This window comes from Saccostrea cucullata, unplaced genomic scaffold (assembly GCF_032062105.1).
Source record: "Saccostrea cucullata isolate Sc308-1 unplaced genomic scaffold, CSIRO_AGI_Scuc_v1 ctg302, whole genome shotgun sequence".
In the NCBI taxonomy this organism is placed as follows: Eukaryota; Metazoa; Mollusca; class Bivalvia; order Ostreida; family Ostreidae; genus Saccostrea; species Saccostrea cuccullata.
This window is the reverse complement of record NW_026923913.1, coordinates 116,691-167,267: the sequence shown is the minus strand read 5'-3', so window position 1 is coordinate 167,267 and position 50,577 is coordinate 116,691. Positions and strand designations below refer to the sequence as shown.

General features: G+C 34.4%; 3 protein-coding genes across 3 annotated transcripts; 2 read left to right on the top strand and 1 right to left on the bottom strand.

Moving 5' to 3' along the window:
- Window positions 1-6,949: 6,949 nt before the first annotated feature.
- On the top strand, window positions 6,950-11,870 carry LOC134265242 (uncharacterized). Its single transcript, XM_062747490.1, has 2 exons — window positions 6,950-8,318; window positions 11,752-11,870. Exons 1-2 carry the CDS (start codon window positions 6,950-6,952, stop codon window positions 11,868-11,870), a joined length of 1,488 nt encoding a protein of 495 aa, XP_062603474.1.
- Window positions 11,871-16,803: 4,933 nt separating this feature from the next.
- LOC134265244 (polynucleotide 5'-hydroxyl-kinase NOL9-like) lies at window positions 16,804-25,896 on the bottom strand. The gene is made up of 14 exons (XM_062747492.1): window positions 25,806-25,896; window positions 24,006-24,646; window positions 23,260-23,716; window positions 22,186-22,802; window positions 21,874-21,961; window positions 21,291-21,388; window positions 21,112-21,145; window positions 20,104-20,252; window positions 19,467-19,615; window positions 18,292-18,377; window positions 17,806-18,028; window positions 17,619-17,688; window positions 17,131-17,273; window positions 16,804-16,910 (listed from the first exon to the last, which is right to left on the bottom strand). The coding sequence occupies exons 2-14, from the start codon at window positions 24,625-24,627 to the stop codon at window positions 16,809-16,811; spliced, it is 2,838 nt and encodes a 945-aa protein (XP_062603476.1). The 5' UTR covers window positions 24,628-24,646; window positions 25,806-25,896; the 3' UTR covers window positions 16,804-16,808.
- Window positions 25,897-26,742: 846 nt separating this feature from the next.
- LOC134265243 (uncharacterized) lies at window positions 26,743-38,405 on the top strand. Its single transcript, XM_062747491.1, has 7 exons — window positions 26,743-28,351; window positions 31,864-31,989; window positions 32,535-32,692; window positions 32,862-33,707; window positions 33,972-35,408; window positions 36,308-36,596; window positions 37,463-38,405. The coding sequence occupies exons 1-7, from the start codon at window positions 28,078-28,080 to the stop codon at window positions 38,365-38,367; spliced, it is 4,035 nt and encodes a 1,344-aa protein (XP_062603475.1). The 5' UTR covers window positions 26,743-28,077; the 3' UTR covers window positions 38,368-38,405.
- Window positions 38,406-50,577: the final 12,172 nt, after the last annotated feature.

Here is a 50,577-nt window from a genome sequence, read left to right as displayed (position 1 = left end):
GTTAATTAAAACGAAGTAGCAAACAATGATGAAATTTGAATTAATCGTTAATGGCTTTAACTTCTTGTGACGGCCTTTCACTGATTTTGTGGTTCATCTGATATAATCTTACTTGTAATCACTTACATGATTAATATAAAAAAATTAAAAAATAATAATAAAAGATCATCCAAAAAGAGAAAAATGCAATTCAAGTTAAAGAGTAAATTTTATTGAGAAATTTGCTTTAGGACGAAACATTTTATTTTTCAAATAAAATAAGATTGTATAGGCAACATTTCGTATTTTTAGTGATTAAACCATATTCATTTAATTCTAAAGGTAAACTGGGAAAAAAGAACTCCCATCGAGTGTTGCTGTCTATTCTTCTAGTATAGCGACACACAGTTTTTTTTTTTTTCTCAATATATTTTTACATTTTAAACCACTTTTTCTAACCCTTTGTACAAACACAAGAGCGCCATGGGCCAAAACGCTCACCTATATATTTAACTTTGGCCCTCCTGTTTTGTTTAACGTAATTTCCCCATTGTTATACCTATTTAGCTTTAGAACTGCAGCTCTCTGCTTGAGAAGATTTGGACAGATCTCTGCTTATATCTATCCAAATTTTCTAAAGCAGAAAGCCATTATTCTAAAGCTAGCCCCTGTCCTACTCCCAAAGGCTATTATTTAAACACTTTAGAATCTAGAAGATTTCTTATATTTCTCAATGTAAGAGTTGGATTCCCTACTGTGGTTCCAACCTGCCACTCGGGGTCATGATTTGAAAAAGGTAGAATCTGCAATACCTAGCTTAGGACGCACGACAGAAAGGTGATCAGAAAAGATCAATAGAGCTTTCAGCTAAGATGAGATAAAATAACATAATTGATTATTTATTCAAAAAAACATATATAACTCATAGGATCAAATACACAGCTCGTCCATCTCTAATAAGGATGAAGCCTAGGCTAAATGTTTAAATCTCTCTCTGAAAAAGTTCACTTTTGAGTCACATTAGGCGTTACTGTAGAAAATAAAAACAATTGTGATAACATTGTACTTGTATATATATATAAGTAGAAAAGACGTGTAAAATAAATCCAAAATCAAGAGGCACGTGGGCCACATCATTCACCTCAGTAACAGTAGTTCCCCTTTTGCAATACCTATTGTGGCCCCGCCCTATCACCAGCTGGGGTTATGAATTGGACAATTTAAAATCTACACTATCCCAGGATACTTCCACATAAGTGTCAGCTTTACTAGCTCATTGCATTGGTTCTTGAGTAGATGATTTTTAAAGGGTTTTTTTTCTATATATTTCTATGTAAAACTTGGATTCCCTATTGTGGCCCCACAAAACCTTTGGGCTTTGATTTGAACAATTTAGAATCTATACTACCCCAGGATGCTTCTATAATTATACATTTCACCTTGTCTGGCTCTGTGGTTCTTTAGAAGAAGATTTTGTAATGAACCCATCCTATTTTTGTCTTTTCTCGATTATCTCCAATTGGACGGGGACTTGGCCCTTCTTGTTAACAATTTTAATGTATTCTAGATATGTATAATGAAGGAATTTTAAACGATTGTAAATAATTTTAAACTATTTAAAAACAAATAGCTAGGTAGCGATAAAAGTGAAATGAACCAAATTCACAAGACTAATAACATGCAACGAGACCCTTGGTCATTTTGCATATTAAAAGTTTTTGAATAGTCATCTGCCCTTGATGAAAAGAAGAAAATTTTTGATTTCTCAAAATTTTTGCGATAAATAATGCAGTCTATTTCATGGTTTAATAAAGAGGGAGTTTATGTATATTTTCACCAAGGGATTTGTTTAAAATTCAAATTTCTTTCTACAATATCTTATAAAATATGCTTTGCCCATAGACTTCAATGTAAAATTCAAGGTGAAATTAATTGGACAATAATCAAAATTTTGTAAATTCCTTTGGTGGAGTATTTTTGTTTGGAGTATTTTTGTTTGAAAACATCTTCAAAATGCTACTATGATTAATAATATGTGACCGTTCATTTATTAAGGTACAAAATATGATTGTTATACATTGAATACCTTAATTCCCCTTTGCTCAAGGGTGCTTTGTATAAAGTTTGATTAAAATCGACCCAGTGGTTCTTGAGAAGAAGTTGAAAATTTGAAAAGTTTACAGACGGACGGACACAGACACACAGACGGAGGGACGGACAACGGTGATCAGAAAAGTTTACTCGAGCTTTCAGCTCAGGGGAGCTAAAACAATCCATACAGAAATTCGACAGCCCATTCATAAGTTCAAGAAAGTGATATTTATTTTCATATTGATAGACTGTTATCAATCTTGGAAATAACGGTCTCCCGCAAAACATTCTTTATTGTAAAGGAATGACAAAAAAAAAAAAGAAAAGTCAATTTTTGTTTTAGTATGAGTTGGTATCAGAATATTAATTTGATAGTATTAGAACTCGACTAGTACTATGCTGGAATTTGTTCAAACGTTTTATTAGAATTGACAGTAATGGTGATAATTACATGTAATTGGTAATGTTTTACCATGAATGAATTAATGAATTACCAAGGGAAATAATTTAGTGGTAAAATGAGACTGAGCTTAAAAATGTGAACTCGTCTAAATTGTACGGCCCTACCTGGAGCCTGGTTGTTGAAATACTCAGTTCTCGCAAATTCTACTGAAACGGTTGTTATCATGATCTTGTACATATACTAGTATATAACATATTGTTGGTCGTATATTGGTCGGACTTATTTCATACCATTCGTTGATCATTGCATTTATACCAAATGTGTTCATAGAATACACCTGATCTACACAAGGATCCAGTACGCAGTTTTACTAAAGGTCGTACATTTTGCCGTAGACGTAGACGTAAACTTAGACTTTACGACTGAATTTACGTGTGCGTAGATAGCGTTTTACTAAAGGTCGTATCTGCGCCCGTAAACGTAGCCCTACACGCAAAGATTCTCGTAACTTACGACAGGAACTCTTCAGTAACATTGGCGTCGGAAGCAAATTGAAAGTGGGGGGGGGGGCTAAGTGTAAAAAAAAAAAATTTGTACCTTCAAAAAAAACCTGACAAGCAAAAAAAAAAAAAAAAAAAAAAAAAATGTCCATTTCCCAAACACGAAAATCCTATTTCGTGGGGGGGGGGGGGGGGGGGGGGGGTTAGGTTCGAACTTCAGTACCAAAATTTTATTCCAAAGACCACCACTTTCCCCATTTTTAACCTATACTAAGACATACATGTATCTGTGGAAAGTGGAGGGGGGGGGGGGCTAAATCTACGAAGATATGTTCAATGCCTATAAGATAAGATAAGATAAGATAAGATATGCCTATACTAAGTATATATCTGGAAAAAAAAGTGGTGGGGCTAAGCCCCCCCTAGCCCCCCCCCCCCCCCGGTTCCGACGCCTATGAGTAAAAGGTAGAAAATCTAACCTAGTAACGGAAGCTACGCATGCGTATCAGCTACATTTATTCAGATGAATCAAGAAGAAATATTAACTGAAATGAATAGACAGCATAATTAATCTATTAAAATAATTATTAGTAAAAGAAATAATAGAAATATGATGGGGTTTCTTGATTTTCAAATTAATTTTGCCGACAAAAAATTCGAGGTTTTTTTTTTTAAATGATTTCAATTAATTTGCTATCAAATAAATAAGCATTTATTCTTTATTTCTAAAAAAAAATCAGAATAAATGACAGTTGCGATTCTTAATTATCCATCTAATTTAGAAATATAATCTTTAAATGGGAGAAAGATATTAAACATTTAGAAGCCAATCAACAGTTATGAACCAAATAATTGCATATATTTTTTTAAAACTTACCTTTTACCAGGCTGTTTGCATACGATTACGAGACAGTTTATAGGCATATTGAAAAGTTTTTACAGTACATGTATCTGCGCGCTACACGTGACTGCCAAATTTAAAACATGCATTGAAAAATAAAACTCTGAAATTAAAGAAAAAAAAAAACTTTCCTCTTTATATATCTCAATAAATAGCTGAAAATATTTTAGTTAGTCGTGCATTATAAGTCTTTAGAGATTAAAAGTCCAAGTATTGTTCACGATAGAAAAAGCATACTGTTAATTAATTATCATATTTTTCTTAATTACAATATACAGTATTGGTTTGCTGGAACTTTCTCTAATTTTTTTTCTGTAAAAATTTGAAAACAGAAAAACAACAAACTTACCATCGAATCTCATAGATTGTTATTATTCTCTCTCTCTCCCTCTCTCTCTCACATACATATATCTAGTTTTTTTTTTTTATTATTTTATCAATGTACAAGAAGGCCATGTGATTTGCTATTATATGTCACAGAAATTAGCACATGATCCGTGAATTATTTTTTTTTATTTTAGAAATTTGTTCTTTACGTACAATGAATAACAAAGTACTGATAAGAGTATACATTGTATTATGTAACATGTCTGCATATTATAAAAAAAATCTTTTCAAGATCGAGGCGCATTCTTTTTTGCATTTCCAAATTATGACGTAATTTTCTATATACATTGCGTAAATTCTTCATGACGTCATATGACTCCGGGAAAAAAGATAGGCCTTTACAGTGTGCGATTTTTGCTAGCGCTCTCGAGCGCTAGCAACTACGTTAGTCCAAACTCCTTGAATACGCATGCTCGGCTTCACGGTCGTGCATTCTGGGAAAACTTCTATAGATAGACCGTACGATAACAATTTCATGTTGTATCATGTTGTAGCATTAAATAACTATGTTTATTGTGTAGCTTACACTTTAAAGATAACTACATATTTGTAATACTTTAAATTTTACGGGTTTTTCTCTGATGGAAAAGCCCGGGTCGTTATCTGATTGTCCTAAACAAAGACAAGGGAGGGGTTTTTTTTACGTCTTACACCAAAGACAGACTCTAATTTCTGATTGGTCAATTCAGCCAATCTTACATATCCCAGAAAGAAGAATTTACACTGAAAATTACGAATAAATCCATTATTCATATTAAAAAAATTCATGATGTGTATGGTTTTTAACCTAACATTTCTTGACAAAGATGACCCAAAGGACCATGCAAGCTACTTCGCATCTTCACATTCGGAACTCTGGATTTCTTTATACAACATACACTTTGAGCTAGTGTCTAGTTTCCTTTTAACTCTCCTGATTTTCTTTGCTACATTGCCAAGAAAGTCTATTCTTAATCCAGCTAATACAATGCCTCAATTGGCATCTTCTCCTTATTATATAGAGTCTCCCCCTCTTCAGTAAAGGTCATAAATGTTCCGTTGCGCCAAAACTCCAATATGTCAACACAACACATACCCTCCCCCCCCTCGTTTCTTTACCTATGTGTCTATAAAATACACTTCACAAAACAATTATAACTTTATCACTCCCCAGCCTCGATAAAAATTAAAGAATTCAGCAAAATAAATCGCTTGATCACGGATCCTCCTTTCTGTGTTTAAAAATTGCTACGGCACTAGATCACCTATCTTTTTTAAAAGATAATCTTTTAATTAATTAAATGCCTTTGTTAAGAAACTCTGTCATTTTTACGTGACAAATAAAATGTTGCAATATATTTTTTAAAGTTTTCTTCCGTGAATGTATTTGTACATGCAGGCTTCATATTTATAGGTGTAACATGATAGTAAAATAAATTGCAAGTGCTTAAATTTTATAAGCGATTGAAATCGAGTTTTGCTGGGTTTTTTCAATTTTATATTTTCTTAAAATTTCACGTGACAACGTAATACGAATTAAACATGGGATCCCCGTTTTTACGTTTTTTTTTTTTTTTTTTTTTTTTTTTTTTAATACATGATACAGTATATAAATTTAATAACTGATTCTGTAACCCCCTCCCTCCCCCTCACTTGTTCCTGTAAGATTTTGAAACAACAAATCGTTTTATAGATACTCTAGACTTCAAAATTTATTGCAGAGTTCATCTTTACGTAAAATGTCGAGTATGTCCATTAGGGTATTATATTGCACAAGTTGAAATGTTATTATTATTCGATAAACTCCAAAAGAAATTACGGGAAATAAAAATTGTGACATGAGCATCGTATTAATGAAAAAATTAATGACTTTTATCCCCCAAAGATACATTCAGATTAAAGTATCAGTCATATTTATAAAGTTATAGTAATATTTATAAGGCTACGTGTTTTTCTACGACTGCTATAGGGCACACGTAGATTTCCACGTAAATCTACGTCAAATCGTAAGATACGACATTTAGTAAAACGCAAAATCGGCGACGCAAAATCGGCGTAAGTTACGGCTACGTCTACGCGTACGTCTACGTATTGACTTACGACCTTTAGTAAAACTGGCTACAGGTGGGTGTTACCTGTAAACAGGGAACGTTTTCTCCCCCTAGGCATCTTATCACACCTGGGGTCCGTGCTTTACCCTGTTCATGAATCGTTTTGTTGACTGGATTAGTAAGATCATTTATTTTGTTTGTTCACCTTTTACATAATACTCAATATTTCATAATAAATAATATGCAAAGACGTCATGCAAAACAGACATTTAAAACCTTTGAATGGATGACAAGAAGTAGATAAACACTTTACCCATGGATAAGTATACAGATTGCAGATATTACCTGATAGACTGACGTGTGTAAGGAAGTGTAAGAAAAAAATGCTTACATTTTATAATTTTCTTTATTTTTATAGGCTAAATTTATCTTGGAAAGTCTAATGTTGTAATTTAATTCATTTTTTTTCTTGTCATATGTTGCCATGTGATTAAAAATACCTTTGCTTTTCAGATAAAAGTATGGATCAAACACCAAATACTGCCCAGCATTATATCGAATGTGAAAACAAATTGTGTCAAAACTACTCTGAATTTTACTGCAATACCTGTCATATAGTCGAATCTGAAGCATATGCAGAGAAATACATCTAAAGGAAATGACCAACAGAAAGCATCATATAGTTTCTTTCCGTGCAAGGAAGAGAAAATGTCCTTCAGAAAAATGTCAGGTTCACATCAATGTAGATTTAAATGCCTTTTGTGTTGACTGCCATATTCCTGTGTGCCCTGCTTGCTTTGCCCTAGAACACGCTGGTCATAAAAAACATGACATTGAAACTGTTTATAATAAAATTCTACAGCAATGTCAAAAGAAACATACTTATATTTTGGAAACGGTTATTCCTGATGCCGAAAAACATCGTAATTCCATAAGTAAAAGAGAAGAAAATGCCAGACAAGAAATTCTAACGTTGAGGATATGCATGAAAGAAAGGGCCGACGAACTAAAGAAAGTCGCGGACGCAATACTGCATGTCAGTAATAAAGATTTGGACAAAAGTGAAATGTATATTTTACATGACCTGGAAAAACAGCAGAATAAAACCGATAATTACATTAAAGATCTCGGGAAAATCATAACTGACTACGAGAATAAAATATCATCAATAAAAATGACTGACCTTATTGAACTCCATAAAAACATGTCATTGGCTGAAGTACGGATGCCTAAACCCACATCAGAAACACTGCCGACGTTCACTCCAGGTACATCAAACGAAGAAGAAATAGCCAAACAGTTCGGTGAAATCGAAAAGAAATATTTTGAGGAAACTTTTATTAAAACAATGAAACTTGCCAGTTCTTCGACTATGACAATAGAAGTCATTCTTCCTACAATAAGTGAGATTTCTCATTTATCTTCCCTGAGTTCTAATACCTTTTGGGCCAGTGATTACAGAGGGAATATAATTCAGTGTGACTTGGAGGGAAACATCTCTAAGAGAATAAGGATCAACACACGTGATGTCCCCGGTTACCATACCATTACAAAGGAGGGACATCTTATTTACACAGATACACTAACGAGAGCCGTCTACAGTGAAAAAGTCCCTAACAAACTAATCAGCACAGGAAGCTGGATACCAGAAGCTGTCTACTCCTCCCACATCAATGGTCATACATTGGTGGGAATGAGGAGAGAAGACAAGAAGAGGATCACTAGATACAATAAAGAAGGGAGGAAGCTCCTCAGCATTCAGAATAATAGTAGAGGACAAAGACTCTATCAGGGTATATATTATATCACGGAAAATATAAATGGTGATATTTGTACATCAGACAACGGAAAGGTTGTGGTTGTGACCAAATTAGGGGACTACAGATTCACTTACTATGGTCATCGGTCTCAATCTAGGTTCGATCCGTACGGAATCTGCACAGATGTCCTTGGCCATATCTTGGTTTGTAATGGTTCTGATTTCTCTAATGAGAATCATTCCAGTGTCCACCTGCTGGACCAGAATGGTCAGTTCATTTCGTTCCTTCGGAGGTCCGTGTTTGCTCTGCTCTTGTTTTGTATATTTGTTTAATGGACGTTGAGATTGAATACTGTTCATTATTTCCATATCCTTCTTTTAACCACCGAACATGTATCTCTGCTGGTGGACAATTTGTCCCCGAGGATACTTGTCGTTCGGTACTTATTCATGCATGAGTACAAATAATAACGAAATGATACTGGCAGGCGCGTCGCCCAGTATAAAAAGGCGTCACTCCCTTGAGTCTATAAGGGACACAGACTCAAGGAGTTCATTTGGTGCCCCTCGGATTATCCTCAAGGATATTAAACATATGTCATATGTGCAGTCTTCAGATTCCCAGTTTTGGTATAAAACCAATGCATCATATACCAAATTGAAAGAGTGTAAAGTTTCTATTACAAATATATTGGATGATTCCTTTTGCGATCCAATGTCATCGGTTTCAAAATGTTCTGTTCGAAACTGTAAAACCTGTGACATTTTGATAACTGACACTTCTTTCACCAGTAATCTTACTGGACAGAGCTTCTATACCAAAACTTGGGAAAATCTGAACTGCAAATCTTCTAATGTTGTCTATGGAATAGAATGTAATCTGTGTGGGCTTATTTATGTCGGTGAAACCAAGGGATCGCTTAACAAAAGAATATCAGGTCATCGATTTCAAATAAATCATGGTGGTCAGCAGCTTTTATATAAACATTTTAATTCACCTGATCATTCTATTTTATCAATGAAAGTTAGAATTCTGGAAAAGATTTATCACCACACAAATAGTCCATCTTTGAGTACACCTTTCCGTAGACAACGTGAAGAACTTTGGATTAGGAAACTAGGGACAGCCTTTCCCTATGGATGTAATGACAATGTCGATAGTGTTGGAAATCTCACAAGCCCACAGTGTAATAATGTAAATGTGATGGGACTTTTTAACAACACTCAGAGACGTAAGCGTAGTCATGGACATCGTTCGTACAATAAACCTGCAATACACGACGTCTCTTTTGATTCATTACTACCTTATGTAAATCAACAGTTAGGTCTACATCATATTCGAACCAAACTTTACTCTGTCCCTTTGAAACTTTTAAATAGTCTTCTTGAAAAGACCAAGGAACATCCAAATTTAGATTCCTCGACACCTGAATATAGGCTCGGCTCTGTGATTATGGATATTGCACATCATAGGCTTTTTAAACCCGCACGTTTCACGGAAGAAAATGCAGCTAAAACAATCCGTCTTTTCCTTAAACTTCAATATGCCAATAAAGGAATTGACGCGGTAAATATTAGTAATATTCTTAATCACAAAAGGGTCCAGTCTTCTATTCCACCATATTTCAAGTTAAAGACTACGCCTTGTATTTCCTACAAATATACATCGACCATTGCTTCCAAACTTTTCAATTACAAAAATACTTTACATGGCCTGGATATCGACTATCTGAAAAATAATCCCCTTTCGTGTTCATGTTCTTCTTCGCCCTATAACTATAGTCCTGCTGGACACGTTATTACAGGTGACGTAAATATAGTTCGTAATGAGGACCTTAGATCACTTATTTTAAAAGGTCCTAAATATAGGGAACCCCGATCCTTCAACTGGCGTCGGAATTTCATAAATATTATGGATTCTGTTGAAAATTACGCCAGACGATGGGCTAGATATGAAAAAGAAGACATTGACACCTTGTCAGAATGGATTAAATGTATCAGATCCATGTTAAAGTCACGTATTAAAAGATTGAGGGGCAAAATGAAAACCATCTATCCTTCTGTGTTCAATAAACCAGAAGTGAAAAAAGAATTAGATAGATTACACGATCAGTACGTACTGGTTCCTGCCGACAAAGCAGGTAACAACATTGTCTTCGTTTGTAAGGCTCATTATATAAATTGCATTTTAGAAGAACTTGGATTTAATTCTACAAGTGGTAATCCTACTTATACATATACTACTCTTTCTAAGGAAGAAATTCTTCAAAATCACCTGTCAGTTTTGAATACTTTTAATATTCCACAGAGCCAAAATGAATTTGAACTACCTTATATATATTGGATTCCGAAACTTCATAAGAATCCTTACAAACAAAGATACATTGCAGGTTCCAGTAAATGTTCAACCAAGCATCTTTCGTTACTTCTCACTAAAATATTGACAGTAGTGAAAGAAAAACTTCAAGAGTACTGTACAACTATATATTCAAGAAGTGGTGTAAATCAGATGTGGATACTTAAAAATTCTAAAGAACTTTTGGACAATTTGAAATCACAAGACTTTACAAAAATCAACAGCATAAAAACTTACGACTTTTCAACTTTATATACAACAATTCCGCACGACAAATTAAAATCCAGGCTTTTTGATATCATTGACAGCTGCTTCTTCAAAAAAAAGGAACTCGTAAGTTTACTTACCTCGTCATTGGTCATTTGAAAAATTATTTTGTTAAAACAGATTCTGATTGCACACACAAGTACTCTGAAGTTGACATCAAGAAGATGCTTGAGTTTCTGATTGACAATATCTATGTGGTTTTTGGAGACCAGGTATTCCAACAATCTATTGGAATTCCCATGGGTACAAATTGCGCTCCGTTATTAGCAGACTTATTTTTATATTCATATGAAGCAGAATTTATGCAAAATCTTTTGCGTGAAAAGAAAAAAACACTTGCTGTGGCCTTCAACTCGACATTTAGATATATCGACGACGTATTGTCAATTAATAATGATAATTTCCATTCCTACGTCGACACGATATATCCTGGTGAGCTTGAGATAAAAGATACCACAGAGTCCGACACTTCTGCTTCATACTTGGATATTTTACTTGAAAAAGACACAAATGGTAATCTAACAACCAAGCTATATGATAAACGTGATGACTTTAAATTTTCTATCGTCAACTTCCCTTACTTATGCAGCAATATACCTTCATCACCTGCATACGGAGTATTTATATCTCAGTTGATTCGATACGCAAGAGCATGCTCTACGTATGAACAATTTCTTAAAAGAGGTAAACTATTGACAAGCAAGTTGATGAAACAAGAATATCAACAGTCTCGTTTAAAGTCATCATTTCGTAAATTCTATGGTCGATACAATGACCTTGTCAGCAAATACAATTTATCATTGAATGAAATGCTGACTGACGTTTTTCATACCAATTGTTAGTCCATTATTTATACACTGAATTGACCACGGATTTTTTCCGTTATTTCCTGATTATGACAACGAGCACACGGCGGGTGTGACCGGTCGACAGGGGATGCTCACTCCTCCATGGCACCTGATCCCACCTCTGATGTTTCGGAGGTCCGTGTTTGCTCTGCTCTTGTTTTGTATATTTGTTTAATGGACGTTGAGATTGAATACTGTTCGTTATTTCCATATCCTTCTTCTTACACCAGATCAATGTCCATACAAACCTTATGCTCTATGTGTGGATGATAAACACGGTCTTTGGGTTGGGTATTGGAGGAGTGCTACTGTCACTGTTTACAAGTACCTCCGAAGCACAAATAAATAGAATAAAGCATTCAACAACAAATAAATTCTTGCTTTTGCTAGTCTAGATCATTGTTTCGGAAGGATCTTTGTCATTACATAAAGAGATGAATTTCAACACTTCGTCCAAAGCAATGTGATTTAATTTTCAATTCATGTAAATGCCACTTAATAACTAAATACAACTGTAATGTCTGATATGATTCTTTATCAGAACAAATAAAAATCAAAGTATTGAACGAACTGAAAAGCGGGATTTAATTGCTCGAGTATATTGTCCGATCCGAAATTATATTAGTACAAATTTGTTTTTTTTTCCTTTTGGCCATTGATTTTTTTAAAGGTAGAGTTTGTATGATTATGATTTAAAACAATATCCCATATACTAGTAGTTCAAGTAAACAGTACAGACCCAAAGATATGTTATGATTTTCTAAATTTAATAAATAATATCTACAAGAAATTTTCGCATATTTTCTATTCAATAAGCATTTTTTATTCATAATTCAAACATTCAGTCTTGGAATAATTAAAATAATGCACATATGTATTTTATAGACATTCTTTTAGTTTCAAACAAACAGTACTTTTATCACCAACTTCATGTAAAAAAAATTAACCCACACAACCTGAAGATGTTTCCACGTGATTTCATTTCTCCTGGCTCAGTGATTTTAGGGAATTGGTTTTTCCTATGTTTTAAAAAAAATTCCATATATTTCTTTATAAAACATTGATCGTTCCTTGCAGACCCGCCCTACCCCTAGGGAAATGGGTGAGGGTCTTTCTTTGAACAATCTTCAATTTTCACTACCTGAGGATGCTTCTCTTAGGGTCAATTGTTTGGAACGAATTTCAATCTACACTACTTGAGGATGCATCTATATAAGTATGACCAATCATGGCTTTGCTGTTCTTGAGAAGATTTTTTTTTTCAAAAAGATTGTTCTTAATTTCAATGTTAACCTTGATCATCCCTTGTGGTCCCCCACCCCTACCCTAATGTTCATGATTTGAACACACTTCAATCTACAACATGTACAATGTGCGAGGATGTTTCCATATAAATATACGACCAATCATGGCTTTGCTGCTGTTCTTGTTCTGTTTATGTAAACTTTTATCGTCCCTTCTAGTCCACCCCTACCCTAGGGGGTTATGATTTGAAACAACTCAATCTATACTGCGTGAGGATGCTTCCATATAAATATGACAAATCATGGCTTTGCTGTTCTTGAGAGTTTTAAAAAATGATTTTTCTAAATATTTCCATGTAAAACTTTGAATCGTCCCTTGTGGCCCAGCTCTACCCCAGGGCCTCATGATTTCATTTGAATTTACACTACCTGAGGATGTTCCCACATACGTTTCAACTTTCCTGGCACATTGGTTCTTAATTTAGACGAATATTTTTTTTAAATGCCACTAAATTTTCAATATTTCTTAATTATTTCCCCTTGTGTTAGGACATGGCCCTTCATTTAAACAAATATGAATTGACTTTACCCAAATATGCTTAGTAAAGTCAAGATTTGAACAAGTCGAATCTATACTACATTAGGATATGTTGACATATCAAGATGTTTAATCATAATTTTGCTGTTCTTCAGATGATTTTTTATAAGATGAACCTATCATGTTCCTATTTTAAACTTTGATCAAAATGCCCACCTTTCCATCAGTGGTCATCACTTTAACAAAAATTTGAATCTACTTTATTTGAGAATGCTTTCATATTAATAACACAAATCATGACTTTGCTGTTCTTAGGGGTAAGACTTAAAGTCTTCCCCCTAAGAATCTCTCTACATGTATATATTCGTATTTATAATTCCAATCCCCCTTGTAGCCAAAATGTCTTGACGGTCATCATTTAGAATTAATCACTTGAAAGGATGCTTCCATTATACCAATATCACATATTTAAGATGGCTAATAATTGGCTTTGCTATTAGCGAGAAGAAATTTTAAAATATTCCTATGTAAAACTCTAATTCTCCCATTCTTGGACCATTCCATTCCTCAGATTCTCCATTTGAACAAACTTGAATGTACACTCCCTGTGGATGCTCCCGTATTTATATCAATTAACATGGATGGCTGTTCTTGAAAAGCTTTTAAAGATATTTTCCTGCATGTTTCGATGTAAAATTTTATCCCTCATTCTGGCTCCACTCTACTCTCGGGGGTCATCATTTGATCAAAATTGAATCTATACTATGTAAGGATAGTTACATGTACCTATACAGGGTGTCCCAAAGCGTATGTTACTTTTTTTAAACTGTTATAAAAATTTTTATGCCTCAAGTTACTGAGTACATTAATGAAATTTAAAATATATATTAAAATTATTATATTTTTTTGTCAGGCATACATTTCTTACAGTTTCCTTATTAATCATGAATATTTTTTCTTTAGAATAAAATAGATCATTTTACAGCATGTTCCAAATTCGGTCTCTTGGAATTAACATTGTTTGAACACAATATCCTCACAATATCCTAAGTTTTTATTCACAAAGTTTTAAATGAAACATTATAACAGTTTAGAGGTTTTTCCACATTTAAATTAGGTTTCACCGAACACTAGAATTTAAGATTCTCTTTAACAACATTGTTAAAATGGAAGTGGCCTTCATCGGAAAATGATGCATCTGTTAAATATTCAGTCAGGTCTAATTAAAATCCAATGGGAAAACTCTAAACAACCTCTAATTTCTGTCTCTTTTAAATGCTGCATTAAATTATCTTATGAGAAACCAGTTTTAAATTGAATTCGAGTATTGTATGAACGCTTGCTTTACCAAAGGTGCTATCTTGTTCATACAGGACCCGTCTAAGGGATTTTTAAAATAAAGTTTCAGTAGAGTAATCACTATTAATGGTATTAATGTTCTCCTTGGTACGGGCACTCCTTGGTCTTCTAATACCAGAATTAAATCATGTATACATTCAGAATTAAATCATGTATACATTCAGAATTAAATCATGTATACATTTATGGTGCCCCGAGGGGATCCGGGCTAGAATAGGTCCTCAGTACCCCCTTGCTTGTCGTAAAAGGCGACTAAATGGGGCGGTCCTTCAGATGAGACCATATAAACCGAGGCCCCGTGTCACAGCAGGTGTGACACGATAAAGATCCCTCCCTGCTCAAAGGCCGTTAGTGCCGAGCATAGGCCTAAATTTGAAGCCCTCACCGGCAATGGTGACGTCTCCATATCAGTGAAATATTCTGGAGAGGGACGCAAAACAGTATACAATCAATCAATCAATCATTTATGGTGCCTTTCAACTTCAAACTTCCTCACAAATCTGTAAAGTAGCATTCTGTTGGGCACTTTCATTACAGGATGTTGTTTTCTCATGGTTCTAATGACTAAAGTAGTAGATTTACACCCATATTAAATTTTGACAATTTCTATCAGCTGTTCACATAAAGGTTCCATATTAAAAATATGACGTCATTTGGACATCATAATTACCTGAATTTTTAACAGAATTTCATGAAAGTTTGTCAGATAAAATGTATGCTAATACACTAGATGTTGATGAAATATCTTTGTGAATGCTTGTGGTTTGATAAAGTTATAGATGATTAAAAGTGTAACATATGTTTTGGGACACCCTGTATACTATATAGTTTTTTTAAATGTTTTTGTCCAGTGGTTCTTGATAAGACTTTTTTTCAAAACATACCACCGAATTTTCACAATTTGACAAAATGCGATCATGACATTTCAGCTCTTGTGAGCTGAAAATACCGTTAGTTGAAATACTGTTAGTAGAAAATGGAGTAAATTACAGTATTTCAAATTTAACTAATAGTATCCTCATGATTTTTCTGCGAACTTTAAATCATTGTGATAATTATTTCACTTCATTTCTGGCGAATAAGCTCAGCACCATAAAACTTGATATCTTGTCTATGACTTTTTATGGTGGCATGCTTCTGGTCCATACATACAAGATAAATTATGTTAACATGCAAGGTAATTAGGTACACATGCAACATATTAATGTCATATTCAGAAGCATTATACTAATGCCCGCATCTGACATCGTAGATGCAAGATACAATATATATATGTAGACATGTCACTTATTTATGTCAACATGTAAGATAATTATGTCAACATGTGACTTATTTATGTAAACAAACAAGAAATTTATGTTTAATATCCAAGATATGTAAATTGAAAAGCAATTTATTATCTTGCATGTTCGCAAAAATATCTTTTATTTAAAAATATAACTCGCATATTGGCATAAATAAGTCGCATGTTAACTTAATTATCTTGCATGTTAACAAAACTTGCAGGTCGATATAATTATGTTGCATCTTGCATCTACGAAGTCAGATACGGGCGTAAGTATGGATTTTTACTTGCATATGTCTGACACAACAAAATGAACTTGCATGTTGATATAAATATGTTGCATATCTAGACAATTATGTTGTATGTTGACATATAATTCATTTTGCATGCAGGAGGCAGAAATATGCCACCATTCTATTAATGCATCAGCATCAAGAGATCCCTAGTGTATATTATTTTTATAATCCTGTCTGTCTGTTGTCAACTTTAACCTAGCCCATAACTGTTGCACTGTCAAGGGTAAGGCTTTAATTTTTGATACGAGTGTTCATTATAACAAAAAGATTCTATTGGTACAGAAATTTTGATCATGTGACCTCAATTGTGACCTTTTTGCAGGAATGTAACATAATTGACATTTAATTGTAAATTCATCTTTCTTGATGCTTGTGTCTTAGACATGAAATAAGTAATGTCCACTATTCCCCATTCCTTCTCCATATGTAGTCTGTTATCACCACCATTCTTATATATACTTATATAACCCCTCAGTAATTCAGTCACATTTTAACCAATATATGTATGTAACAACATGACATGTCTGGGAAATTATTTTTGCTCGTATATACTTTTTGTCTCCTTTTATGTGGTCCTTGATTTGGATGGGATGTACTTTCTCTGTCTAGGATTCTTGGAAGCCCAGGTTGATGTTATTCTACTCACATAGGGAATCTCTCGCACTTCCTAAAATCATCATATGGAAACATTTTAACCAACAGATACATATGTAGTAACAGATCAAGACATATCTGGGAGATCATTTTAATATCTGAAAAATACATGTACATGTGGCAATCAGACACGTTAATCAAAGGTGGCTCAGTCCATTGGACAGAAGATTCAGGGTCCCAGGTTCAAATCCTGGTCTGGTCTGTCACAATTATCTTCTCTTTTGGTAACATACCTTGGTGATTTGTTCTGTAAATATTTGTTGTGGGATATTACTGGAGCCGCGGATGATGGTGTTGACATGGACCAGATCCACGAGACTCAGTGGTGTGGTTATATAAATCATCTTCTTCACAGTATCAATGGACCGGACCATACCTACATAAAAAGGCAAGGGCCTGAACAACATGTTTTCTTTCAGGAACAGAAACTTTGTCATCTTTCAAAATCAATCAGCAGCTACACATGTACATGCATAAACAATTTTCATTCTGAAATATTTAGGACATTGTTATCATTTGTATGAGTTTCCACTTAAACAAGACAAAATAACGTTAAAAAATTTAGATACTGAAGCATCGGGATTGGAAGAAATCCATGTATAAGCAATTTTCATTTTCAGATTCTTAGGACATTGTATATTTCTTCCAAAGCTATTTTTTCCAATTATTATAATCTTTGATCCGAATTTATATATAACACTATCATTTGTGAAATACAAACCAAATCCAATACATAAACAGACTGGTGTGCTTGCAAAAAAGTATGGCTCCCCTTCCTTCTCTTTTCTTGCCTGGAATAATATCACACAATAAAAATCAATCACATGTATCCCGCATTAGCCGAATTATTGACAGATATATTCAGTAGAGAGGATTCTCTATGTATCCCGCATTCTCTGTAATGTTACCTCTCTCAAGTCCGCCTGAGCCAGACCTACAATGGTGGCATTAATTGCGGACATCCACTCCTCCCTGGGAATTCCCCTCATACAGATATTTATAGCCACGTCCTCCCAGGGAACTCCGTAGGGCGTCTCCAGACTCAGGCTCGAGTCCTTACTGAGTGTGGAACTCATGTAACTGATCACCGCGAGATCACGCAGCTCAAATGGTTTCCAATGATTGTGACATCTTAAATATAATAATTTCAAATATTAGAAATTATAACTTGCCTTGGAAGAAAGTTCTAGAAAACAGTAGCGATTTGATTTTCATTTTATTTCATTATCAAATTTAAATATTTAAACTGCAATTATAAAAATTATTTTGTAAAAAATATTCATAAAAAATTCACTATTTTCTAGAAATATTTCAATCAGCCAAGAAGATTCGAGACTTGTTTACTCAATACAATTCATAAAATTCCATCCAGTACATAACAGTCTGTGTAATACCTGACAACATTAGTGGGTGAGTCCATTCTGACTAGTTTGTGGTCTGTATCTCCCAGTATACCCAGCATGTCATGACTCCTGTAATACTACAATATAAAAAATCAATCAGGGTTAAAGGTCTCCTGTAATACTACAATGTAAATTACATCAATCAAGGGTACAGGTCATTTACACCTGATCATATTAACCAGAAAATCCATTTTTTAATGTCCTTGAATTTGACATTAAGTGGTTCATGTACATCAGTGAGGCACGTCTGACCCAACATGCACTGGCAGACAAAATAAGTTGGAATAGGCAGCCGCAGGGTGTCGGATTGCAGTGTAAAACACATGAAAATAGTAAAATGAGAAATTTAACACTTTTCACTGTAATTCCTTAAATATTAAAAGTACTGAATTTGCAACTCTTCATTTACCAAATAAAGAATTAAACAATGCTGCCCCCAACTTGTGCTGCATAAATTGTAAGAAAGGGTTTGAACAGAAATACAGACCAACAGACTAATACCCATCTGAAAATCAAATTCATTGATTTATAATTTCTAACTTGTAACTACCAATGAAACTTGCATTCTGAGCCAGCAAATTATCAAATATCAAGTTATCAACATTAATTTTAGAGAAAGACTGTGATAAAAGAAAATGCATGACAAAATAACTCTTTGAAAGTTAGTGGAGTTGATTTCTCGATAATTTTACCGGAATGTAAATTAGGCAGGTCGATAGGTCAAGAGCTAAGGAGGCCTAATGTGCATGTAAATCTTTTGCACGTCTGTCTTTGTGTCTGACACTAAGGAGGTCAAATATGCATGTACGGTAAATCTCATGTGGCTGTCTTTGCGTTTGATGTTAGTGGGTGAGGACTATTAAAATTGGCATGAGAGTCTTCATGTAATTCAAATCTATTAGTCTATATTTTTTTTAAAATCTAAATGTACAATTTCATTTCACAATGAAATGGAAATATAAGGAATCACTGTCTAGATAGTATGGTATGCCAGGGACATCAATGATAGTGGGAAACGTGAGATAATTTTATATGCATAAATTATTTTGCATTGTGTTGACTATACTAACTAGATGATTCCTTAAGAAATATCTTCCAAGTCAGTTATACAAAATTTCTATTATCTTTTCAACTACTACTCACTATCTGCCTCTAAATATACTTACCCTAGAGTGGCCCACCCAGCCCATTCTGTCGTTGACAAACTCAGGGTTGAGAGGAGCAGCGTTCAGCTTGTTGTTCCTGAAGTTGATCTGGACCAGGAGACTGGGGAGGGTCATTCTAATTACACTGATCAACAACTCCAGACCCAGATCTAACCAAGAAGAAAATCACTGATTGATTGAAATCATTCAGAAAATTAAATGCATTTGTATTACATATAAAATATATTCTTCTGTAGCTTACTTTAGTCTAATGCAATGTTTTGACCAACATAGCACAACTTACAGTAAAACTCATTAGTACGATCACGGATATTGCGAATTTACGGATGTAGCAAGTTATCTTGGATCCCCAGCTATATAAATTAAATAAATTTCTTTACATGGTTATAACAAATTACGGATATAACAAAGCAATTTCATAGGTCCCAGTGACTTCGTTATAACTGAGTTTTGCTGCATCTGAGAATGGTTTGCAAAGATTTGGCTACAACATTTTATTCACAATAATTTTGTTGACAACCACAATGTGACTTACATTTGATCCACCCGGTTGACTTATAATTGGTCAACCATTGTGTTTATTACATATCTCCATTGTGTTGACTAACCTTCGATCCACCCCATTGTGTTGACTAACCTTCGATCCACCCCATTGTGTTGACCACCAGGGGGAGCCTGGACTCCTTGGTTTCCTCTAACTTCCTGTACTCCATTAGACATTTCCTGACACACTCCATGTACAAGTTAGGGTTGTCTGTGGCAGTCAAACCGCCATAATAATAGCAACTGGAAACAGAAGAGTGAAATGTAATAACTCATAGTCCTGTCTGTTTTCACTGAATCAATGGAATGAAATATTGTATAACAATTAAAACTCTACTAGTGACAAAATGTATTTAGCTATATAAATTTTAGTTGCTTTTTTAAATATTCTTTAGGGTGAATATTATCTTTAGTGTCATTACATGTATTAGGATTATTTTCAAATATAGAATTTTTCCATGAATTTAGCAATATGTACATTTATTACATACTTAGAAATAAATACACGACTTTTGCATATGCGATATGCCTGATGTCACATTAGCCATATCAGCCCTGCAGGCTGATGTGGATTTGTGGGGCTGATGCAGATCAGTACGTATCACACCCCTAGAAAATTAAACCTCAAAAAACAGTTCTTGTGATCATACACATATTTTGGGGGTTACACATTCTCTTAATTTTATTTTTTTTCAATGTTAGGATAATCTAATTTAATTTCAAATTACGGATCGGGCGCATTTGAAATAGAAGTACATGTAGAAACAAACCCAAACAGTATGAGACAATAGACCATGTACATTTACATGTAAGAAGTCCATGCATGATTATTTACTTATTTTCTTCTCAACTAATGTGTACTGTATTTTATTAATAAGTAATGTAATAAACATAATAAAACATACCCTTTTCCATATCACATCCTGTATCAGCCCTCGACCAATATCTGCCCTCTGGCCTTCGGACCTCTGGTTGATATTGGTGTCTCGGGCTGATACAGGATGTGACATGGAAAAGGGTATGTATTATTCTCTATGTATTCACAAAATATGTATGTTATGTTATACTTAGCCGTTCATTCAAATTAAAATAATTTACTCACATTTTAGGTATATTCTGATGAGTAAATGGTGGACCTATAATAATGAAATAGGGCTACACATGTTATAGTAAGAAGACATTATCAACTTTTCTCTGATTTCTTTCCTTCAGTGAATGCTACATGATTTATTAATAGTTTAGGCTAAGTATAGTATGGAATGGACTTTAATTTATACTGACCTAAAAGTGGCGTATTTACAACTTGTAAACTGATACAACCAGGGGGAGTGAACTCTGTCTGCCCAATGTCACAATCCAAGTAACATAACTCTGACCTCCTGAAATATAAGGATAATATATTGTTTAAAATTCTGATGTCTAAAATGATTGTAATAGAACCAACAATGTTCCATCCTATTTCTAAAGCTTAAAAGATATTCTAAAGATTCTAATAATTTAATACACGTCTAGTAAGAAGATTCCAATTTTCAGTGGCTTAAAGGATGACACTTGATGTACATGTATTCATCAATTATCCACCATCAATCTCTGTGTATGAGGTCAATATCACTTGATGTGGGTCCTTATAACAAAACACTGTATACTGTGTTATTTTTGCACTTTTACACTTGTAAACCATTTTGCCCCATTTTAAATTCACCCTGTCACATTTTTGTTTAAGAAACAGTTCTTTGAATTTGGCTTAATGTTTTAAATTTACAAACCTGGCAAAAGGGATAAAAGGGGCAAAAATTTCCCTGTAAATAGAACTGTACTTATACTGAAATCTTTTACCGATTCATAATGATATTCAGTGACTTACTTGTTTAAAGTATGATTAACAAGATATCTGTTCAGGGTAGATTTACCCGAGTTTTTTCCACCAACTACCATAACTATGGGGGCCCGATCTGAAAAAAAGTATGTAAAATTATTGTTAAGTATGCATTTTTGATAAGCAACTAAAAATACTTTAATAATCACTTCTTAACACTGAACGATAACTATATTGCTTGGCTTTTAAAATCAGATATCAGCCGTATGAAATTTGACCTACATGTTTATTTGACGTTAAGTAATTTTAATTCAAACATCCAGATCTACAATATTCTGTCCATAGGATAAATGTACCCACCAGAGCTCAGAACTTCATCCCATCTCTGGACTAACTCCATCTGTTGCTGAGAAACATGTTGCCTGGCAACCACTGCAGTGTCAGGAATGAAGGTCAGTCCCACAGAGGTCAACTTAATGTCATCAGAGCCAAGGTCCTGTGTCCTCTGTTGAGTAGTGACAGGGTTATCCCAGAGTTTGTGGAATGCCTTGAAGGTAGATATGTACTCACAGACATTGGACTCCATCTTCCTGGCTAGCAGAATGGTCACATTCTCCCGCGGTAATTTCTCCATATCCTTACTCAGTAACAACCAGTCTGTGTATATCTTCTCCACCCTCCCTTCCTCTGTTAATATCTCCCTGGTCTTTTTCTTTGATTTAGATTTCTTTTTCCTGTTGGGCTCGGGTTCAGTCTCTTTATCCTCCTCCATTGTCTGTGTCTGACTCGTGCTGATGGTTAAGAGGCTGCTACATGAGGGGGAGTAGAAGGCCTGGAACTGGTCTGTTAACTGGTACCCCAGCACCATGGCCCCTCCGTGGAGACATTTTAGGAAGCACCTGCCCAGGTAACAGTACACACCGGGGTTAGGTAACACAACAAGCACCTGACCATCAAAGGCCCCCAAAGCTCTAGGTCTGCCAAGAAAATTATGACATTCATAAAATATTTCTAAGAGGAAATTAAAAATCCAAAGTCCTGAAATATATATTTACTATTAACACATTTAAATACAAATGTCAAAGCATTGTGTCCTATTTTGCACAATTACAGGTAATGTTGACCAGTATGACTTACTGTAAATTGGTTTAATTCCACGGTGTTAAAATTTCACGATATCTCAAAAAGTACCATTTGCGATGGTTTTAATTTCACGCTGCGAGAAATTAATTAAAAATTTCCTATAGCAATTCAACATAATTAAAAACTAAAACTAACATTCACGATGGATTTAATTTCACGGAAAATTAATAAATCGCGAACATAGCGAAATTAAAACCACCGTGAATATTTCCCAATCTACAGTATGCAGAATTGCTAAGCATCATATAAAGTACATTGTAAGCTTTGCTGCCAGAGAGTAAATTTGTGTACCTTTGTTGTTCCTGACCTGACCCTTCTTCCACCCAATCTGATTCTGTTCTGTTATTTTTGTGAACAATTTCCCCCTTCTCCCTACCATCTACAACCAAAATCTCTGAACTTGTCCTCATTTCTTCCCCATTTATAGCTTCTCTCTTCTCTGAAACTGTGAGGTTTTCAAAGTCTTGGGTGGGTTCAAAGTTCACCGCCTCGTTTTCAGTATTATCCAGGGTGAGATCAATGACGGAGAAATCGCTGTCTGATATTTCAGATTCCGAGTCGATGAGATTTATCACCTCCAGAGAGGGCTCCTCCACAACAGAGTTGTCTGCCCCTGACTGTGTGGGTGACTCTCTTAAAGTCTTTTTCTTTGTTTTAGTGGAATTCTCTTGTGTCCCTTCTTTGTTTGCAATGCTTTCTTTTTCATCCATTTTTCTTTTCTTTCCTTTTTTCTTTAAGTGTCCTTTATCTGAAAGAAATAAGTAATACAGTAATAAAAAAAAAAGGTACTACATTTGTGTATAAAAATAATGAGAACTGTAAAATATTGGTGAAAAATCATGTCTACTTTACATTAAGATAACCTTAAACCTGTCTGTCCCACAAACTTACTACACATATACTATCATTAATATTTAAATATAACTCTTTCTTTCTTCTCTTTATCCATCAACTCTTTTTTAAAGACAAAAAATACAAACAAATTAATGGCGAAATGCTCTTTTTTTCATCTTTAAATCACCTGAACTGTTGCTCACCTTTTGTTTTCTGTTCAGAGGACTCCTTTGTTTTCCCCGTCTGATGTAGTTTTGTGTCTTCTTTTCTTTTCCTCTTTCTGCTGCCCTCTCTTGCCTCGGGATCAGGACACTGAATGTCCACACCTATGAAGTGTACACTACTATAAGTTTTCTTATCAGGTAAGCTGGCTCCACTGGAAGTCTCTATATCCCGCCCTGCTGAATTTTGTCTCAACACACTGGGTTTCCCTTTACTTTTTTTACTACCAAGACTTTTCTTTGGTTTATCTTCAGCCGGACCTTTCCTTTCCACTTGGGGCTCACTAGTACGAATATTGTCCTGACTTGTCTCTTCTGACACACCCGCTCGCAACACATCGAAAGCACTTTGTCCTGATTTTTTTACTTTTTCTGAAGCTAGTAAGTTTTGATTTTTCTTTTTCTTCAAATGTTTTGCAGAAGTTGTCTTTCTTTTACCATAAAACTTTTCTTGTTTATCCAACACATTTTCCAGCAAGGAGCTGCTAATACCCTTTCCTTTCTTAACCCCTTTTGACTTCTTTTTAGAGTGTGGTTTAAATGTGCTGGAATGTTTAACTTTACTGGGTTTCTCGCTTTTTTGCAGTTTCTTTGTTTTTCCCATTTGTACCAACAGTTCCCATCTGTAATATAAAATAACACTTTACATGTTTTACTTGATTCAACAAAAATAAAGTTGTTATTCTCAAAAATATAAATAATGTTTGGTTCTTATTAGCAATTGTATTTACTGATTTTAATTTAAAAACTTATTTAACACATTAAGCAAAGCACCAACTGATCAGTTTAGAGGTGGAAAAAATATACAGCTGTGTAATATAATATACATAAATGGTTAAAATGTGCTCCATATTAGGGAGGGAAGGGTTGATGATTGACCAAAGCTGGAATGTTCCAGAAATAGATCCTTTACATGTGCAGAAATTCTTGTGCTGTAAATTGCCTTTTGTTTGCATTATGGTTCTGTATACATAGTGTTATGGATAAATTAAGACTAAACTAGAGGTCCACTGTACTGTGAGCACTGAGCTGACTAAATGATACCCCTCCCCCTGCCTTGAGCTCCCTTATCTTTATAAATATTAATTTAAATCCTTGTTTAGCTCTGGGAGACCCAAAATAAGTGCCAGATCAAAAAGTGTCAGGAGGTCACAATATGGCATTATTGCATAAGAATCTTTGATTTTAGTATAATTAAATTTTATTCAGTGGTATAGGATGATTTGCAGATAAGAGATGTGTACCCTTCAATATTATAGAAAGAATTGCAGTGTCCATGTTTTGCTATGGGAAACCTTAAATATGTGTTCAATCAGGTCCAGTACAATCAGTAGATTTAGCTACGTAGCTTTATTTAGCTATTTTAATGCGCAACTTTTCACAGTTTAAGAAATAAGTTTGATTTGGTAGCTAAATAAAGCTACTTCAGGTAGGTTAATAAAGCTAAGTAGGTAAATCAAGATACGTATCTAAATCAAGTGATTGTACCAGACCTGTCAAAAAGTAAAATAGGAGTTCACAACGGTATTATGTAACAAAAGATTCTGTGAAAGTCTCATTAAATTTCATTCAATTACATAAGAGGAGTTGTGGATGATGGACGTACAGACAGACGGACGGGCATCCCGATCAATATAAACCCTCCCATTTTTCAAGCGGGAACGCTACTCTCTGCAGCTGAGCTTGCATGGGTCAGGTGTTATGGTCAGAGGATTAGACAACAAAAATATACGCTTATTGTACAAAGACGTATGCATCTTATAAATTAAAAATACTTATTACCTAATCAGATACCAATCAGACAGAGATCAAAGGAGTATTGCACCAGAAAAACTAAGTCCTCATCTCATCATCTCTTTAAACACACGGAAACATGTGCTTGCACGCTAATATAGGAAAAATATCGAACAGAATTTTAATTCCCGCAATACTTTTTCATTTCTATGCATGGTTCATGGACAGTAGCCCTTTGTGTTTTGTATTTAAAAACTACTCATACTAATAATAATAAAATAAAAAAAAAAATCAAAAATGAAAATAAATAAATATGAAAAATTAAAAAAAAAATTATCTTCATTTTTAGCGAAAAAGGAATATATGTACATTAAAAAAAAACAAAAAAAAAACAATAACCCCAAAGTAGGATTTGATGGTGGAGCCCCCCCCCCCCTTCAATTCTTGGGGTTGTTGGACATAATATCCTAAATTACATTTGTTGAAGTTATTTATCATTTTAAGTATACAAATTAAAGAGGAAAATATAATTTATAAGTTACTTATTAATAATTGCATCGTATAGTGTATACCATATGAAATGCGTACAAAAATTCCAAAACAAAATAGAATACCTACATATATGACAATTTACATACACAGATAGATGTATTTTAATTTTTATTACCGAATACATGCAGATCTATATTCTTTTAATTTGATAGTATACACTTAATATGCACTCCGACTTTGAGAATTCAGACCTCAATAATACAAATTTATAATACTTTAAAAAAAAAACAACTTTGATTGTCTCATGTAAAAAATTGTATCATAGTTTTTTTTTTTTTTTTAATAAATTGAATACAACTATCATTAACAAACTCCTGTTGAGCACCAAGTTTAGCAAACAGTAGTGTATAAGCTGTAGTCCATTTAAAAATCGACCAAGGATCGGCTAATTGGTTTAGAGATATCAAGTCATTCACTATTTTGTGTACTTTGTAGATATAAATTCAAGATAAACTCGACTAGAAATTTAAAGGTAATGAAAAAGAATGTCAAAAATGGAATGTTGTGTGAAGTGTGCGATGTGTTGACACTTAAATGTCTTGATACGCTCCCCTGTCACGCTTGACTGATCAGTTATGAATGCATATATGGATGATTGCTTTATTCTACGGAATGCAATCCTTTTCAACTTCACGGATGACCTATTCTCAGGGGAAAAAGATGATCGCGAAGTGAAGTCTGAAGCAACACACGTCTGTAATTTCTGAAGTTCAATATATTGATCCGACCCTACAACAGGTGGCAGGACAAGACTTACCTGTTGTTTACAAAATGTTATCTACCTGTATATAGCGAGAGTGGCGATATGATGACATCTTTTTTGTTGTCATTTTAAAATGTTGCTTTGTTTTGGCGTTGAGGATGAGTGATTTCAGCAGAAGGTACAGAGACCGCGCGTAAGATATAATGATCCTGTAATGATGGACCCGTGACCTCGTGTTTGGCAGACGATCAGTCTGATTCCGTCCTGTTTAGTGTATCTTAACTGTTTCTTCTGTGATGTCCAGTACTTGTAGACAGACAATGGTCACAAGAACGCGGATCTAAGGAAGTAATTTATGACATATACTGGATTGGGTGTATATATGTATAACAAATATTGGATCGTGTGTGTGTTGTTATTAATTAATGAGCTAAAGATGGAGTTAATTAAATGGCCTTGTGTTTACATAATAGTCTGAGGTCTTTTTAAAACGTAAACAAGAGAGTCGATCTTCTTATTCGCAGTTTGTCCTTTCTTGTACTCGGTAGGAACCCAGGTTTTTCGTATTTGGATTCTAACACTGAGTACCTGTGTGTTCGGTTCTACTGTGTTACACGTTTTGTGCTTCTCGGTACTGTCAATGTGAAATCGGATTAACTTCTGTGTGTATACTGTCAGATAATTAAACTGTGTCTTCTGAATTCTTGTACGTATTGATGTAATAATTAGACATGTCACAATACGAGTACTCAATTGCACAAGTCATGGGTATGGATTATATCTTACATAGTACGAGGACAAAATGAAAATATCCCTGTAATTTATCTTTGAGAGTAACTGTTAATGACAGCTCCTCCTGACAACAAAAGACTACCGCAAATATGAGAGGGACTTATTCCAATGCGTTAAGGAAGAAATGTGACAAATGATTGTTGAAATAAAGGATGGTGTACGTTGTATTTAGATTGTATTAACTGTATCCCAAGTAATGCGGAAGCGATAAGTACAACGTCCATCCCAGTAAAACATTGGGATGAGATTTTTACCGAGAGAGATTCTTAATTGATGCACACTATGACGCAATTCCTTTTGTTCGTTCTTATTTTCCTGGTTTGTTTTGTGTTTGTCCCAGTATCCTGTTACCAGCAATGTCATGCGAATCCTCTGGTTATAAATCCCACTGCGCAGGTGCGGTTTGCCGTAGTGAGCAGCATCCGCCAGAGCACGAGGACGGAGGAATGTTATAAAGTATCCCAGAATGCAGTTCAATACTTGGCTGCAATAGAATGGGCCGTCAATGTCATCAACTCTGCAGGTTATCTGAAGATTCTGTCTTTAGGTACGTAATCCCAAGCTGTAATACTGAATGTGTAGCATTGAATACAATCCCTGTATAATTGAGTACATACATGTAATAATGCAATCCTTGTACGTGTTGTAATATAATGCAATCAGTGTAACATTGGGTACATAATAATGCAATCATTGTAACATTGGGTACATAATAATGTAATCATTGTTTATTATGTACCCAATGTTACAATGATTGCATTATTATGTACCCAATGTTACAATGATTGGGTACATAATAATGCAATCATTGTAACATTGGGTACATAATAATGCAATCATTGTAACATTGGGTACATAATAATGTAATCATTGTAACATTGGGTACATAATAATGCAATCATTGTGACATTGAACATATAATAATGCTGTCCTTGTAATGCTGAATTCATGATAATACAATCCATGTAATGCTGAAAAAATAGTCAGGTGAAATATTTGATCCGTGTTTTCTTTTTTACGTATTTCAATTTTCAAATAAAATTCAGTAAACGACAAAATTAATTTATACAAACTGCTTTCCTGTTACATCTACATATACGAACCGCCTACGAACAACACCTTACACTGCATCTAATTGCATATTATCTCCTGTTTACTTTTCACCATGAAAGAGGTTAATCATGTGTACATGCACAGTAATGATCTTAAAATGTAAGCAGAAATTGAAGAATACGTGTACTTTGAGATACGTATCTTATTCTGTTACATTAGCTGTTCTGAAAATCATTCAATTTGCCCACTACTTTTGTGTTTATGACAAAATTCATCATACAAAAACACAATTCTATATTTGGCTGTTCCTACAGATATTGATTTCTATCAAATTATCTATGTGGAGCCATTATCTCCGAGTTTGTAACATTTAAGTTATCTTTACATTAATAAAATGTCGTTAAAGTAAGACCGAACTGTAATGAAATAACTTATGCTCTGTTCAGATATTCTGAACATTTATAAAAAGTAAGATCGCCTCCCTGATAAAGCTGGATAGAGTGACAGGACTTTCTATGGGCGAGGACTTAGTGGTATGGAAATCCTTTATGAGCCATTCACCCGAGAATTAAACACCCCATTCAGATAGCAGCGACACAGTAGACTATAGTAGATCGTAGTACATACCTTTCTCCAGTGTGTCGATAATTGTATCTTTGGCATTCAAATCTGCACTAAAATTCATTTGTTCTTTTTTCATTCATCTGTCCACCAATTAAAAAAACACGATACTCCTTAACTAACGAATCTTATGAGGATTCCTTTTAATTCAAGAATTTGCATATCAAAAGATTTTTATTCAGGCACGTAGCATCGTTTTTGAAAGTGGGGGGGCCAACCATAGAAAAATTTGTTTTACTTGCCTGAAAAAGTTGACAAGCAAAAAAAAAAAAAAAAAAAAAAACGAAAATTAAAGGTTTGCCCAAACTCGAAAATCCTATTTTGTGGGGGGGGGGGGGGTGGGTTAGTGGCCAACTTTTTCGAAGCCAACTTACTATCACTTCTAATTTTTTCCCTACAATCCTTGACATCACTATACTATCGTAAAAAGTGGGGGGGGGGGCCAACCGTCCTTTCATTGAACATTTACTATAGTAAAGGTAATGTTGGGGAAAAAAGTGGGGGGGCCAGGCCCCCCCAGGCCCCCCCCGGATGCTATGTCCCTGTTATTTTAAGATAATTAAGTTTAACATACATGTAGATCTGTAGCACACTGGGTTTGAAAACAGAGAGATGGACGGCACTACGTAATAAAGAAATTCTGAAAGTAAATCATCAGAATGTAACTTTGGGGGAGTTGCGGATTAAACATCGGTACCTTCAATATTATAGAATAAATGGCATTGTCCTTGTTTTGCCATGGAAAATCAAAAAAATGTGTCCGATCAAAAAGTATAATATAGAAGATGCACAAAAGCACTTTGTAACAAAGATTCTTTGAAAGTCTCTTAAATTTCAATCAGAGGAGTTGTGGATAAGAGATGCGTTACATGTGCCCAAAAGCGTTCAAAACGGATGGAAACCCCCATTTACTATCACTATACCCCCCCCCCAGCTTTTCAAGCCGGGGACATAAAAAGGCCAGGAAAGGTTTTTATTGAGAGGACACAATTGCATATAACTACATATGTAGTTATGTTTTCTAAAGTATTCTATATATCGGCAAAATAAGTGCCACCAGGTTCCTACGGACACGAATCTATCGTTATACTACCAAGGTATTACAATATTTATGTCAATATGGTATAATATTTTTATACCATAATATTTTTAAATGGGACACGGATTATTTTACGTTTATTTCAAAATACAAAGAGGACGATACAAGGTCAGCGTCAATGTCAAACTTGCTCCTAAAATATTTCAAATTTTTTAATCACAATTATATGTTGTTAAAAATGAGAAATACTTTAGAGGCCGGTGCTGAAAATGTAAAATTTTCACTTAAATCAATATTTATTTATATATCAATTATTCAACAATTATTCTAATTCTATACCACGTATCACAGATGTTTATCGTTTTAAACTTTTAATTCAATTCATTGATAAAATTATCATCTTAATTACTACAAGAAAAAAAAATCTGCTGTATATTGTTTAATACTGTCCGGTGTACCGAAGATCTGCCTGTTAAGTATTTATAAAGCTGTAATGATAAAATCGCTATCAAAATAAAAATGTACAATATATTAGACATTATATTAAGTATAAAACTATAAAATATAACTAAGGAAAATGTTCTAATTGTTGAATTCTATAAATATATTTTCCCAACTATAATTTTCTCAAATCTCTCCTGGTATCCGACCAGTAAACACCAACTATACTACTGTAGATTTAATTTTCTGTTCATCTTTTCTATCTATTAAACCTTTATAGTAACCCTGTAAAGCTTTGTAGTAATCATTAATTTCCGTTTATACATGTAGAACTTGTTTTCTCCACGTAGTGTTGATGTATGAGGTGATATCGATGGTGTATTTCTAAAATGAGACAAATTATTTACAAATAAGTTCATGAAACAAGGCTGTAAGCAGTCTCATGGAAAGTCAGTATTTTGTTAATTCTATGGTCAATGCAATGAAAGTCAGCAAGTACAATTTATCAGAAAATCGAATGTTGACGCTTTTCGTGCATGCAAGATGTCAAAGCATTACTTTTACACTGAATTGTCTACGGATATTTCTATTTGCCCTATCATGACAAGGAGCTCATGGCGAATGTGATCATTCGAAATGAGATGTTTATTCCTCCATGGCTCCTGATCCTACCTTACATTTCATGTGCATAATGCCATCTAGTGGGATTTAATGAATATCAAACTGTGTTATTAAATGTGATGACACCTTGGTCTAGAATTCGATTTGTACGTTATGTTGTAGGTTTTGCTTTTAATAACGGTTACAGTGTGTTTTAGAGTTTGATCAGTTTTAAGCAGTAAGTGGGATTTGATGAATATTAAGTTGTATTAAAGAATCTGAAATGCTTTGGGATTGCTTTGTAGGATTTGATATATATGACGATTGTGGCTTAGATAGGCTCAGCACATACAGCGCAATGAATGCAGTCAGTGCAGAATTCCCATCTTTGCTGACCAGTTGTGGTAGCAATAGGACTATTCCCAACTTAGGTAAGCACTCCAGTACTGATTAGCAGTGTCAACAACAGGACCATGCCAAACGTATGTAGATAGCTCTGTACTAAATATCAGTGTCGACAACAGGACCATTCTAAACTTAGGTAGATAGCCCTGTACTGATTTACTATGTCGACAACACTATCCTCAAGTGAGCATCCATATGCTAATATAACTAGCAGTGTCAACAACAAGGTCCTTCTCAGCTCTTTTTTTGTTTTTGTGCTGATTAAAGTATCCAGTAGCTGGACTTCCTCCAACTTAGATATATATTTTCTAGCACTCTTCGCACAGACCAGGTTTTTCATAACAGGATCATGGTCTCTTTTACCTGAACAGCAATTTGAATAACATGACAATGCTTATTTTGTCTTCAGGCACAAATGTGTTTCTATATTTTTTAACATAAAACAGACCTTGTTTTCCAGTTTTTACCAATAAATAAATGTTATACTTACTAGTATTATATTCACTTGTACGAACATTATATTTATATTTGAAAATGATTCTTCTTAATTGATCATTCTTTCATTGTGAAGGCATCCTTGGTACGTCAAGGAGTCAGACGTCCTCCAGCATTGTAAAGCTACTGGACGGAACCAAAATACCCATGCTGAGCCCCTTTGCTTCTCTCCCGGAGCTCAGCAACTATGACAACTTCTTGCGGACAACACCCAGTGACACAGAACAGGTCAAGGTAGGAAAGAAAAGGGAGCCCTTTTTCAATATTTCTAAATTTGAAATTTGGAATAATACAAGCTCACTTGAAAATTAATAAAGCAAACTAGAGATTCGGGCGATTTAAATAATGTTTTCCTCTATTACAAAGCTAATGTTGATTTGGAATAATTACGATTGCATTGCAGGCAATTGTTCAGTTGCTTTTGGAGCTGAGATGGACGTATGTGGCCGCTATACATACAAATGACAATTATGGTTTCAGTGGGATAAATGAAATTAAGGCTTTAGCAAAGTCTCATAACATTTGTGTTGATGTCGTGGTAAGTGTAGGGTCCTCCGAAGATTTCAGCTCGGATATTACAAGACAAAACTTGTATAACAACCTAGAGCAACAGCAGAATCGTGCTGAAAATAAAAGACTAGGTGTCATCTACTTTGGAAACAAGAATGTGATCAAATCACTATTGAGTCGATTTCGATTGGATAACAAATTCAGTGAGTTGATTTGGATAATGACAGATTTTGTTGGAAGAAGTGAAGACGTTTTCAGTGCATTTGAGGATGTTTCTAGTGGTTACATATCTGTTTCCTCAGCCTCGACGTCAGTCATAGGGGCCAGAAATCACTATGAAGAAAAATGGCGGAATAAGAACTCAGCTTCCAGTGATCCAATCGAGAGATTGTTGAATGAAGTTGGAAACGAGGCTCAGGAGAGTTACCGACTGGACTATGTTCGCCCTGTAGTGGATGCAGTGTTTGCTATGGCAACAGCTTTTAATGATGTGTTCAAGGAGAAATGTCAGAGTTATACAGCAATGTGCGACGGCTTTGAAGAGTATCTGCAGCCTAACTTTTTACAGAAATTGAAAACTGTAGACTTCTCTTATAGTTCACTGAACGCTTCTCAGGAACCAAAGGAACTGATTGAGCAGGACAGAAGAATCCAATTTACTGCAAACGGAGACTATGTCGCCTCAGAATCTACGGCATTATACGACATCAACGTCTTCAGAAATGGACAGTTTGTAAAGGTCTCGTACTAAAACATTAGAACAGTATAGAATTAAAGAACATCTAACATTTTAGCATAATTTGAATTTTCTCTGACAATGTTGAAATTATTAATATTATCAAGCAAAACAATTTTCCTTTCAATTCAATTCTATTCTTGTTTGACACTTAAGTACATAATAAACGAATGTTTAGTTAGCCATACGCATTTATACATTTTAAAATATAAAACTGGAGCAAGATAGTTTTTAACAATTAATTTTTTTCCTGTTTTTTGCCTTTAGGTTGGGGAGTTTGTCAATCAAACACTACAAGTGAACAATTCTTTATTATCCCCATACTCATTCTCGTCTTGTTCTCGTGTCTGCGAGAATTGTCAGATGAAACCAGAAATCCCATACCGTTATTATTATGGCGGAAATAAAAGTCAGGCTATTATTCTGGGAATATTTCCACTTCACACGATTAACGACACGAGTACTTACAGTTGTGGAGAATTAAACACATGGTCTTACTTTGTCTTAGCTGTGGAGGCCTTCTTCTTTGCAGTCAAGGAAATCAATCAAAGGACGAGCATGGATTTTAGTGCTCTAGCGTTTGATGATTGTTACAGTCACAACAGGATATCACTAATTTTATCTCAGTTCTTGTCTGGGAAACTAAAAATTCCAGACGGGAGAGGAAACTTTGTTGACCCTGATAAGATTGTCACAGTGATTGGAGCGGCAGCTAGTGGCGTCACTGTTCCCATGACGTTTCAATTTACGTCATTAGGTATTCCAGTGATCAGCTATGCGTCATCATCGCCAGATCTGGATGACCGAGTCAACTATCCGTATTTCCTGAGGACAGTTCCCAGCGACGTGGATCAGGCCCGAGCGATGATAGAAATAGCCAAACACCTCAAATGGCAATACATTGGTGGGATTCTGTACGTGAACAACAATTATGGAAGTAAAGGGAAGGAACTCTTGAAGCAGTATGCCAATGAGAGTGACATTTGTATTGGCAAAGCTATTGAGATTGAAGAAGGCGAGGATAACTTGTTTGATGTGATCGATGAAATGAAGAGAACCGGTTCTGATGTGTTTCTGTATTTTGGTACGGATGTCCGTTTAAAGTCGTTGTTGGAGAAGATGAAGAAAGACAACTATAACAGTGTTGTGTTCCTGGCGAGTGAAGACTGGGGCGAGAGACAAGATATTCTAGATGAGTTTGGGGATTTTGTGAAGGGTTCAATCACGTCCAAGTTCGAGACTAGGTCGACCGTGGATGGTTTCGGTTCTTATTTAGCCTCTCTCAAACCGAATGTTGAGGCTAGTAATGACTGGTTCAGGGACTTCTGGGCCAACTTTTTCAATTGCAATCCTCCTGGGATGTTTGACAAGACTAAGGACGTCGATTGTCCCGATGACAAGAAATTCACCGATACAAATCTGAACACATTCCTGAAAAATCAGCGCATTGTACACGTCATGAACGCTGTCTACGCCGTGGGAACTGCTATGGAAAAAGTGAAGGATAAACTATGTATGGGAGTAAGTTTCCCGTGTAAAAACATAAAAGGTCACGTAGATGAGGTAGTTACCGAGATCCAGAATGTAGAATTAACAGTAGCTGGGTCGGCCTTCTCTGTGTTCAACTCCAGACGGAATGGAAATGTAGGATTCCAGATTCTCAACATACAGAAGAACGACATCAAATCCTACCAGTACAGACAGGTATAGCGAACCATTGGTTTTTTTAGGACGACCCGCCGCTTCTTAATCAGGAAAATCAAAATCTATAAAAGTTCATAAAATAAGAGGATCTATTTAAAACCTATTTAGTATTTTACATTTACATGATAAGATTTCATTCTGTGATTCTAAATTCACTATGACTTCCTTTCAAGAAAAATCTGAGATTTTTTAATTCTATGTAGAAATGCTGTTTTACTGAAATGCTGAAATTTAAGGTAATTCCACCCTCCTATGATGTCATAGGTTTTTGCAAAAACTGTTATTAGTTTAAATTCATACCTTATAGAAAAATATCTCTTGGAAGAATACTTTACAATAGGTGTAATGATAAATATTGTTTAGTTAAAGAATTTTAAAAATGCATATTTTATATATTTAATCAATTATTCAATCTTTAAAAAATGTTTACAAGGGCAATAACTCCTTCTAAGGTCTCTTCATTCAGGCATTGGCTTTTCTGTAAAATAGTTTACCTGATATTCACAATTCAAAAGTATCTTTTAAGTAGGAAGTATTTAGGAACACTCAGCATTAGAATTATGTATTTTAACCAGTTTTTACATATTTTTCTCAATAATGTTTACAAAAAATGTACAATTTTTATGTTGACATGCACTTCTGTTTATTTATGTTTCACATCTTAAATAATATGGTGACATATACATTTTTTGCAATAAATGGAAAGTTTAAAGTATATTGAATGAGAATAAATGCAGTTTTTGAACTTTGAACCTATAAAATTACGAGGGTAGAAATTCCTTAAGCAAAGGTTCCTTACACATAGGACATTAAAAAAATAATATCGTAAATAAAAATAAATCTTGCTATTTTAAGTTTCCAGTATGTATTAAAATACAAGCCTTTTTTCTGTTTAAAAGGTTGGTGAGTACCGAAATGACCAACTGACCCTGACTTCCGGTTTCCGGTTTTACAACATCAGCGGCAATCCAAGGGCGATAAGAGCTGGTTGTACGGCGGACACATGCTCACACTGTGTGCTCTCCTCTGCGAAAGTGACCACTAATGCGCCACTAGTGACCACAGAGACTGAACCAGAAGCGTTCCGAATGGCCGAGATCATTCTTATCATCTTAATCGGCACTTTGCTCGTTCTTTTCATTTTATCACTGATTGTCATAACCAGATACTTCAAAAGCAAAATGAAAGGTATTTAAACATATTTTGTAATTCTTGACCTTGATAATTAATCAAGTGATGACAGTCACACAGAGTACAAATGTAATATTCAACAGAAATTTATATTCAGTTATGAGTATGATGTTGCGGGTTGTAATTCTTGGCAAGGGCTTAATTCTTCGTTTGATTCAAGAATTTAAATATACCCGGTAACTGCATGATATTGGTGGCTTAGAACAATGAATTCTCGAAATTCTGTCTGTTTTTCATACTTATTTTTAGGTGATAATTTTTACACTTAATAGTTTACAGACTTTTGGTATTTTTTTTCTGATCATGAAAAGGAGCACACGGCGGCTGTGATTGGTTTGTAAGGGATGTTTTCTCCTCCATGGCAAGTCATGATCCCACCTTTAAATATGTTTTAGTGGTCCATGTTTGCTCTGTCGCTGTTTTGTTAATTAATTTTCCATGTTTCTCTATACAGGTTGAATATATATGCTTGGCAAAGTTTGATGATTATGCATTAAAGTATAACTAGAAAACATAACATACTGTAAATCACTTTTTATTCGCGAGAACTTTTTTTTCGCGTAATTACGCGACAGAATGTGCTCGTGAAAATTTAATTCTCGCTATAAAATAGTACTCCGTAGGATTATATAGAGCAGTAACCAAAATTCGTAAAAATTTATGTCTCGCTGATCGAGAGTCAATGAATATCTCGCGAAAATAAGGTGTCGCGAAAATATAGTGATCTACAGTATAATAAATTAAGATACGTTTTTAGGTACCTAGGTAGGCAATTCTTTGCAAATATAATGCTTTTTGCACATATAGGTGCTATGAAAGCACCGAAAAATTCAAGATTATTTTAGCATTAATTTTCTTTGTAGATTTACGGATACGTGTCTTGGAAAATAAGCCAAAAGTTATGTATGTCAACGAAGACCGTTTTTCTGTGTCCAACCCAATACAAAGCGGAAATGGAATCACTTTTCAAAATCCAGGTCATTCCAATGGCTCTGTTATCCCCAGTAACGACGGATCCTCGGGGCTGCGAGGTCATGATAATCAGGCATTTCTCCGAGAAAGTTACAATCACCTAGCTGACGGGTCCGGGAATTCACCCCGAGTCAATCGCTTGGACTACTCCCCACTCTCACAGTACCCCCCAGGCGTTAACCCTGATATGTTAGACCAAAGTGCCGGAAGAGGGCGAACAAAACGACCGAGTGAAAGCCAGGAATTTCGTCCTGAATTACCCCCGAGAGATCACCCGCCGCCACGGAAATACAACAGCAGTTCCTCTCTCGACAGCGGGGGAGCGAACACCCCAACTGTCCCTAAAATGGGGATCACACGCTCAATGTTGGTCAATGGACAGACTTCCAATGACAGTGGAACGCCGTCACCTACAGGACCAAAGACAGGGCGCATGCTCCCTTATATTGACCCAGTTACACAAACTGTGTCACCTTTAGCTTCACCCACTCATTCTTCTTCATCCTCAGGTCAAAGACCTATCTCCTCTCCACCGCGGGGAATATTAAGGACTGTGTCGCCCTCCGACCAAATTCTTTCTCAAAGTTCTCCAGGTGGAGTTCATCGAAAAGCAGCGACAGCAGGAATTCATTCGCATAATGGGAGTGTTTCGCCGGAAGAGATTTCCGCCGAATTCCCGCCACCTCCAGATTTTACACAATTGACACAAGCTTCCGTGCCTCAAACAGCCAAAATAAAGGCGCGGATCAGCAGTAATAGGTCCGCCGAGGAAGCCGCCAGAATATCAAGAGTTTAAATTTATATATATATATATATATATATATATATATATATATATATATATATATATATATATATATATATTTTTTTTTTTTTTTTTAAATTTAGTCGGAACGGATTCAGTTCTACATATCAATTTAATTCAGGATTCAGGAGGAAAATTATTTGGAGTATACCCTGCCAACAAATATAGGGAAAAGATGCATAATAATATTGTTTTCCTTACTGGAAATGTACAGTAGTCACTGTGCCTTTTTTCTTTTTATTTCTACTGTATAACATGATTTGACTTGAAATATATATATTTTTATCTGTCTTTTTATACCTCGAGGAAACTACATATGATGTACTTTTGTTTTGAATGATTTAAAAGAAAAAAAACCAATGCATACAATTGAAATTAGCAAAAAAAAAAATCTTGTGAGATTGGTTAACATGTAGTGCAGTTAAAATTCATGAACAGCTTCTGAAATATTCTTATTGGTGCATTTTAGGTCATATATTTTTTTTAAACAGGGAAAATATAAACATATGAAAGAATTTACCGCAGGAACATGTAAAGTCCCTGTTAGATATATATATGGGAAAAAATAATAATTTTAAGTGTGGCCGACGGCTTAAGTTTTTTAAAGGTCAAGATCTAGTAAATAACTTGAGACTAATTTTTTGGTGCTAGATCCATTATGAATTCATAATCAATTTCAACTTTCTTTTTCCCGTACTTTACGGCTTTAGCAGAATTATGTAGAAAATGTGGTATTTTCATGTCATTCAATTTGAAATCATATGAAAAGTAAACCGGATACCTATAATATTAAATTTGATATCGATTTAAAGAAGAGGCTATGTACATACTAATTACCGTTTTCCGAGAGACTGTATGCAATATGGATATATTTCCTTTGTTGAATACGGAAAAAACTCCCATATTCATGACTGGTTTTCTTAACTTTTCATTGAAAATGACAGTTTAAAATAAAGTTTTTCATCTTGTTTACGATTTTATATCTCAAGTTTGCTAAATCTGTAGGCACCTTTCATTTACCAGATCTTGACCTTAAAGGTATAATTTAATGTTTGTGTAGGTGTTATTCAATAAATAAATAAATAAAATTTTAAAATGTATGAATGTATATGCATTCATGTACAATTTGCTTTAGAAAGAAAAAAACCATGTTTTGTTCACATATATCATGTATATACGGGAAAAAGGGAGAGAGGGATAATTTTAATTCCTGATTTAATTTGAAAGAATAATTAACACGTTATATTGATACCAAAGCTGATATTCCTTCTGTTACTTGTAGTGGAAGTGATGATCTTATTTACATCTGTGACGTAGATGAAGCATCGTTTTGAAAGTAGAAGAGGGACAAAATCGTATCCGAGGAGGTGGTGATCTTCTTTCGGTGCCATTTTTTTCATACTTTTATACGCTGCCTTGTTAGTTGTCTATTGTAAAAAGGGTGTGGGTTGGGTCAGCCTTTCAAACTACATTTTTAACAGTAAACGATATTTGTGGATAAAATGGGGACTAGCCCCCTCCCCGCTTTCCCCCGATGCCACGTGCTGGATATATAGAACTTTATTTTCATATGTGTTTTGTAAAACTTTGTATGTTGTTTTATGTACATGGCATTTTTCAGAAACTTTTATATACATGTATATTCGTACATACTGGGTATAACATGATTATTTTGAGAATGTATGCAAGGATATTTTACAAATACAACAAAAATCCAATTTATGCTGTTTGTTTTACATTTTATTACATTCAACTAACTTTTACCACACTTTGTCGATGTAGAACAAGATTAAAGCCATATATGGCGTAACTGATCAAAAAATGTATTTTTGAAAAATACAAAATTAAGTAAAGAAATATAGTTAATACATTTAAATTAAAGCTTTTCATACAATTCTGAACACGGAGAACACCTCGTTTCACCTAATACTACAATTTTATCTTCTCTATAATGTATTATTTAAATCTTTTGTATTTTCTTCCGAGCCGGAGAAAATTCCGAGAGTCCAAATTAAATTGTGATATCTTTATAACGCAACTGACTTAGATTTTGTAATTTACGGAAAAGTTCTATCTTTATATGAAGTAATCATACAAATGATAAGTTCTTATAATTTTAGTCTAATAATTTTCATTGTACATACGCCATATATGGCTTTAAGATTTATGATAAAGAAATCTACGAATTGTAATGGAAGGGTATTGTACAACAATCCTGTTATGCCTGTTATGGATAGCAGCATGTTAAAATATACTCTCCTGAAGAGGAAGTCATTATATATAGGTATAGTATTTATTAAAAAATCTTACGGACACCTCTTACCAAATTACAGGAAGTTTCATTGCCCAATAAAAAAAAAGACGGAACAATTTCAAGAATTTTTTTATGACTGCTTTTAACAATTTTGACTAATTTTCTTTCTAGATCTTTTTAAATTTACATTTCACTTGAATAATAATCTTCATTCTAAGAGAAAGAAATATTAAGAAATTGAAAGTACTGTTCAATTAAATATGTCGAACAAACAACGTACTTTCTTACGATGAACAATTACATTTTAGTGTCATTGTCATCCTTTTGTTCCCCTTGCTGTGTTTTCCCCTTTCACCCTACTGCGTTAATCTTGGATCAAAACTCGTCGCGATCTTTATTTTTTATTTACATGTTGGCTTATCAGAGAGATGCTCTGTCCATCCTTGAGCCACATGTATATACACTTGGAATTGCTCGCATGCAAACCTCAGAATGATTGCTATGTTTTCCATGCAATTCTGCTTTTGCAACGATGTTTATATATTTCAGTTGATTCGATAAGCAAGAGCATGCTCTACGTAAGAACAATTTTAAAGCGAGGAAAATTATTAAAAAGCAAGTTGATGAAACAAGAATATTAGCTACCTGGTTGAAAGTCACCGTTTCGTAAGTTCTATGGTCGATACAATAAACTTCATCTACATGGTACATGTACGAAAACACGGTCTTCTTAGACCTTTACGTTTGATTTTCTTGTCAGCAAGTACAATTTATCAATGAGTCAAATGGTGACTGACTTTTTTTCATGCGAATTGTTAGTCCATTATTTGACACTGAATTGACGACGGCATTTCCGTTAATTCCCGATCATGACAAGGAGCACACGGTGGGTGTGACCGGTCAGCAGGGGACGCTCAAGCTCGATGGCACCTCATCCCACCTCTAATGTTTTGGAGGTCAGCGTTTTCTCTGCTCCTTTTTAGCTCACCTTAGCCGAAGGCTCAAGTGAGCTTTTCTGATCAAAATTTGTCTGTCGTTGTCATCGTCGTTGTTGTCGTAAACTTTTTACATTTTATCTTCTACTCAAGAACGACTGGACCAATTTCAACCAAACTTGCTACAAAGTATCTTGGGGTAAAGGGGATTCAAGTTTGTTCAAATGAAGGACCACGCCCTTTTCCAAGGGGAAATAATCATGAATAAGAGAAAAAATAATGGCAATTTTAAAAATTCTGGTCCAGGAAAGATGAAACTCATGTGGAATCATCCTCAGGTAGTATAGATTCAAGTTTGTTCAAATAATGACCCACGGGGGTAGGGTTGGGCCAAAATGGCCGATCAAATTTTTACATAGGAATATATAGGAAAAATCATTAAAAATCTTCTTCTCAAGAACTACTGGGCCAGGAAAGATGAAACTCATTAGGAATCATCCCCAGGTAGTGTAGATTCAAATTTGTTTTAATCATGACCCCTGGGGGTAGGGTAGGGCCAAAATGGCCGATCAAATTTTAACATAGGAATATATAGGACAAATCTTTAAAAATCTTCTTCTCAAGAACCACTGGGCCAGGAAAGATGAAACTCATGTGTAATCATCCTCAGGTAGGTGGTAGGATAGGGCCAAAATGGCCGATCAAAGTTTTACATAGGAATATATAGGAAAAATTTTCTTCTCAAAAACCATCGAGACAGGAAAGATGAAAATCCCCATGTTGTGTAGAATTAAATTTGTTCAAATCTTGACCCCCCCTGGGGGTAGGATGCGGCCAAATGGCCGATAAACGTTTTACATAGGAATATATAGGGAAACCTTAAAAAATCTTTTTTTCAAGTACTTAAAAGCCATGCTTGTGATATTTATAGAGAATCTTCCTCAGGTAGTGTAGATTCTAGTTTGTTCAAATCATGACATGGAGGTTAAAATTCAAGTCCCCCCCCCTTGTAAACTTTCAGTTCTAATCTAATATGTGCTTTTGCCAAGCCAATTGCTCAGGTGAGCGATGTGGCCCCTGGGCCTCTTGTTTATGTTGTTTTATGGATTTTTTTTATCATGAATACTGGTCGTTATCTCCTTTTGTTTCTTTTGTATATAGATTTATAGATTTAAGAAACGTCCAGTTATAACGACACCAGGTGTGAACAACCAACATCAGATGGTTATTTCCACACCTGGTCCCTTATCTGGCGTTTCTATGGTTTGTATTTTTGGCCTTTTCTGAATTTGTTTTGTTTTACTTGATTAACGATTTTGAAGACTATTCCTTTATTCTTTTCTTTTTTTTATTTTAGAAATATGATATAATCGTGTATAATAGATATGATATTCTACATATTTTCAACGTTAATAAAACTGCAATATGTAATAGTTACATGATGACACGAGATGATGCATACAAAATATCGTTGAGTTATTGCACGCGAGGAGGCGTTAGCCTCCGAGTTTGCAATAACGAAACGATATTTTGTATGCATCATCGAGCTGTCAATTATGTAACTGATTTATCCCATGACCCTTCATTTGACCTCTCCCCATATTAGGTATTTTCTTTGCATCAACTAATAAAGACTCTGAATCAGAACCACGTGATAGTCTTAACGCGAAGGGTTTTTTGGTATCCAAGTAACGGATTTACAAAGAATCAGGGGCATTAAGACCCTAAATATGCCCCAACCATAATGGACAAAATATTATAAATATTAAAAGAATTATGATTGAATCACACCTTTTTAGACATATTTTGATGAAAAAACCACTTTTAAGACATTTTGGGGTCAATACAAAAATAATACTATTTTCACTGATTTCTGGAAATTCTTAATAATATTTTTTCCCTGTAAATATGATTAAAGAAATAAAAGATGGATGTTTAATACAAATACAACAGAAATGATCTTAAACATGTGAATAGAAACTATTTTTTTAGCTAAAAGTGGTGAAATAACAGATTTGAATGTAAAACAGTTGTTTTTGTCCCCAGTTTTCGCGAAAGCGGGGGTACATTAAATCTTATTCATCTGTCTGTCAGTCTGTAAGTCTGTCAGTCACAAAGACTTTAACCTTGCCCATTACTTTTGATTTAGTGGAGTTATGACTTTCATATTACACATGTGTATTCCTTATTACAAGACCTTTCTTTGGGTACCACCAAATTTGACCTTTTGACCTTGACCTTTGAGTTTAACCCACTTTTACATAAAAATTCCAAACTTTACTTTGGCCATAACTTTTGAATAGTAGGTACTAGGAGTTTCATATTTTACATATGTATTCTTTGTGGCAAGACCTTTCAATGGATACCAACAACCTTGACCGTTTGACCTTGACCATGGAGTACCACGTACTTATGAAAAAACTTTAACCTTGACCATTACTTTTGAACGGTGAGGACTAAGGCTTTCGTACTTCACATATGTAATCCTTGTAAAAAGACCTTCCATTGGATACCAACAACTTTTACCCCTTGACCTTGGAGTTTTAACTACTTTTTAAACTTTAACCTTGGTCACAACTTTTTAACAGTAGATACTAGGAATTTATTTTTCACATATGTATTCTTTGAGTCAAGACCTTTCATTGGATACCAACAACCTTTACCTTTTGACCTTGACCTTTGAGATTTACGTACTTATGAATAAACTTTAACATTGACCATAGCTTTTGAAATGTGAGAGCTAGGGCTTTCTACTTCACATATGTAATCCTTTGAGAAGACCTTTCATTGGATACTAACAACTTTCACCCTTTGACCTTGACATTGGAGTTTTCACTACTTTTAAAAAAATTTAACTTTGGTCGCAACTCTTGAACGGTAGATAATAAGACTTTCATATTTCACATATATATTCTTTGTGACAGGAGCTTTAATTGGATATCAACAACTTTGACCTTGACCTTAAAGATTTACGTACTTATGAATAAACTTTAACTTTGACCATAACTTTTGAACGGTAATGGCTAGGACTTTCATACTTCACATACGTAATCCTTGTGAGAAGACCTTTCATTGGATATCAACAACTTTGACCCTTTGATCTTGACCTTGGAGTTGACCTACTTTTAAAACTTTCACTTTGGCCATAAGTTTTTAACGGTCAGGATTAGGGTTTTCATCCTTCAAAAAAATCAATTTCAATGATAATTACTAAATAAATTACATATGATATGGTGTTCATATTAGACACAATATGTCAGAAAAAATAACATCTCACTCACAAAGACACCGAAAGCGGGGCACCACAATTCTTTGAATTTGCTTGTATGTATTTAACATAAAAATACATTGAATGCACAAAGTGAACAAACAAGAAATGTATTCAACTAACATTTTTAATAACAATTCATTAAACTTGACAAAAATAACAATAAGGGATTTCAGTTTGCATAAACAAATTCCAGAACTACCATCACCCACCTATACTTTTACCAAAAAGATCATAGAAGTTTAACATCACACCACTCATGCCTTATACACTACATTTACTCATAATAAGATAATGTTTATCATCCTCACAATGTCATAAAAATGAACTAAGTATCAAAGAATTAGTTATACTAGTACATGTTTGCCTGGAAAGGTTTTGTAATTACATTTTACTACAAAAAATAACAAGTACTTGTATATAGTCATGTTAATTATTAACAAAGTTCAATATGCTAATAAACACGCTGCGTAATAAACTATAATTGTTATATTATCTGAGAAACATTTTGTGATGCATTATGTATTTTACATCAGTATATTAATTTTGATAACAATTATTCATGAAGAATAATCATATGATAATAACAAATCATTTCATTTGTCAATGTACATAATTAATCTTTCAATATTTACAACCGAACTTGTTAAACTCATGCAATGAATCTAATATGTTTTTGGGATGTACAATGTACTATATTTTAATTTCTCGATTATATAACAGATGTTAAGAAATCACAATTTAAACACAAAAAAAATCATAGATACATAAAAATCCCTATTTACAATTAATAAATAACAGTATATACACAGCCTTCCACAATATTGTTGAAAACAACAATGGGAGCCTAATGCAGTGGATATCATAACCTGCAGATTGATTGATTGATTGTATATTGTTTAACATCCCTCTCGAGAATTTCACACATATGGAGACGCCTATAATCTGCAGAATGTTCACTCTCAATAATGTTCACTCTCAATAAACCAATGTTGCAATTCATGTCACTCTTCCGTTGCACCCATTTCACTTTTTGATGTGCCATCCATTACTGCAGGAAGCACAGCTGCATCAAGGTAGTCTGCCCAGTCTTGAGTAGGTCTTACTGCAAAGTTTGTGTGTCTTTCATAGCCTAGAAACCACAATATTTAGGTCACATGGGCACGGCACTGACAATACCAACAAGTAACAGCTCCAGTAACAGGATATTGTTTTGGACCATCTCCAGGCATCCTACAATTAAAATATGAATATCAAAATTAAATTACTATATATATTATGTATGCACATTTTGTCTATAACTATGGAAGGAGTGGGTCTACTTGTACAGTGTATATATATTTGCATAAGATTTTCTTTATATATGAAAAAAAGGAATCAGTTATTAATATTACCAGGTATAATATATAATTATTTTATTCAAGAAATCAATTTAAATAGCAGTTTTATTGATTTACCTATTTGAGTTTAATGAATAAAATCAGAGGCAAAGACATTATTGTGTACTTTAAATTAAAACAAAAAAGATGAACCTTGTAATGACAAACATTTTTTTTTTTCAATATTCCATGGTAATCTAATTATTTTTTTTAATACTTACAAAAGTTTAATTTTACGTTAACAATGTTTTAATTAATTGGTTAAAAAACAACAAAAAATACATTGTTCCCACAAGAAAAAAAGAAAGAATTTTATTTATAATTCTTATTTATTCTGCAAAGAACATTAATTAGATTTAGTGATGTTAGCTTATTTTTAAGAAACTAATTTTTTTTTATTTCTTTAACGGTTTTACAACAGCCAGAGACATATAAAACCATGGTTTTTTATTTACAATGGTTTTATATGTCTCTGCAACAAAAAAAAAAAACTCTTACAATTTTTTTTTTTCATTTTTGACTGTTATAGCACACCATACATTTACACAAAGTACACAGGTACCCTGGGTAAGGTCTCTTGAATACTCGGTTGTATTTGTACTCAGACAGAAAAATATGTAATAAACACCAACATAGAAATGTAGTTTATTTATATTTTCATGCCGTATATGTAAAGATTTTCACAACTGATAAAACGCGGCTAATCATGCAGATCAACCGGCCGATCGAGGGTTCATGAATCATGAATATTCGGGCCTAAATCAAAGAGAATCGATGAATAAGTCAACTTTTTATAATTTAGTTTTTATTTGAAAGAAGATAGCATGTTGTGTTCCTGTTTAATATATTTTAAATACATATTTTCTATTTTCAACTGTTTGACATGCATTGATTACCGTCCCCCAAGTTCATGGAGTTCGCGGAGTCTGTCATGTCGAATCTTTTATCATTAATAAGTTTAGGAGGGGATTTAATTTTGAACAGTGCATGTAAGTCGTGGATGTAAAATTACAATTTCTCTGACTTTCAATTCATCCCTACCTGTTAAATGGTTACTCCGTTAGAACTTCGATAAATCTACAGTCTACTGTCACATTTTCTGTTTCCTCCAACTTTGTTTACGTCTGAATATAAAAACCGAAACCGGAAGCGCTCAAAATCTGCCTCAAAAAACATCGTTTTTTATATTTTCAGGGTGGCCGCATGCGAACAACAGAATGATATTATGGGATATAATTTATTATGTCATTTTAAACAATCTATCAAATTTTTACTCTGTTGTTTTCATGCGGCCATATCTAAATCTTCTTTGGAATGTGAGAATTTGATGGAAATTTCTCAATATTCCGGAAAAATCACACAACTTCACATCGTGATAACTCAACTACGAATCAAATGTTGAAAATTTTATTGCTATTTACATCAAACTGGACATCTCGTTATATGAAAAATAAACCAACTTAACGATAGCACTGGTATAAAATTTTCTTTAAAATATTGGGCAGCTCATATATGCTTACTGCCCCTGATTCTTTGGTAAATTTCCTTAGTACTTTACGTAATAGTTACATGATGACACGAGATGATGTATACAAAATATCGTTTGAGTTATTGCACGCGAGGAGGCGTTAGCCTCCGAGTTTGCAATAACGATACGATATTTTGTATGCATCATCGAGCTGTCAATCATGTAACTGATTTATCCCATGACCCTTCATTTGACCTCTTCCTATATTAGGTATTTTCTTTGCATCAACTAATAAAGACTCTGAATCAGAACCACGTGATAGTCTTAACGCGAAGGGTTTTTGGTATCCAAGTAACGGATTTACAAACTTGGTAAATTTCCTTAGTACTTTACGTAATAGTTACATGATGACACGAGATGATGTATACAAAATATCGTTTGAGTTATTGCACGCGAGGAGGCGTTAGCCTCCGAGTTTGCAATAACGATACGATATTTTGTATGCATCATCGAGCTGTCAATCATGTAACTGATTTATCCCATGACCCTTCATTTGACCTCTTCCCATATTAGGTATTTTCTTTGCATCAACTAATAAAGACTCTGAATCAGAACCACGTGATAGTCTTAACGCGAAGGGTTTTTGGTATCCAAGTAACGGATTTACAAATTTGGTAAATTTCCTTAGTACTGTACCACGTGATCATTTTCTTGAGATAATCAATTCATTTGTATTCTATGGATTTGGAGAAAGTAGTATGAAGGGGTCTATAGCGTAAAGAATCGCCGTTTTTGCAGCAAGCCTACGACGAGGGTCATTTACAATCGAGTCAAGCAGTTCAGATTGTATGAACTCAGTCGATCGGATTTAAAAATGGCCCATGTGGCCAGGACTTTTATGAATTTCGATTGACCGTGTTGGTGTTTGGGATCATTTCCGGAATAGAAACGGGAAAATTTTACGGAATGGACTGAAAATACTAGCTATACAGATTCGGAAAACATGTGTCGGCCAGTGAAATGAGGGCGCTTAAAAAATCAAGAAAGTAAAACCACACGCCGTAACAATTCATCAGTTCATGGGCAGTCAACATGGTTCAAGTGTTCAACGACTGGAAATCTCAGCGAAACAACAACTTGGTGAGTTTAAAATAATTCCCGAAATACTCACTTTTATATACCATGAGCTTTAGAACACTATATCATGTTTTGTACACTGTAATTGAAGCCAGGGGCGCATACGAATTTACCTACCCCCGATCGAGGACTTTATATCAAATCTGTTCCGATATTATTCTGTGCATGAGAGCAAAGTGTTCATGAAATGAACTTTTCAGAGGATGCCCGGAAGGAAACTACCATTGAATGTGCGAATTCCTACGGGAGATGCAGCTATCCGCTTCGAGAATTGCTCCGCCAGACCGTGTCAGTGTCTTTTTTTAAAAAAAAGATTTGTGCATTTTGATTTAAACTGTGTTAACTATCTGCATTGTGTGTTTTTTTCTTGTTTCTGTTAGTTCATTAAAATCTAGAAACGAATTTTTGTCTCATTTGCATAGCTCCTCCTACATCTAGGGTATAACGGTTGGACATCACTGGCTTTATATCACATATGTGATATTTAATATATCACAACACTTTTGTTGATGTGAGAAATACACCCTTGTGAAGATCAAAGAAAAATTTGTCGGTCATGGGATAATCATAGATCATTCACTTTACACATTTGAGGAGATTATTCTGCTTGCCAAAGAGGCCCCAAAAAATTACAACTGCACCGGAATTTAATAAATCTCTATATATGATATCTCGACAGATAACAGCAGCGAAAAAGGAACACGATTATCTGTTAATTTTAACAATAGCATCTGAGCTTCATGTTTAATTTTTCTGATGATAAACGATAAAGTTAGCAGGAAACAAAAGAAAAAGAAGGATATGGAAATAACGAACAGTATTCAATCTCAACGTCCATTAAACAAATATACAAAATAAGAGCAGAGCAAACACGGACCCCCGAAACATCAGAGGTGGGATCAGGTGCCATGGAGGAGTAAGCATCCCCTGCTGACCGGTCACACCCGCCGTGTGCTCGTTGTCATAATCAGGATATAACGGAAAAAATCCGTGGTCAATTCAGTGTATAAATATTGGACTAACAATTGGTATGAAAAACGTCAGTCAGCATTTCATTCAATGATAAATTGTATTTGCTGACAAGGTCATTGTATCGACCATAGAATTTACGAAATGATGACTTCAAACGAGACTGTTGATATTCTTGTTTCATCAACTTGCTTGTCAATAATTTACCTCGTTTAAGAAATTGTTCATACGTAGAGCATGCTCTTGCATATCGAATCAACTGAGATATAAATACTCCGTATGCAGGTGATGAAGGTATATTGCTGCATAAGTAAGGGAAGTTGACGATAGAAAAGTTAAAGTCATCACGTTTATCATATAGCTTGGTTGTTAGATTACCATTAGTGTCTTTTTCAAGTAAAATATCCAAGTATGAAGTAGAAGTGTCGGACTCTGTGGTATCTTTTATCTCAAGCTCACCAGGATATATCGTGTCGACGTAGGAATGAAAATTATCATTATTAATAGACAATACGTCGTCGATATATCTAAATGTCGAGTTGAAGGCCACAGCAAGTGTTTTCTTCTTTTCACGTAAAAGATTTTGCATAAATTCTGCTTCATATGAATATAAAAATAAGTCTGCTAATAACGGAGCGCAATTTGTACCCATGGGAATTCCAATAGATTGTTGGAATACCTGGTCTCCAAAAACCACATAGATATTGTCAATCAGAAACTCAAGCATTTTCTTGATGTCAACTTCAGAGTACTTGTGTTTGCAATCAGAATCTGTTTTAACAAAATAATTT

Bases quoted from the DNA above. Each gene is read 5' to 3' on its own strand.
- LOC134265242 (XM_062747490.1), top strand. From the start codon at position 6,950: ATGACCAACAGAAAGCATCATATAGTTTCTTTCCGTGCAAGGAAGAGA. The intron at 8,319-11,751 runs GTCAGTTCATTT...TTCTTACACCAG, and splicing joins CCACCTGCTGGACCAGAATG to ATCAATGTCCATACAAACCT.
- LOC134265243 (XM_062747491.1), top strand. From the start codon at position 28,078: ATGCACACTATGACGCAATTCCTTTTGTTCGTTCTTATTTTCCTGGTT. The intron at 32,693-32,861 runs GTAGGAAAGAAA...ATTGCATTGCAG, and splicing joins GTGACACAGAACAGGTCAAG to GCAATTGTTCAGTTGCTTTT. The intron at 35,409-36,307 runs GTATAGCGAACC...TCTGTTTAAAAG, and splicing joins AATCCTACCAGTACAGACAG to GTTGGTGAGTACCGAAATGA.
- LOC134265244 (XM_062747492.1), bottom strand. From the start codon at position 24,627: ATGGGAAAAACAAAGAAACTGCAAAAAAGCGAGAAACCCAGTAAAGTT. The intron at 21,389-21,873 runs GTAAGTCACTGA...CTTATATTTCAG, and splicing joins GTTAATCATACTTTAAACAA to GAGGTCAGAGTTATGTTACT. The intron at 18,029-18,291 runs GTATTACACAGA...ATTATATTTAAG, and splicing joins TCACCCACTAATGTTGTCAG to ATGTCACAATCATTGGAAAC.